General features: G+C 43.3%; 4 protein-coding genes across 4 annotated transcripts; 1 reads left to right on the top strand and 3 right to left on the bottom strand.

Annotated features, from left to right (window-relative positions):
- Positions 1–1692: 1692 nt before the first annotated feature.
- On the bottom strand, positions 1693–3049 carry LOC119308960. Its single transcript, XM_037585098.1, has one exon. The coding sequence runs from the start codon at positions 2638–2640 to the stop codon at positions 2275–2277; it is 366 nt and encodes a 121-aa protein (XP_037440995.1). The 5' UTR covers positions 2641–3049; the 3' UTR covers positions 1693–2274.
- Positions 3050–3178: 129 nt separating this feature from the next.
- On the bottom strand, positions 3179–8320 carry LOC119308959 (histidine protein methyltransferase 1 homolog). The gene is made up of 8 exons (XM_037585097.1): positions 8074–8320; positions 7934–7999; positions 5141–5207; positions 4967–5067; positions 4507–4551; positions 4120–4425; positions 3923–4025; positions 3179–3472 (listed from the first exon to the last, which is right to left on the bottom strand). Exons 1-8 carry the CDS (start codon positions 8221–8223, stop codon positions 3390–3392), a joined length of 921 nt encoding a protein of 306 aa, XP_037440994.1. The 5' UTR covers positions 8224–8320; the 3' UTR covers positions 3179–3389.
- A 33592-nt stretch (positions 8321–41912) lies between these two features.
- Positions 41913–45669, top strand: LOC119308952 (probable protein arginine N-methyltransferase 1). The gene is made up of 9 exons (XM_037585093.1): positions 41913–42219; positions 43151–43161; positions 43300–43455; positions 44019–44082; positions 44177–44319; positions 44490–44577; positions 44698–44813; positions 44919–45069; positions 45164–45669. Exons 1-9 carry the CDS (start codon positions 42012–42014, stop codon positions 45367–45369), a joined length of 1143 nt encoding a protein of 380 aa, XP_037440990.1. The 5' UTR covers positions 41913–42011; the 3' UTR covers positions 45370–45669.
- A 487-nt stretch (positions 45670–46156) lies between these two features.
- LOC119305504 (syntaxin-71-like) lies at positions 46157–48152 on the bottom strand. Its single transcript, XM_037582003.1, has 9 exons — positions 47965–48152; positions 47726–47851; positions 47431–47581; positions 47032–47123; positions 46858–46926; positions 46717–46761; positions 46549–46611; positions 46377–46453; positions 46157–46286 (listed from the first exon to the last, which is right to left on the bottom strand). The coding sequence occupies exons 1-9, from the start codon at positions 48109–48111 to the stop codon at positions 46271–46273; spliced, it is 786 nt and encodes a 261-aa protein (XP_037437900.1). The 5' UTR covers positions 48112–48152; the 3' UTR covers positions 46157–46270.
- Between the last annotated feature and the right edge of the window lie 23592 nt (positions 48153–71744).

The following is a 71744-nucleotide window of genomic DNA, read 5'->3' as shown; positions in this document are numbered from 1 at the left end:
CCTAAGGACCAACACCCTGGAATCGCAGTCGTCACCATCGTCATTGAACCCTTGAATAGATCTGAAGCATTTGACACCAAATCTCGCCATCGAGCACGCACAACGAGAAATCTTAACCTTGTCTCCCCAAAGACTCGGGGAGGATCGGAGCTCGACAGACAATCTAGAAGAAGAAGCACCGCCATCCGTAGAGCCAGAGCTAAAAAAAATCTAACCTAAACTACTACCCGGAGCGGAGGCACGGAGATTCCCCTCCCCGCCACCAGCCAACAGAGCGATATGCAGAGGGAAGGTGAATCCACAAGCTTGTCGGAGAAGCCTGGAGACGAGAGTTCGCCCTAGTTGTTGACGCGGTTGGAAGGGAAACTTTTTCAAATTTGAGTTGTTATTGCCAGAAGAATATGAGGTGCTTGTGTAACTATTAATTTAACCCTTCGTCTGGTGCTCATAAAAATAGAGTGTATGTATGTGTCTTTGTCAGAATGAATGTACATACATTTTTATAAGCAGTTATGTCTGTATTTTATTTCTAAGAAAAGAACAATGCTACTTCCCAGACGCAGGGTAGGGAACGTAAAAACAGTATCGGTGCAGACCACTAACTCCTTCTAATGTGGGCGCTTAATGTGGGCTCAAGACATCGATTCTGGTCTTTTCACCTGGTACCAGGTCAAAACTAGGGAAAATACTAGCGTCGGAGCAAAACGAGTCGTCAGACGCCTCATCCCTTTTTCTCTCACACACCAAAATCGCTGGTGACGAATGCTATCGTAGATGCCAGAGAAAAACCCAGGATTTATACTAATACGAGCACGTGCCTTGGGGAAGCAGATGCTTATGATTTTCTTTCATATTTTTCTAAAAATCGCTAGGAATGTACGGATAGATGTTAGCGTTGGAGGAAGGGACTACTACACAGATGCTACGTAGAAATTCTTTATGGACCCCAATATCCAGGGAATGTCAGATTTTTAGGGCTCCTAGTAAAAGCCCTCAAAGCCATCGGATAACGGTCAAACATATGGCAATTTCTCTGTGCAGCGTACCAATTTTTGTGCCATTTTTTTTCTACATGACAAGTTTCAGCTTCGATCACGGCAATTTACTTAGAATGCTAATGGCAAGTTTGAAGCGTCCGCTGGAAAAAGACGCTCCCAGAGAACGTTCACCCGATAACGCTTCCCTTATTTATTACTAGTAACTTGTAATAATGCCTATATCCCTAGGCAAAAGAGGAAGTAGCTCACTAGGAGTCCCTCACTCCTAAACAAGGGAAAATTCTATTTCCTTTATTGCTCAAGCGCCTAAACAAGCGCTCAGCGTCGAAGATGGCCTTAGTATGTTCCAAGAGCACCCGAAATGCAGCGAGACAAGACATCAGTTGTATTGATGGTACTTTTTTTTTACGTGGTTGTATCCATAGTACTAGCACAGTAGCTTTTTAAGGCATTGTACGATGCAAGGTGCTTAGAGAAATAAACCAGGCTTTCTTGAGCACCGGTGTTTATTTGTACAGGATAAATGCTTAACTAAGCGTCTTTCCTGTAGAAATAGGCATTGGTGCTTCAAAAAAATTCGGTTTATTTTTCTAAGCACCTCCCTTTGTACAATGCCTAAGAGCAGCAGCACCAGTTGTGCGCCTCAAGAGAAAAGAACGGGGAAGGTGTGGTGTCGTGGAGGAAAGGAGACCGCCCACCATCTAGTTGACGGCTGAAGAGGCCGCACAAATCAGGACACTGTTTCTCGCTCCTAGGCCAACAGCAGTAGAGCCGCAGTGTAAGCAAACTGCGAAGCACAACATTCCATTGGTGCCACTCTTTTCACACATTTCGAGCTTCTTTGTTGGAGCCAAGGAATTTCACGAAAATCAGTTCGTTTTCCACGGCGTACAAACTTACAAAGGTTCATGCGTTGCAGACGGTGCCTATCTGTCTAATCCCCGTTGCAGAATGTAAACCGGTTCATGGGACAAGGACAATCTTCACAACACAATTCACACGGACCGCTGTGAGTGAGTCTTGCCTGTAGTTCTTCTGCCTGGCATCAACTTAAATCGACCTACATTTTTTCGCACAGGATCTGCGCACGATCGATCAGCAGGGCACACCCGATCTCAGACTCAGATCCTTCCCGGCAGAGAGCAACAAACACAACTCGATTTACAGGATCAGCTAGATGTATATACCTAGATATATACCACACCATACACACGCATATACTATATCGTTGGGAACAGAGACGACACCTGAAAAATGTGCAGAAGCCTGCTGCCTCTCAGTAGCCCTTCCCACGGGGGTACTTGCCCCTGTTACCGCCCACCGACGGGCCGGAGAGCACCGGCAGCCCCCACTGCGACAAGAAGACGATGCTCGGGCAGGCATCCTCGGCGTGCGCCACGCTTGCATGGCGGATCTTGGAGGAGGGCTCGGAGACCTTCCTTGGCAGGAGGACCGAAGTGATCCTGCTCCACCTGAGCTTCTTGAGATGGAAGAAGCAGGAGCAGGCCGCCTTGCCGTTCAGAGACGGCAGCCACCGCCGCTGCCTGGGCCGCGGGGTGGCCCCGTCGTCCCGGCATTCCAGCCTCTGGTACTGGAAGAAGCTGCTCCTCCGGCTGCTGCCCGTGTCCTGCAGCCCCATCATTGCAGCTCAAGGGGAAAGGCTGCAACCTGCAAGGCCAAGATATAGTAGACTCTACAAGGAAGGAAGATGCAGATCATCTTGAGGACGGACAACACAGCAGTAGCTTGCACATGGAGTGACCCCGACCAAAGTGGTACGGCGCCGATAATTAGAAACATTGACACATGAACAAGAGGACAAAGGTCGCCCTAATGTTTGATTCCTTGTGCCACATGGGCCTAGCCACCCTCTCACATCCACGTCCCTTCCTCACTCACACCTCTCCCAAAATTATCTTGTGGGAGTACGTTGGAGTATTTCCTGGTTGCCAGGAAAGCATGGTGTGTATCATGGCATCCGGACAAAGGAGGTAAAGTGTGGGAGCACAGATTTTGTTTCTTGTTACTCTTTTTGATGACTTGTCAGTTGCTATCGCTACTCAATCAGTTCTGTCTGCCACTGGAATTCCCAAGAATCTTTGCTACCATGGGCCATAAAAAGTGCTACTTTTGTCAAAGTTGTGAGATGGTACAAGCGGGCATCATGGAGAATTCACATCTCAGAGGAAAGGGTACACCAGTTTTAAGAATCGTAATTCAGAGATAGGACTCAAGTACTTGTATGACTTCTCAAGAGCTCATGAACAATCAACCTGAAACTAACAGTGCATTAAAACACCATGAAACGGCTAAACCAAGGCTCGCACTCTACCAATATGGAGCCCGGTACACGTTTGTATCTGATACAACAATCACAGAGGCCATGCTAGTCTACTTGAATGAGAATTTCCAAACCTCCCTAACATTGGATGAACCATCAGTAACTTCAGCAAGCAGGTCCGATTGCATGGTACCTAAAGGACAATAAAAGAACCAGTAAAGCAAATGCATGGACACCACAACACATGCAACTCTTAACACAAAATTCACATCATGAATCCAAAGTCGTGCATCTGAGTGTAAACAGCTGGCCTATGGTTCTGTCATGTGATGCATTTAACGAAGGACAGTTTAATCCTCTCCTCCACATGCAGGATGCAAGTTCCTTTCCTATCTTATAAAACACATGTGCTTGAGACTCGGCTTCAAAGCAATAATGCACAGATCTTGACATGCAAATTCATTATAAACAACATGTAGTTTGGTAGAGGAAAAACACGAAAAAAAATCTGTGACCACTACTGTACAAAAAGTATTGACGTTTTTCTCCAACCTTTCATCATATCAGTGTGCAAAATATGCATGCCACTACAGAGAAAAATATGGGTACATGAATAAATATCAGATGGCTAACAAATTCTTACCATCTTCTCTAACCAAGCGTAGAAATTGCCTTGTGCCGCCACCTACACCAAAGTAATGCTTTTTCCCTGCCATATAAACTACACCACTAGGGTAGTGTAAGCACTGCAAAAGGTTTTAGAGATGTGAGCAACAATTAATATTTAGCAAACTAGAGCAATGGAAGAAAAAATAGTAAAGGAAGATCTTGCATGTTGACCTTCTTGACGAGCCTGTAGAGACTAGGAAGTGAATCCAATGCATAAACAGTCTCAGCCATCAGGATGATATCATAACCTCTACAGCCTTCATTTTCTGTGTGAAGATTGGTTGTTTTATCCTGGACAGCATCTCCGCGAAGAAGTAACTTGTCGATTTCACTCCAATCACCAGCATAAAAACCAACACTCCTAGATGTGAATGTTCCTTGAGATGATTCCTTCAACAGATTAGCTTTTACATTTGGGATGGTAAGGCACCTAAGGACCTCAGCATTGAAATCTTGGAAGTGAACTAGACCAGCACCCTGAAAGTTTGAAGTTTTAATAAATTGATATAGTTGAGGAATAATTTCAAAAATGCCAAAGGGGGAAACAGATTAATATACCTTCAAACCTGCATAGATGCCAGGGAGGCCATGCCCACATCCTAACTGAAGAATCAGAGAGATAGATAATGTAAGCAACTATCTGAATGGACCATTTTCTCAGCTTATAATTATCTATATCAACAACTCGTAGAAGACTTTAAGTAGTACAGTACTTTGTAAGCTAGATATCCTAGTAGAGTACTCCCTCCGTCCAAAAATACTTGTCATCAAAATGGATAAAAAGAGATGTATCTCAAACTAAAATACGTCTAGATACATCCCCTTTTATTCATTTTGATGACAAGTATTTCCGGACGGAGGGAATACATGATTAGCTGGAGAGAGAAGAGAGAAATTGCACCAAGAAAATATAGGCCAAATACATTCGGAAGAAACAAGATCTAATAAATATTTAATGGAACTTCCAAGTGTACACAATATGTTGACAATACATATAATCTTAGAGCAAGTATCCCACCTCTAGTACGTGTTTGCCTTCCATAAGCAATCGATCATCTTTGATGTCTGAATTTAGGGTTTTCACCAAGTCCAATGATCCTTCCCACAGCTTCAACCCACCTAGGACCCATGGAAATTGTTAGGTTCACAAGACAAAACATGCTGCAAATAACAATATGCATTCAGTCTTCACCTTCATATTTTCCTGGAACCAAATCAGAGTTTTTTACCCCGAAAACATCAGAGGTGTTAACTCTCCCCTAATAAATAGGATGAAGGAGGAGAACAGGTTAGTTTACGTCAGCATAAGAATCTAACAACGACGTGTGGAATATGGTGAAAGAACAGGAAAAGCTTTTATATAAAACTATTCCATATAAGTTTGGAATAGCAGTAGTTGACCTCGTGACATATTTGCTCCAAATGTGGATGGGTGCAATGTCATTTTGGCCCGAATTTCACAAGAAAAGAGTCAATGCGTGGCCTAGAAAACTATTCCATGGCTAAAGAAGCAATATGTTTTCCTTTTCTTCATTTGGGGTCGGCGGAGAGAAAAGGTGGGAAGATTAGCGTATTCAAAATTCTGCAATGTTTCATGAAGTCTCCTATGTTTGAGCACCTGTATAGCTGAAACTCAAGTAAAGCCCCCAGGTGGTCAGGAGACCAACCAAAGCAAACTGACAGTTAATTGTGGTGGTACTAGTTTAGCAGCAGATACCGAAGCAGGTTTCCTAGAAGATGGCATTGAACATAGCAACCTGCCAGTTAATATTCCTAGTAAAGGCCTAGCAGGTAGTGAGAAGGCTAAGAGAAGTCTGCGAAAATTGTTTGGATCAAGTTTTCTTGACGACGGTGATGAAGCTAATGAATCTGAAACTCGGGTGGTGTCGGCTGTACAGGGAAATGCAGTGCAGCCTCTGTCAAATTGCAATGCTGCAGGCTTGTCTCACATCGAGCGTATCCATGAAGGTGCAGTCGGATACAGTGAGTTACCGGCAGATCAAGATGCCATCAGTATAGCTGAAACTCGAGAAAATCCCCCAGCAGGTCAGGTGATCGAACACAACAGACTGCCTGTTAACTGTGGTAGTATGAGTTTAGCAGCAGACACCGAAGAAGGTTTCCTAGAAGATGTTCCCTTGGTAAAGCATCAAGTATGTAGTGAGCATTAACAAACAGACTCACAATATTCATAATTTCATCGTTTCTTGATCAATCATAACCCTTATCCTTATAACATAGAAACACCAAATAGTATAAAAGTGTCTTGCTTTTTCTCCATACTTACAGATCCATGCCCAACAAAGATCATGACGAGCGAAGAATAAAATAAGGCTATTCAACGTGAATTCAATCTGTAGCAGCAGTCTAATCATACAAAGAAAACTTCTGTTGGGAAGAGGTACTGCTCAGGTACAGCTCCGAGGAGCGACATAGGGCGCCTGCCCTTGAACTGTCAGCCACACAGCACAGCAAGGTTGTGAGGCCCTATTGAGAACCGAGGTAGAATAAAGAATTTTGCTTATTTCTTGATTAATAATGCTAAACTGTGTCTCCTTTTAGTCCTTAACCTAATTCCATCTATGATCGCTCGGAATCTAATTAAATCATTACTTCCTGTCTTTGAGGTATTGCCATCTTACTCCACTTCTAACATCATGATAAACACTATCCCTACCTCTTTATTCTGTTGGAAGAGATTAGGGCCACCTGGCATGCGTGAACAATGTGCAGTGTACGCCACTGTTATGGGATGAGGTATATATATGCAGTACATGCAGGATAGCTGACCCTAATCTTAACAAAAAAAATCCTGGTAACTCAACTGAGGCTAATCTTAAACAACGGTGACTAACAAACAACACAGCTTACCAAAATAGAATATGTATATATTCCATTTTAAGGTCACAACAAATGTTGTTGCAAACTCCCTCATTTCCTGAACTCCAGGGAGATATTTGCATAACCAATAAAACAGGGGGAAAAGGTAAAATTTACCCATGATGATGTAGTAGAAGAAGTCCAGAACAAAAATACAAATGATTATTCTATACAACTTCGTTCATAGTCACAGAACCAACTAAGTGGAAAAGACTATAACCTGCACGAATTAAACAGGACTAGAGAATACATCCGTAACCACTATACAAATTTATAATCAGATGTTTTCAAGTACGAGTATTTATCAGTGTAATTCACCTACAATTTCAATGGGGATAATCAAGCCATTAGATCAAAAGGCATATATGATAGCCAAGAAAACAAATGTACCTGAGCATTTAAGAACCAACATAGTCTCAAAATACTATGCTGTTTTTTATCAAATGTTGTTGACTGTTGTTTACTTGCAGAATTTCAGTCCTGATTTTAAATACAATCGAACATCGCATACAGCAGGCTGTTTTTATTAGCAGTAGCACAAGTGGTAACTACTGCAAGCTCCCTTGACAGTTCTGCAACAGCCAAAGAAACTCATTTGGTATGCTCGATCTTGATCCTATCATCCTCACTTCAGTTCGCACTTGTAATAGCTCTACGCTTTCAATGTAGCATAAAGCACGTATGCCACAATGGATGCAGTGGTATTTAAGCATTTCTCAAGTGTTTGCACTTTGCAGTTCAACTGGCATGCAAATGAGAGCTACTCCCCCCGTTCCAAAATAGATGACTCAACTTTGTACTAACTTTAGTATAATGTTGGGTCATCTATTTTGGAACGGAGGGAGTAGTACAGAAGTAAAATAAGCACCGAGGCTGCCAAAACATAAAGCCGCCCTAATGTTTGCATTGCATGCTCAATGATCAACTGATCATCGTGCCATTCGTCATGCGTCATACGCGGTTGCAGAGTGATCAAGTAATTGCATACATTATGGCCCGTCTTTTTCTTGTACACCGGAATCCTAGCATACTCTACAGTTCTTGCTGGACTACAGAGCGACAGAGGCATTTCCGCAAACACAAGGTGGGCATTTCTGAATCGCACCTTGTAAATCGAGAGGGAGTCGTCGACCACCACAGGCTCCAAGTTGCCGGCCGCGACGGGTGATTCCTGCAAGGCAAACAAAGGAGAGATCGAACCTTGCGCCGGGAAGAGCACGGAGAATAGCAAGAAGAGAGAAATACCTCGGAGAGGAGGACCTCAACAGCTGGCGGCGGAGGCGGATGGGGAGGGCCGGGCGCGGCGCCGAACCCGAACCCGAAGGAGGCGCTGGGGTTGGAGAAGGAGAAGAGGGGGGATGCGGGGGTGGGTTTCTTAGCCTCGGTCTCCTCCATGGCGTGTGGCAGCTCTGTGTGTGTTGCCGAAAGACACGGCTCGCGACGGCGGGAAGGGCGCCACGGCGGCGTGGCGGCGGAATACGCGGGGGATTGAATGATTTGCCCCACTTTACAAAGGGTTGGATGATTTGCTTTTTGATTATCTCAATGACAGTGGCCCCGAGCCCCATCTGGTAGCCTCTTAGAGGGGGCAAATTATCCAATGAAGAAGTAAAGTGAGGCAAAAGATCCAATTTCTCGGAATACGCGAGGGGAGGTGGACGGGTGGGGATGCTTTGGATGGATGTTTGGCCAAATTTCTTGCAAAATTTTACCAACCAGCCAAGGATTTTTTTTAATCTTGTATTGCCAACGTGGCAACAAGTCGATCTGAACTTGTTCATCCTTAATTCCGGTAGGTTGAGACTCTAAACAATTTGAGACGGCTACTATTGACGGCCCCTAGCGTAATATCTAGGGTTTGCTTATCCTCCATCAGCACCATGTCGTATGTCTTCGAGAGTTTTTCCGTCCTTCGTTCTCCCTCCCCTGGTGCTTTTCTATTCCTAAGTTCTCTTTGGCACAACTTTGCTCATGACGGCAAGAAACATGGGCGAGAAAATCGATTTTTGGGTAGGTCTGCTAGGCATTTAGTCGAGGCTCTTCGGGAGGGGGTGCATTTGTAAGAAGAAGACTAAGCAGAGTTTGTGTGGGAAGAAGAAATCTCTAATCCACTGAAGAAGGCAAAGTGGCTATCGACCGCCAAGGTCCATGGCTGGGTTTAGCCCTAGCGCCTTCTTTGCGGACTTCATGGAATTCAGTTAGGGAAATCTTATGGAAGAGTGGGTGAAAATCTATTCATAGTCTAATTCGGATGCTTAGGAGATTGTAATGAAGTAATGAATATGGTGTCGTGGTTATTCAGGAATCAAGCACTTCTTATCTCTCGGAACAGACTTTCACCCTGCTTTATATAAAAAGCAACAACCGAATATAGTACACGGCCGAGCGATACAAGATGATGGAGTGGACGTCATACAATGTCGATCCCAGGATAATCGGATCACGCGAGATGCACGCAACTTCGCTGTCGAAATAGAACAATGGAACACCTGAGTACAATGCCACACAACACCCTAGAACACCTAAACTCCACGACAATGCCCTTAGGAGGGAGAGGAGCAAGAATGTGATGATTCTAGACTTCTTATTGAAGAATGTGATGGTTTATTAAACCCTCGCCCGGTGATTCTAGACAAGCTCCCGATATGGGGGCAGGTTCACAATTCACCAGGTGATTTCTTGAAGGATCCGACCATTAGAGGGATGCTTGGACACATGGGCGATACAATGAGGTTCATATCAAGCTCCCAACGAGGTTTATTGTCGAGTTTGTGCGAGTACCTACGAGAATCAAGGTGAAAAAGAACTCGCAAGATTTGTGTCCACAACAAAGAATCAAGGGAAAGAACGATATCAAGTAGAATATGAAAAATTGCCCACTTTCTATGGCAATTGTGGTCTCCTTGGGCATTGGTACCAAGAATGTGGAGATGGTGAACATGACGAATCAAGCTTGGAGTGTCATGACATCATTCTTGCAGATGGCGATCGTGGCAGAGGAAGTGGTTGAGGCAGTGGTCGGGGGTTACGACTATTGGGAAACATAGTAGAAAACAAAAAAAATATGTCCTACAATGAAACCAAGAACACTATGAAGATGCATTGACGGTTTAGATCAAATCATTACCAACTCCGAGTTGTAGCGGAAGAAGAGTCGACGTAGAGCATACTTGAAGTACCTCAAACCGTTTACAAATGATCCCTCGAACGGAAGACCAAAAGCACGGCCTCTCCATGGTTTGCAAGCATATTGTCTTCATGATCTGGCAGCGCTTCGCCGTCCAGAGCTAATCGTCACCGAAGAGTTAGAGGGAGAAGATCATAACCATATGTGATTCTAATTATGAGGACTAGAGAGGATTAGATCTAGCTCTATATGGATCAACTAGAACTAGAGAACTAGAGGAGGCTCAAAACACTTGTCTCTACAAAGGCCAAAATCATCTACTATATATAGGTTGAAGGGAGAGAGAGGGGTGGCTGACTTGGGAAGGGGTTTCCCTCCCCTTGCGCTGGCCTAGGGGCTGGTGGAGTCCAACTCCACCTCCCCAATTCGCCCCCCCTTGGGTGCTTCCACTAATGTGCCCTAGGGCTCACTAACTCTCCCCTAATAGGCCCTTTCTTATTTTCTTTAGCCCATTGACTATCAATAAACTCCAGGGGCCTCCTAATCATATTAAAGCCCTTTATAATTTATATTTAAGTCCTCAGAAACAATTTCCATCTTATATCGATTCCCATTATTACCCTGGTAAACCCCAAAAATCTCCCGGTGACTTAGAAACGCTTACGGTTCCTATCGAAACTATTTCGAATATTAATGAAAAAATATTTTCTCACAACTCCTGCTCCACTAACATTCAGCAGATCGTGATTCCCTTAAGCTTATGGCCCTGTAGGTTCGATAAAACATAAACATGAACAAAATCCTTTCATTCAATGACCGATGTGGAACCGTGGGCATCCATATTGATCCCCATGAATACAGGAATGACATTCGAATGAAGGTTTGGTTATCATGTGTTGTTCCCTTTGCTTCTCGATAGTTTACAAAACCCAAGATGAGATGTATTGGTATCCTCATGAGTCATTATCATGCTCACTATACCGTTCTCCTTGTTGCGAGTTTTGTTCTTCTTTATCGTTGACATGTTCTGGCATCCCCATGATCTAGTCACGTGTGTCTGGCCAGGCAATGAAGGATGCCATCACACGAAAGGGCCCTAAGAACATCTCTCCATCGTTGGAGGAGAAAATTCCACTCTCGAGCTATCGAGCCCCTTGTCAAACTTTTCGATGAACCTGGAAGTTCTCGCTATGGTCACCTGGTTATACATGATGTTTGAGCAACCCCAAAGCTCATTGTACGGTAAGAAGTGACTACGATACGCTCATGGTCTAAGGAACAAAAACACATGTTAACGCGATTGTCACTGCTTATGGACCCAAACCTGGGTGATCTATCCATGACCAGGATGAAGCTTGGATGAAACTAAGCAGAGGTCCAAACCGACTGATGTTGAAGAATCGGCGGATGAGTTGTGGTTACTCCATGTTATAATAATTAACTTGTGACGGTATCATCCCAAAGTATAACAATCAAGTTTGGGCTGATTCAATATGATCATTCTTCTAACATCGTACCCTCAATTTTGTTTTAGGACTATTGTTACACTTAAAGATATCCTAAGATATGGAAAATGTGACCTACATGTGGTAGAGAGCTATGCTAGAGCAGGAGGTCTTAAATTATTTTGCGATCTTATAAATGAAGTAGTTTTGAATTATATTGGCCCAAAATTCATTGATGGGTTCATGAGAAAGGATGGAGTGGACCGACGCCTAACGGGCTTCAATGGATGCCCATCATGGGACCAAAGACACCTATCTTGGGGCTACTTCAATGACCTTAACCACCACGTATCACAACCTTCGATTGTGATTGGTGATTTTAACAAAATCTTGTCAGAAAGTGAGAAAGGAGGAGGCAATGGCCGAACGAACCATATGATGCATAATTTCAGGGATTATCTAGTGGATTGTGGTTTGGAGAATATGGGGTACATAGGTGATATGTGTTGGGGAACGTTGCAGAAAATAAAAGAATTCTACGCTTCACCAAGATCAATCTATGGAGTCATCTAGCAACGAGAGAGAGGAGTGCATCTACATACCCTTGTAGATCGCGAGCGGAAGCGTTCAAGAGAACGGGGTTGAGGGAGTCGTACTCGTCGTGATCCAAATCACCGGAGATCCTAGCGCCAAACGGACGACACCTCCGCGTTCAACACACGTACGGTTGGGAAGACGTCTCCTCCTTCTTGATCCAGCAAGGGGGAGGGAGAGGTTGATGGAGATCCAGCAGCACAACGGCGTGGTGGTGGAAGTAGTGGTGATCTCGGCAGGGCTTCGCCAAGCTCAGCGAGAGGGAGAGGTGGTGCGGAGGAAGAGGGAGGCGCTAGGAGCAGGGGTGCGCAGCCCTCCCTCCCCCCTCTTTATATAGGGGCCCTGGGGGGCGCCGACCCCTAGAGATTGGATCTCAAGGGGGGCGGCGGGCAAGGGGGGGGGGCTTGCCCCCCAAGCCAAGTGGGGCGCCCCCACCCCTAGGGTTTCCAACCCTAGGCGCAGGGGGAGGCCCAAGGGGGGCGCACCAGCCCACCAGGGGCTGGTTCCCTTCCCCACTTCAGCCCATGGGGCCCTCCGGGATAGGTGGACCCCCGGGACCCTTCCGATGGTCCCAATACAATACCGGTGACCCCCAAAACTTTCCCGATGGCCGAAACTGGACTTCCTATATACAATTCTTTACCTCTGGACCATTCCGGAACTCCTCGTGACGTCCGGGATCTCATCCGGGACTCCGAACAACTTTCCGATTACCGCATACTAATATCTCTACAACCCTAGCGTCACCGAACCTTAAGTGTGTAGACCCTACGGGTTCGGGAGACATGTAGACATGACCGAGACGACTCTCCGGTAAATAACCAAAAGCGGGATCTGGATACCCATGTTGGCTCCCACATGCTCCTCGATGATCTCATCGGATGAACCACGATGTCAAGGATTCCAGTAATCCCGTATACAGTTCCCTTTGTCAATTGGTACGTTACTTGCCCGAGATTCGATCGTTGGTATCCCAATACCTCGTTCAATCTCGTTACCGGCAAGTCACTTTACTCGTACTGTAATGCATGATCCCGCGACCAAACACTTGGTCACATTGAGCTCATTATGATGATGCATTACCGAGTGGGCCCAGAGATACCTCCCCGTCATACGGAGTGACAAATCCCATTCTCGATCCGTGTCAACCCAACAAATATTTTCGGGAATACCTGCAGTATACCTTTATGGTCACCCAGTTACGTTGTGACGTTTGGTACACCCAAAGCACTCCTACGGTATCCAGGAGTTACACGATCTCATGGTCTAAGGAAATGATACTTGACACTGGAAAAGCTCTAGCAAACGAACTACACGATCTTTTGCTATGCTTAGATTGGGTCCTGTCCATTACATCATTCTCCTAATGATGTGATCCCGTTATCAACGACATCCAATGTCCATAGTCAGGAAACCATGACTATCTGTGATCAACGAGCTAGTCAACTAGAGGCTTACTAGGGACATGTTGTGGTCTACTTATTCACACATGTATTACGATTTCCGGATAACACAATTATAGCATGAATAATAGACAATTATCATGAACAAGGAAATATAATAATAATCATTTTATTATTGCCTCTAGGGCATATTTCCAACAGTCTCCCACTTGCACTAGAGTCAATAATCTAGTTACATTGTGATGAATCGAACACCCATAGAGTTCTGGTGTTGATCATGTTTTGCTCGCGGAAGAGGTTTAGTCAACGGATCTGCGACATTCAGATCCGTATGCACTTTGCAAATATCTATGTCTCCATCTTGAACATTTTCATGAATGGAGTTGAAGCGACGCTTGATGTGCCTGGTCTTCTTGTGAAACCTGGGCTCCTTGGCAAGGGCAATAGCTCCAGTGTTGTCACAGAAGAGGGTGGTTGGCCCCGACGCATTGGGTATGACTCCTAGGTCGGTGATGAACTCCTTCATCCAGATTGCTTCATGCGATGCCTCCGAGGCTGCCATGTACTCCGCTTCACATGTAGATCCCGCCACAACGCTCTGCTTGCAACTGCACCAGCTTACTGCCCCTCCATTCAAAATATACACGTATCTAGTTTGTGACTTAGAGTCATCCAGATCTGTGTCGAAGCTAGCATCAATGTAACCCTTTACGACGAGCCCTTCGTCACCTCCATAAACAAGAAACATATCCTTAGTCCTTTTCAGGTACTTTAGGATATTTTTGACCGCTGTCCAGTGTTCCATGTCGGGATTACTTTGGTACCTGCCTACCAAACTTACGGTAAGGTTTACATCAGGTCTGGTACACAACGTGGCATACATGATAGACCCTATGGCTGAGGCATAGGGGACGACACTCATCTTTTCTCTATCTTCTGCCGTGGTCGGACATTGAGCCGAGCTCAATTTCACACCTTGCAGCACAGGCAAGAACCCTTCTTGGACTGATCCATATTTAACTTCTTCAATATCTTATCAACGTATGTGCTTTGTGAAAGACCTATGAGGCGTCTCGATCTATCTCTATAGATCTTGATGCCTAATATGTAAGTAGCTTCTCCAAGGTCCTTCATTGAAAAACACTTATTCAAGTAGGCCTTAATGCTGTCCAAAAGTTCTATATCATTTCCCATCAAAAGTATGTCATCCACATATAATATGAGAAATGCTACAGAGCTCCCACTCATTTTCTTGTAAACGTAGGCTTCTCCATAAGTCTGCATAAACCCAAACGCTTTGATCATCTCATCAAAGCGAATGTTCCAACTCCGAGATGCTTGCACCAGCCCATAAATGGATCGTTGGAGCTTGCATACCTTGTTAGCATTCTCAGGATCGACAAAACCTTCTGGCTGCATCATATACAGTTCTTCCTTAAGATAGCCGTTAAGGAATGCCGTTTTGACGTCCATTTGCCATATCTCATAATCATAGTATGCGGCAATTGCTAACATGATTCGGACAGACTTCAGCTTCGCTATGGGAGAGAAAGTCTCATCATAGTCAACCCCTTGAATTTGCCGATAACCCTTAGCAACAAATCGAGCTTTATAGATGGTAACATTACCATCCGCGTCCGTCTTCTTCTTAAAGGTCCATTTATTTTCTATCGCTCGCCGATCATCGGGTAAGTCTGTCAAAGTCCATACTTTGTTTTCATACATGGATCCTATCTCAGATTGCATGGCTTCAAGCCATTTGTTGGAATCTGGGCCCACCATCGCTTCTTCATAGTTCGAAGGTTCACCGTTGTCTAACAACATGATTTCCAGGACAGGGTTGCCATACCACTCTAGTGTGGAACGTGTCCTTGTGGACCTACAAAGTTCAGTAGCAACTTGATCCGAAGTACCTGGATCATCATCATTAATTTCCTCTCCAGTCGGTGTAGGCACCACAGGAACATTTTCCTGAGCTGCACTACTTTCCGGTTCAAGAGGTAGTACTTCATCGAGTTCTACTTTCCTCCCACTTACTTCTTTCGAGAGAAACTCTTTCTCCGGAAAGGACCTGTTCTTGGCAACAAAGATCTTGCCTTCGGATCTAAGGTAGAAGGTATACCCAATGGTTTCCTTAGGGTATCCTATGAAGACGCATTTTTCCGACTTGGGTTCGAGCTTTTCAGGTTGAAGTTTCTTGACATAAGCATCGCATCCCCAAACTTTTAGAAACGGCAGCTTAGGTTTCTTCCCAAACCATAATTCATACGATGCCATCTCAACGGATTTAGACGGTGCCCTATTTAAAGTGAATGTAGCTGTCTCTAGAGCGTATCCCCAAAATGATAGCGGTAAATCGGTGAGTGACATCATATATCGCACCATATCCAATAGAGTGCGATTACGACGTTCGGACACACCGTTACGCTGAGGTGTTCCATGCGGCGTGAGTTGTGAAACAATTCCACATTTCCTTAAGTGCGTACCAAATTCGTGACTTAAATATTCTTCTCCAGGATCTGATCGTAAGAACTTTATTTTTCGGTCACGTTGATTCTCTACCTCATTCTGAAATTCCTTGAACTTTTCAAAGGTCTCAGACTTGTGTTTCATCTAGTAGACATACCCATATCTACTTAAGTCATCAGTGAGAGTGAGAACATAACGATAGCCACCGCGAGCCTCAACGCTCATTGGACCGCACACATCAGTATGTATAATTTCCAATAAGTTGGTTGCTCGCTCCATTGTTCCGGAGAACGGAGTCTTGGTCATTTTACCCATGAGGCATGGTTCGCATGTTCAAATGATTCATAATCGAGAGACTCTAAAAGTCCATCAGCATGGAGCTTGTTCATGTGCTTGACACCAATGTGACCAAGGCGGCAGTGCCACAAGTATGTGGGACTATCGTTATCAACCTTACATCTTTTGGTATTCACACTATGAATATGTGTAACATCACGTTCGAGATTCATCAAGAAACCATTGACCAGCGGGGCATGACCATACAACATATCTCTCATATAAATAGAACAACCATTATTCTTGGATTTAAATGAGTAGCCATCTCGTATTAAACGAGATCCAGATACAATGTTCATGCTCAAAGCTAGCACTAAATAACAATTATTGAGGTTTAAAACTAATCCCGTAGGTAAATGTAGAGGCAGCGTGCCGACAGCGATCACATTGACCTTGGAACCATTCCCAACGCGCATCGTCACCTTGTCCTTCGCCAGTCTCCGCTTATTCCGCAGCTCCTTCTTTGAGTTACAAATATGAGCAACGGCACCAGTATCAAATATCCAGGAGCTACTACGAGTACTAGTAAGGTACACATCAATTACATGTATATCACATATACCTTTAGTGTTGCCGGCCTTATTGTCCGCTAAGTATTTGGGGCAGTTCCGCTTCTAGTGTCCCTTTCCCTTGCAATAAAAGCACTCAGTCTCAGGTTTGGGTCCATTCTTTGGCTTCTTCCCGGCAACTGGTTTACCGGGCGCGACAACTCCCTTGCCGTCCTTCTTGAAGTTCTTCTTACCCTTGCCTTTCTTGAAACTAGTGGTTTTATTGACCATCAACACTTGATGCTGCTTTTTGATTTCTACCTCCGCTGATTTCAGCATTGAAAATACTTCAGGAATAGTTTTCACCATCCCTTGCATATTGTAGTTCATCACAAAGCTCTTGTAGCTAGGTGGGAGCGACTAAAGGATTTTGTTAATGACCGCCTCATCCTGGAGGTTAATGTCCAGCTGGGACAAGCGGTTGTGCAACCCAGACATTTTGAGTATGTGCTCACTGACAGAACTATTTTCCTCCATCTTACAACTGTAGAACTTGTCGGAGACTTCATATCTCTCGACCCAGGCATGAGCTTGGAAAACCATTTTCAGCTCCTCGAACATCTCATATGCTCCGTGTTGCTCAAAGCGCTTTTGGAGCCCCGGTTCTAAGCTGTAAAGCATGCCGCACTAAACGAGGGAGTAATCATCAACACGTGACCGCCAAGCGTTCATAACGTCTTGGTTCTCTGGGATGGGTGCTTCACCTAGCGTTCCTTCTAGGACATATGCTTTCTTGGCAGCTATGAGGATGATCCTCAGGTTCCGGACCCAGTCCGAATAGTTGCTGCCATCATCTTTTAGCTTGGTTTTCTCTAGGAGCGCGTTGAAGTTGAGGTTGACATGAGCGTTGGCCATTTGATCTACAAGACATTTTTGCAAAGGTTTTTAGACTAAGTTCATGGTAATTAAGTTGATCTAATCAAATTATTTAATGAAATCCCACTCAGATTATACATCCCTCTAGTCATCTAAGTGATACATGAGTCAACTAGGCCGTGTCCGATCATCACGTGAGACGGACTAGTCATCATCGGTGAACATCTCCATGTTGATCGTATCTTCCATACGACTCATGTTCGACCTTTCGGTCTCTTGTGTTCTGACGCCATGTCTGTACATGCTAGACTCGTCAAGTTAACCTAAGTGTTTTGCATGTGTAAATCTGTCTTACACCCGTTGTATGTGGACGTTGGAATCTATCACACCCGATCATCACGTGGTGCTTCGAAACAACGAACTTTCGCAACGGCGCACAGTTAGGGGGAACACTTTCTTGAAATTATTATGAGGGGTCATCTTATTTACTACCGTCGTTCTAAGCAAATAAGATGCAAAAACATGATAAACATCACATGCAATCAAATATTGACATGATATGGCCAATATCATATAGCTCCTTTGATCTCCATCTTCGGGGCGCCATGATCATCTTCGTCACCGGCATGACACCATGATCTCCATCATCATGATCTCCATCATCGTGTCTCCATGAAGTTGCTCGCCAACTATTACTTCTACTACTATGGCTAACGGTTTAGCAATAAAGTAAAGTAATTACATGGCGTTTAATCATTGACACGCATGTCATACAATAATTAAGACAACTCTTATGGCTCCTGCCGGTTGTCATACTCATCGACATGCAAGTCGTGATTCCTATTACAAGAACATGATCTCATACATCACATATATATCATTCATCACAACTTTTGGCCATATCACATCACAAGGCATATGCTGCAAAAACAAGTTAGACGTTCTCTAATTGTTGTTGCATGTTTTTACGTGGCTGCAATAGGGTTCTAACAAGAATGTTTCTTACCTACGTGAAAGCCACAACCTGATGTGCCAATTTCTATTTACCATTCATAAGGACCCTTTTCATCGAATCCGATCTGACTAAAGTGGGAGAGACAGACACCCGCTAGCCACCTTATGCAACTAGTGCATGTCAGTCGGTGGAACCTGTCTCACGTAAGCGTACGTGTAAGGTCGGTCCGGGCTGCTTCATCCCACGATGCCGCCAAAACAAGATAAGACTAGTAGTGGCAAGAAAATTGACAACATCTACGCCCACAACAAATTTGTGTTCTACTCGTGCAAAGAAACTACGCATAGACCTAGCTCATGATGCCACTGTTGGGGAACATTGCAGAAAATAAAAAATTTCTACGCTTCACCAAGATCAATCTATGGAGTCATCTAGCAACGAGAGAGAGGAGTGCATCTACATACCCTTGTAGATCGCGAGCGGAAGCGTTCAAGAGAACGGGGTTGAGGGAGTCGTACTCGTCGTGATCCAAATCACCGGAGATCCTAGCGCCGAACGGACGGCACCTCCGCATTCAACACACGTATGGTTGGGAAGACGTCTCCTCCTTCTTGATCTAGCAAGGGGGAGGGAGAGGTTGATGGAGATCCAGCAGCACAACGGCGTGGTGGTGGAAGTAGCGGTGATCTCGGCAGGGCTTCACCAAGCTCAGCGAGAGGGAGAGGTGGTGCGGAGGGAGAGGGAGGCGCCAGGAGCAGGGGTGCGCAGCCCTCCCTCCCCCCTCTTTATATAGGGGCCCTGGGGGGGCGCCGGCCCCTAGAGATTGGATCTCAAGGGGGGAGGGCGGCCAAGGGGGGGGCTTGCCCCCCAAGCCAAGTGGGGCGCCCCCCACCCCTAGGGTTTCCAACCCTAGGCGCAGGAGGAGGCCCAAGGGGGGCGCACCAGCCCACCAGGGGCTGGTTCCCTTCCCCACTTCAGCCCATGGGGCCCTCCGGGATAGGTGGCCCCATCCGGTGGACCCCCGGGACCCTTCGGGTGGTCCCGGTACAATACCGGTGATCCCGAAACTTTCCCGATGGCCGAAACTGGACTTCCTATATACAATTCTTTACCTCCGGACCATTCCGGAACTCCTCGTGACGTCCGGGATCTCATCCAGGACTCTGAACAACTTTCGGGTTACCGCATACTAATATCTCTACAACCCTAGCGTCACTGAACCTTAAGTGTGTAGACCCTACGGGTTCGGGAGACATGCAGACATGACCGAGACGACTCTCCGGTCAATAACCAACAGCGAGATCTGGATACCCATGTTGGCTCCCACATGCTCCTCGATGATCTCATCGGATGAACCATGATGTCGAGGATTCAAGTAATCCCGTATACAATTCCCTTTGTCAATCGGTACGTTACTTGCCCGAGATTCGATCGTTGGTATCCCAATACCTCGTTCAATCTTGTTACCGGCAAGTCACTTTACTCATACCGTAATGCATGATCCCGCGACCAATCACTTGGTCACATTGAGCTCATTATTATGATGCATTACCGAGTGGGCCCAGAGATACCTCTCCATCATACGAAGTGACAAATCCCAGTCTCGATCCGTGTCAACCCAACAAATACTTTTGGGGATACATGTAGTATACCTTTATAGTCACCCAGTTACGTTGTGACGTTTGGTACACCCAAAGCACTCCTACGGTATCCGGGAGTTACACGATCTCATGGTCTAAGGAAATGATACTTGACATTGGAAAAGCTCTAGCAAACGAACTACACAATCTGGTGCTATGCTTAGGATTGGGTCTTGTCCATTACATCATTCTCCTAATGATGTGATCCCGTTATCAACGACATCCAATGTCAATAGCCAGGAAACCATGACTATCTGTTGATCAACGAGATAGTCAACTAGAGGCTTACTAGGGACATGTTGTGGTCTATTTATTCACACATGTATTACGATCTCCAGATAACACAATTATAGCATGAATAATAGACAATTATCATGAACAAGGAAATATAATAATAATCATTTTATTATTGCCTCTAGGGCATTTTTCCAACAATATGTTCACCTGGAGAAGAGGGGATGTCAGAGAGAGATTTGATCAGGTTGTGTGTGAAGTCGGTCGGGCTCTTAAATTCCCACTAGTGTCTGTTGTCAACGGGGAACACTTACATTCAAATCACCGTCTAATCTTGCTTGATACAAAATACTATGATTATATGCAATCTTGGCAATCATCAGTGAGAAGGAAGTTCAAGGCTAGATGTATGCCGGAAAATGGTCACAAAAATAACTACCTCTCTGCATGTAATAAAGCAAAGTTAGTTGCCACCGGAGCCTCTCTAGCTGATCGCATAAGAGCGATGCATGTTGATCTTCATCAATGGGCCACAGAGGTCTCAAAAGGGACCAAAGAAGCAAATCAACATATTTTTTTTAAAGAACCTAATAAGTTGCATTGTGCCTCGATGAATGCAAATACTGGATATCGGCAAAGGAGGTTCACGTTTTGTTAGAGAATTTGCTAGACCAGTAGGAAATTCATTAGTTGCAATGGAGATGAGCAAATTGGCATTTTCAAGGAGACCATGATACCTCTTTCTTTCATGATGCAACTACTGCATGTAAGAAGAGAAATCAGATAAAAACTCATGGGCGACACAAAGTGTGGCAGCAAGGTATTGCTCAAGGTGGACTCTCAATACCTTATATTTTTTAAGTAGACACTCTTGTATCTCTTTACATAGGGAGTAGTATATAGAGAAGATACATGCATATGAGTAACTTATTGGGTTTGTCTAGGGCATATATAGATGTGCCCTAGTCATTGCACATCTAAGTGACTTAGCGGTTCCGGTTTTTGTTCCTCTTCAAGGCGAAGCGGAGGCGACCAAGTCCCGTCGACTTCAGCCGTCCGGTCCCGTGAATTCCTCCGCCATTTGCCTGCTGCTTTGATAGCAATGGGTGTGGTGAGGGATCCCAGTGCTCCGTGTCCGGCTAGTTAGCAGTATAGGGCTAGTTTTTCTGGACGGTGGCGTCTTGATGGCGATGATGCGGCCATGGAGAATAATGTGTTCCTCACTCCGGTCCCGTCGTAGGGCTTCTTCTTTGGAAGGCTATGAGGAGTGTGTGGGAAACGTCTTGTGCAGGAGTTTGCCATCAGACATTGCTTCATATGGCGATGATAGTTTCTTGAGTGTGGTTGTTGTTTTGGCATTGGGTTGCGGATTGCAGGCATGCAAATCCGGTGTTCTTCGTGGACTACGTCAACCGGAGATGGCGGATCTGAGGCCCAAGTCGCACAGGGTTGAGCCCTGGTCGATGCGCCACAACGATATGTGCTCTGTCATCTACGACAATGCTTTCTTCGGCTCACAAAGCATTGATGTGATGGTGCTCCGACGGTTTTCAGTTTGCGGTGCCTGTCTCCTCCTCCGACGGTGATGTCAATGGTGTTTCTAGTGGTTGGTGGACGGCGACCATTTGGTTCAACAATTGACTCCCTCAAAATCCTATTTATAATTTCCTTTTATGTGGGGCATTTTTTTGCTTATGTGCCAAGATGGTTGTCCTCACTACTATTGTTCAGTGTGGTCCACATATGTTGTATTTTTCAAATTTATGTAATGATGAATATGTGGTTTCAAAAAAAAGGTGACTCGATCAAGCATAAAAAAGAAAAAGATACACAGAAAATTTCCGCACTAATCTTGGGATAAAATCAATGACAAATGACTTAAATATGCAATACTTAGAGCATCTCCAACAGTCGTGCTATATAAGCGCCGCGCTGGAAAATTTGGATTTTTTGTGCGCGTGCAACCGCTCTGGGAGCTCCAGCGGAGGCACAAAAACCACGCGTGCGGCATAAGTAGTTCAGTGCGCGGTCTGAAATGACATCGCGCGCCGTTCGTTTGTTGCGCCCGCTCACGCGCGCTGCACACTCAAGCGCCTACTCGCGACTTCCACCTACCTCAATCCAGGTGCTTGCGCCGCTGCCCGCACCACCCCATTTGTTCCGGTGACCATTCTGGCGCTTCCCCATCCTATCCCCGCGCCACCGCTGCTTCCTCCATCTCCCACTAGTCGCCACCACCCCTCGTGCGCGCCATTCCTCCAACGAACAGCGCCCGGTCGCCCACAAGGTGTTCGACAAAACGCTTGCAAGGTATGTATTGCTTCAACCTCACATTTTTACATGAATTTGGTGCATGTTGTTTGTAGTTTTTATAGACTACTTTAAATTCAACATTGCAGATGAGTTCGTCATATGATTCTTCGGAAGAAGAATTTGATATTGAAGAGGAGGAGGATCTTGCAATGATCCTAGCTATGCACATCAATAAAAAATCGAAGCACGGTGGTTCGGTTATGGTTCGGCAGTAAATTTGGAGGTATAAGATCGATGCCGACAACAGATTGATGAGACACTGTTTTGTGGATAATCCCGTATACCCCGAGTCATACTTCCGGCGCCGGTTTGGAATGAGCACCAAGTTGTCCAGGCGCATTGCAGAGAAACTGGTGAGCCATGATCAGTTTTTTTAGCAAAGGAGGGATGCCACCGGAGAGCTCAGGCATAACACCTTTCAGAAGGTGACAGCTGCTTTGCATATGTTGGCATACGGTATTCCCGCTGATCTAGTTGATGACCATTTGGCCATGGGTGAGAGTCAAGCCATCATGTGTGTCAAGCGCTTCACAGTCGAAATAGTGCAAGTGTTTGGCCAGGAGTATTTGAGATCTCCCAATGCTGAAGACACTACAAGGCTTTTGGAGATGAACAAAGCTCACGGATTTCCAGGTATGCTTGGCTCAATAGATTGCATGCATTAGAGTTGGAAGAACTATCCTAAGGCATGGCATGGGCAATTCCACGGCCAAAAAAAGGGTTCCACTATAATCCTTGAAGCAGTGGCCGATCAAGAGACTTGGATTTGGCATGCTTTTTTTGGAATGCCTGGATCTTTGAATGATATCTGATAATCCCCAGGTGCAGGGAATCACCGTAGCAATTTCCAAAGGTGAAATGATAAGTATGGAGTGTCGAACCCACAAGGAGCTAAAGGTAAGATCAATATTCTCTCAAGTCCTATCTGCCACTGATACGACTCTACGTACACCGAACGTTTGCTTCCAACTAGATACGAGAAATAAAACTACATTGTGGGTATAAAGAGGATAACTTTGCATTATATCGGAGAACTAAAATATAAAAGTAGGTGTTGTTATCATAAAGTTAGAATATATTACTAAATATTATAAATAGCGAGTGTGGAATAATGATGGTCGGTGTGCGGAATTATCCTAGGCAATTGTTAACAAGACCGGTAGTCGTCATCGCAATTTCATATGAGGGAGAGGCATAAGCTAACATACTTTCTCTTCTTGGATCATATGCACTTATGATTGGAACTCTAGCAAGCATCCGCAACTACTAAAGATCATTATAAAACCCAACCATAGCATTAAAGTATCAAGTCCTCTTTATTCACATACGCCATGTCCCACTTATCCTTGTTTGTGTCTCAGTCACTCACGCAACGCAGACAATAAGTAAACCATGGACATATTGCAACACCCTATAGCGGGAATCCCTCACGCTTGCGCGACACGGAGGGCACCATAGGACAACACCAAAGTAAAACATACAACTCATACCAATCTAGATCATCAATCAACCCAAAGACAAAGGATATCTACTCAAAACATCATAGGATGGCAATACATCATTGGATCATAATATGTGGCATAAAATGCCATGTTCAAGTAGGGATTACAGCGGGGTGCGGGAGAGTGGACCGCGTAAAAGAGATGATTGATGACCCACGAGTATAGGGGATCTATCGTAGTCCTTTTGATAAGTAAGAGTGTCGAACCCAACGAGGAGCAGAAGGAAATGACAAGCGGTTTTCAGTAAGGTATTCTCTGCAAGCACTGAAATTGTAGGTAATAGATAGTTTTGTGATAAGATAAATTGTAACGGGTAACAAGCAATGAAAGTAAATAAGATGCAGCAAGGTGGCCCAATCCTTTTTGTAGCAAAGGACAAGTCTGGACAATTTCTTATAACGAGAAAAGCGCTCCCGAGGACACATGGGAATTATCATCAAGCTACTTTCATCACGCTCATATGATTCGCGGTTGGTACTTTGATAATTTGATATGTGGGTGGACCGGTGCTTGGGTATTGCCCTTAATTGGACAAGCATCCCACTTATGATTAACCCCTATTGCAAGCATCCGCAACTACAAAATAAGTATTAAGGTAAACCTAACCATAGCATGAAACATGTGGATCCAAATCAGCCCCTTACGAAGCAACGCATAAACTAGGGTTTAAGCTTCTGTCACTCTAGCAACCCATCATCTACTTATTACTTCCCAATGCCTTCCTCTAGGCCCAAATAATGGTGAAGTGTCATGTAGTCGACGTTCACATAACACCACTAGAGGAGAGAAACATACATCTCATCAAAATATCGAACGAATATCAAATTCACATGACTACTAATAGCAAGACTTCATCCATGTCCTCAGGAACAAACGTACTACTCACAAAGCATATTCATGTTCACAATCAGAGGGGTATTAATATGCATTAAGGACCTGAACATATGATCTTCCACCAAGTAAACCAATTAGCATCAACTACAAGGAGTAATCAACACTACTAGCAACCCACAGGTACCAATTTGTGGTTTTGATACAAGATTGGATACGAGAGATGAACTAGGGTTTGGAGAGGAGATGGTGCTGGTAAAGATGTTGATGGAGATTGCCCCCCTCCCTTTGAGAGGATCGTTGGTGATGATGATGGTGATGATTTCCCCCTCCCGGAGGGAAGTGTCCCCGGCAGAACAGCTTTGCCGGAGCCCTAGATTGGTTCCGCCAAGGTTCCGCCTCGTGGCGGCGGAGTTTCGTCCCGTGACCTTCCTTATGATTTTTTCCAGGACAAAACATCATATAGGAGAAGATGGGCACCGGAGGGCCACCAGGGGGCCCAGGAGACAGGGGCGCGCCCTGTAGGGGGGCGCGCCCCCACCCTCCTGGCCAGGGTGTGGGCCCCCTCAGGTACTTTCTTTGCCCAATAATTTTTATTAAATCCAAAAATGACTTTCGTGGAGTTGCGGGACTTTTGGAGCTGTGCAGAATAGGTTTCCAATATTTGCTCCTTTTCCAACCAGAATCCCAGCTACCTGCATTCCCCCTATTCATGGTAAACCTTGCAAAATAAGAGAGAATAGCCATAAGTATTGTGACATAACCTGTAATAACAGCCCATAATGCAATAAATATTGATATAAAAGCATGATGCAAAATGGACGTATCAACTCCCCCAAGCTTAGACCTCGCTTGTCCTCAAGCGGAAGCCGAAATCGAAAAATATGTCCACATGTTTAGAGATAGAGGTGTCGATAAAAATAAAATACGGACATGAGGGCATCATGATCATTCTTATAACAACAACATATATAGATTTTGTCATATGATTTCTTATGCTCAAGTAACAATCTATTCACAATGACAAGTATGGAACATAAACTTCATTGGAAACTAACAAACTATAATCTCAGTCATTGAAGCAATTGCAATTTATCATAACATCAGAAAGAGTCAAGAATAGAGCTTTTCAGCAAGTCCACATACTCAACTATCATATAGTCTTCTACAATTGCTAACACTCACGCAATACTTATGGTTATGGATTTTTAATCGGACACTGAGAAAGATAGGGGCTTATAATGTTGCCTCCCAACATTTTACCTCAAGGGTAATGTCAATAATAATAGTTCATGCTAACGAACATCCAATTGGATATATGCATCAGGATCTTTCCAACATGAGGTTCTTGCCAAAGGATAAAATGAAAAAGGGAAAGGTGGTGATCACCTTGACTCTTGCATAAAGTAATAAGACATAAAGTAAAAGATAGGCCCTTCGCAGAGGGAAGCAGAGATTGTCATGCGCTTTTAGGGTTGGATACACAAAATCTTAATGCGAAAGAACGTCACTTTATATTGCCACTTGTGTATGGACCTTTATTATGTAGTTCTTCACTTTTATTGCTTCTGTACCAAGATCGTATAAAGCTTATTTTCTCCGCACCAATAAGTCATGCATATTTAGAGAGCAATTTTTATTGCTTGCATTGATGACAACTTACTTGAAGGATCTTACTCAATCCATAGGTAGATATGGTGGACTCTCATGGCAAAACTGGGTTTAAGGATATTTGGAAGCACAAGTAGTATCTCTACTTGGTGCTAGGAATTTGGCTAGCATGAGGGGGAAAGGCAAGATCGACATGCTAGGAAGATCCATGACAATATACTTTAACTGGAATGCGAGAAAACATAAACCATTATGTTGTCTTCCTTGTCCAACGTCAACTCTTTAGCATGTCATACTTTAATGAGTGCTCACAATCATAAAAGATGTCCAAGATAGTATATTTATATGTGAAAACCTCTCTCTCCTTATTACTTTCTATTAATTGCAACGATGACCAAAACTATGTTTGTCAACTCTCAACAACTTTTAAGCCTCATACTTTCTATATGTGAAGGCATTACTATCCACAAGGTCAATATGAACTCTTTTGTTCTTTTTATTCTTTCTATTTTTATCAAGATCATAGCAAGATAGCAAAAGCCCTGGACTCAACACTAATCTTTATTATAGATAACTCACGGACTCGATTACATAGAGAGATCACAAAGCAAAACTCAAAACTAATTCATACCAAAGCTTAAATCTACTAGATCAAGATACTACTAAAAGGATCGAACTAAGTAAAACGGTAAAGATAGGAGTGTGATGGTGATACGATACCGGGGCACCTCCCCCAAGCTTGGCAGTTGCCAAGGGGAGTGCCCATACCCATGTGATTATGTCCTCGGAGGTGATGAAGGCGGTGCTGATGACGGTGGATAATCGCACATCAAGCGTAAAAGCTCCTCCAACTTGCAGATAATGCCCTTGATCCCGGCGTTATGATCCTTCAACAAAATATTTTCCTGTGTGAGATACTTATTTTGTATGTGAGCTAACTCAATCATCTTTAAAGCTTCAATCTTGGTCGGGGTAAAGAGGTTAGGAAGAGGTTGAGGGATGTCTTCTTCTTTCGCCACCGGAGCTTGATCCTCCATGACCTTCTTGATCCCTTCATCCCTGTTGATCTCCTCCGGCCCTTCTCTTTTCAGCTCTATCTTCAATAGCCAAGCATCCTTGTCTTCATTATTGGAGGAGGGTGACGTCATGATGCTCTAGATCTGTCAGGAAAATAGCTCGAAACAAAGACAGAAGATTTTTGCGTGATACGGTGGTCAAAACTTTCGAGAGATTATATAATAAATTTTTACCGACCAAAATACGCAATGTGCAAGAAAATGGAGTCTGGGAGGCACATGAGGTGTCCACGAGATAGGGGGGAGCGCCCTATAGGGGGGGGGCTCCACCCTCGTGGATGCCTCGTGTCCTTCTCGGACTACTTCCTCTTCCAAAAATTCTTCAATATTCCAAAACGGAGAAAAATTGCCATCAGAACTGTTTTGGAGTCGGTTTACTTACCGTACCACATACCTATTCCTTTTCGGAGTCTGGAACGTTCTGGAAAGTGTCTCTTATGTATTCCTCCGGGGTTACGGTTTCAACAATATTAGTTTCAACATTAATAGGGTTACCTGAGATATAATGTTTGATTCTTTGACCGTTCACCACCCTCGGACTTGTGCCTTCGAAGTTGTTGATTTTTATGGCACCGAAACGATAGACCTCCTCGATAACGTAAGGACCTTCCCATTTAGAGAGAAGTTTTCCTGCAAAAACCCTTAAACGAGAGTTGAATAGCAACACATAATCGCCTACGTTAAATTCTCGCTTTTGTATTCTTTTGTCATGCCATCTTTTAACTTTTTCTTTAAACAGCTTGGCATTCTCATAAGCCCGGGTTCTCCATTCATCAAGTGAGCTAATGTCAAATAACCTCTTCTCACCAGCAAGTTTGAAATCATAGTTGAGCTCTTTAATGGCCCAATATGCCTTATGTTCAAGTTCAAGAGGTAAGTGACAAGCTTTTCCATAAACCATCTTATACGGAGACATACCCATTGGATTTTTATATGCGGTTCTATAGGCCCATAATGCATCATCAAGTTTTTTTGGACCAATTCTTTCTAGATCTATTGACAGTCTTTTGCAAAATTAATTTAAGCTCTCTATTGCTCAACTCTACTTGACCACTAGACTATGGGTGATAAGGAGATGCAATTCTATGATTAACATCATACTTAGCAAGCATTTTACGGAAAGCACCATGAATAAAATGTGAACCACCATCAGTCATAAGGTATCTAGGGACTCCAAACCTCGGAAAAATAACTTCTTTAAGCATCTTAATAGAGGTGTTATGATCAGCACTACTAGTTGGAATAGCTTCTACCCACTTAGTAACGTAATCAACAACAACTAAAATATGTGTATATCCATTAGAGGCAGAAAAAGGTCCCATATAATTAAAGCCCCATACATCAAATGGTTCAATAACAAGAGAATAATTCATAGGCATTTCTTGACGTCTACTAATATTACCAATTCTTTGACATTCATCACAAGACAAGACAAACTTACGAGCATCTTTGAAGAGAGTAGGCCAATAAAAACCGGATTGCAATACCTTATGTGCAGTTCTGTCTCCAGCGTGGTGTCCTCCATATGATTCGGAGTGACACTTGCGTAGGATATGTTCCTGTTCATGCTCAGGTACACAACGTCTAATAACACCATCTACTCCTTCTTTATAAAGGTGTGGGTCATCCCAAAAGTAATGTCTTAAATCATAAACGAACTTTTTCTTTTGCTGGTATGTGAAACTAGGTGGTATAAATTTAGCAACAATGAAATTAGCATAATCAACATACCATGGAGCAGTACGAAAAGCATTAATGACCGCTAATTGTTCATCAGGGAAACTATCATCAATAGGTAGTGGGTCATCAAGAACATTCTCTAGCCTAAACAGGTTATCTGCAACGGGGTTCTCAGCTCCCTTTCTATCAATAATATGTAAATCAAATTCTTGAAGCAAGAGAACCCATCTAATAAGTCTAGGTTTAGCATATTTCTTTTCCATAAGATATTTAATAGCAGCATGATCAGTGTGAATAGTAACTTTAGAATCAACAATGTAAGGTCTGAACTTATCACAAGCAAATACAATTGCTAAGAATTCTTTTTCGGTAGTAGCATAATTTCTTTGGGCAGCATCAAGAGTATTACTAGCATATTGAATAACATTTAATTTCTTATCAACTCTTTGCCCTAGAACAGCACCTGCAGCATAATCACTAGCATCACACATAATTTCAAAGGGTAAATTCCAATCAGGTGGCTGAACAATAGGTGCAGTGATCAAAGCTTTCTTAAGTACTTCAAATGCTTCTACACAATCATCATCAAAGACAAAAGGAATATCTTTTTGCAATAAATTAGTCAGAGGCCTAGATATTTTAGAAAAATCCTTAATGAACCTCCTGTAAAAACCGACATGACCAAGGAAACTTCTTAGACCTTTAATGTCCTTGGGACATGGCATCTTTTCAATAGCATCAACTTTAGCTTTATCAACTTCAATACCTCTTTCAGAAATTTTATGCCCCAAGACAATGCCTTCATTAACCATAAAGTGACACTTTTCCCAATTCAGGACAAGACTAGTGTCTTCACATCTTTGTAAAACTTGATCAAGGTTGCTTAAGCAATCATCAAAAGAGGATCCATAGATGGAGAAGTCATCCATGAATACCTCACAAATCTTTTCACAGAAGTTAGAGAATATAGCCATCATGCATCTTTGAAAGGTAGCAGGTGCATTACATAAACCAAAAGGCATACATCTATAAGCAAATGTACCGAAAGGGCAAGTAAAAGTAGTTTTTGATTGATCTTCCGCTGACACAGGTATTTGAGAGAAACCAGAATAACCATCTAGAAAGCAGAAATGTGTATGTTTAGATAGTCTTTCTAGCATTTGATCAATAAAAGGTAAAGGGTAATGATCTTTCTTAGTAGCTTTATTTAACTTACAGAAATCAATTACCATCCTATAACCTGTAATAATTCTTTGCGAAATCAATTCATCTTTATCATTAGGAACAACAGTAATACCTCCCTTTTTAGGGACACAATGGACATGACTTACCCATTCACTATCAGCAATGGGATAAATTATACCTGCCTCAAGGAGCTTTAGTATCTCCTTTCTTACCACTTCTTTCATCTTAGGGTTTAATCGTCGTTGAGGATCTCTAACTGGTTTGGCATCTTTCTCCACTTTAATTTTGTGTTGGCATAGAGTGGGACTAATGCCCTTAAGATCATCCAGAGTATATCCAATAGCAGCACGATGCTTCTTCAGAGTTTTCAATAATCTTTCCTCTTCCTACTTTGAAAGGTTAGCACTAATAATAACAGGATATATTTTCTTTTCATCAAGATAAGCATATTTAAGATTATCAGGTAATGGTTTTAGCTCAAACACGGGATCACCCTTGGGTGGAGGAGGATCCCCTAGGATTTCAACAGGTAAGTTGTGTTTCAAAATAGGAACCTGCTGAAGGAATACTTCATCTATTTACCTTCTTTCATTCATAAACATATCATTTTCATGGTCTAGCAAATATTGTTCTAGCGGATCAGTAGGAGGCACGACAATAGAAGCAAGACCAATTATTTCATCTTTACTAGGTAACTCTTTATCACGGGGTTGTCTACGAAATTTAGCAAAATTAAACTCATGAGTCATATCATCCAAGTCAATCGTGACAACATCCTTTTCACAATCAATCCTAGCATTAACAGTATTCAAGAAGGGTCTACCAAATATAATGGGACAAAAGTCATCTTGTGGGGAACCAAGAACAAGGAAATCAGCAGGGTATTTAACTTTCCCACACAAGACTTTAACATCTCTAACAATCCCAACTGGTTTAATAGTATCTCTATTGGCAAGCTTAATTGTAACATCAATATCTTCCAACTCAGCGGGTGTAATATCGTGCATAATTTCTTGGTATAAGCAAAAAGGTATTGCACTAGCACTAGCACCCATATCACATAAGCCATGATATCAATGATCTCCTATTTTAACAGAAATAACAGGCATGCCTACAACAAGTCTATGTATCTTAGCATCGGGTCTAACAATATTAACAGTTTCACCACAGAAGTAAATAACATGCCCATCTATATTATCATCTAGGAGATCTTTAACCATAACAATACTAGGTTCAATTTTAATTTGCTCAGGAGGTGTATAAGTTCTAGTATTACTCTTACGAACAACAGTTGAAGCTTTAGCATGATTCTTTATTCTAACAGGAAAATGTGGTTTCTCAACATAAGTAGTAGGAACAACAGGATCATTATAAGTGATAGTATTCTCTTCAACTGTAATAAGTGCAACTACTTTTACTTCAATGGGAGGATTATATTTAAACCACTTCTCCTTAGGGAGATCAACGTGAGCAGCAAAAGATTCACAGAAAGAAGCTACTATCTCAGAGTCAAGTCCATATTTAGCGCTAAATCCAAGAAAAGCATCGGTATCCATAAAAGATTTAACACAATCAAACTTAGGTATTATACCTGACTCCTTACCATTGCCGGAACCCCAATCTTCAGAGTTGCATTTAATTCTTTCCAATAAGTCCCACTTAAATTCAGTAGTCTTCATCATATAAGAACTAGCACAGGAAGTATCGAGCATGGTGCGATCATTGAGAGAAAGCCGAGCATAAATTTTTTGAATAATCATTTCTCTGAGAGCTCATGATTGGGGCATGAATATAACATTGACTTAAGCCTCCCCCAAGCTTGAGCGATGCTTTCTCCTTACCGAGGCCAGAAATTATATATGTAATTAAGATCACGGTGAACAAGATGCATAGGATAGAACTTCTGGTGAAATTCCAACTTCAATCGTTTATAGTTCCAAGATTCCGTATCATCACATAGCCTATACCATGTCAAAGAATCTCCCTTGAAAGATAAAGGGAAGACCTTCCTCTTAACAACATCATCGGGAATACCTGCAAGCTTAAATAATCCACAAACTTCATCCACAAAGATAAGGTGTAAACTGGGATGCAATGTTCCATCTCCTGCAAAGGGATTAGCTAGCAGTTTCTCTATCATACCCGAAGGAATTTCAAAGTAAACATTTTCAGTAGGTTCAGTAGGTTGAGGAGCAACTCTTTGCTCTACTAGTCGGGGCGAAGATACCCCGAACAAGCCCCTCAAAGGATTAGTTTCCATAGTAACAAGTGACAAAAAATTTCAGCACACTATATAAATGTTTCCATACCAAGTTCCACTCACCAAAGGCGCTTCACTCCCCGGCAACGGCGCCAGAAAAGAGTCTTGATGACCCACAAGTATAGGGGATCTATCATAGTCCTTTCGATAAGTAAGAGTGTCTAACCCAACGAGGAGCAGAAGGAAATGACAAGCGGTTTTCAGTAAGGTATTCTCTGCAAGCACTGAAATTGTAGGTAATAGATAGTTTTGTGATAAGATAAATTATAACGGGTAACAAGCAATGAAAGTAAATAAGGTGCAGCAAGGTGGCCCAATCCTTTTTGTAGCAAAGGACAAGTCTGGACAATTTCTTATAATGAGAAAAGCGCTCCCGAGGACACATGGGAATTATCGTCAAGCTAGTTTCATCACGCTCATATGATTCGCGTTCGGTACTTTGATAATTTGATATGTGGGTGGACCGGTGCTTGGGTATTGCCCTTAATTGGACACGCATCCCACTTATGATTAACCCCTATTGCAAGCATCCGCAACTACAAAATAAGTATTAAGGTAAACCTAACCATAGCATGAAACATGTGGATCCAAATCAGCCCCTTACGAAGCAACGCATAAACTAGGGTTTAAGCTTCTATCACTCTAGCAACCCATCATCTACTTATTACTTCCCAATGCCTTCCTCTAGGCCCAAATAATGGTGAAGTGTCATGTAGTCGACGTTCACATAACACCACTAGAGGAGAGACAACATACATCTCATCAAAATATCGAACGAATACCAAATTCACATGACTACTAATAGCAAGACTTCATCCATGTCCTCAGGAACAAATGTACTACTCACAAAGCATATTCATGTTCATAACCAGAGGGGTATTAATATGCATTAAGGATCTGAACATATGATCTTCCACCGAGTAAACCAATTAGCATCAACTACAAGGAGTAATCAACACTACTAGCAACCCACAGGTACCAATTTGTGGTTTTGATACAAGATTGGGTACAAGAGATGAACTAGGGTTTGGAGAGGAGATGGTGCTGGTGAAGATGCTGATGGAGATTGACCCCATCCAGATGAGAGGATCGTTGGTGATGATATGGTGATGATTTCCTACTCCCGGAGGGAAGTGTCCCCGGCAGAACAGCTCTGCCGGAGCCCTAGATTGGTTCCGCCAAGGTTCCGCCTCGTGGCGGCGGAGTTTCGTCCCGTGAGCTTCCTTATAATTTTTTTCCAGGACAAAAGACCTCATATAGGAGAAGTTGGGCGCCCAGTAGGGGGGGGCACCCTCCTGGCCAGGGTGTGGGCCCCCTCAGGTACTTTCTTTGCTCAATAATTTTTATTAAATCCAAAATGACTTTCATGGAGTTGCGGGACTTTTGGAGCTGTGCAGAATAGGTTCCCAATATTTGCTCCTTTTCCAGCTAGAATCCCAGCTGCCGGCATTCCCCCTCTTCATGGTAAACCTTGCAAAATAAGAGAGAATAGCCATAAGTATTGTGACATAACGTGTAATAACAGCCCATAATGAAATAAATATTGATATAAAAGCATGATGCAAAATGGACGTATCAATGATGGTGGTGATGTTGATGAAGACGATCACCGCGGCGATGATTCCCCTCCCGATGGCACTCCGGCGCCACCGAGAGAGAGGAGGAGAGATTCTCCCCCTTGTGCTTTCTCCTCCATGGCCTCCCCTGGATGGGGAGAGGTTTGCCCTCTGGTCCTTGGCCTTCATGGTGATGATGGCCCCTCCGGGATGCTTCTCTATGGCCTCCGATGATGATGGCCTCTTCCGAAAGGGTGCCAGAGAGGGCCTATATTGATTTCTCGTGGCTATAAAGGCTTGCGGCGGCGGAACTTCCGATCTAGGTTATTTCCCGAAGTTTTCTGTATTAATAGGAGAGGTTGGCGTTGATTTCACGTCAGGGGGGTCTTCGGGCTGTCCACGAGGCAGGTGGGCCCGAGGGGGGTGGGCGCACCCCCCATCCTCGTGGGCAGCCCGGGAATCTTTTGGCCCAACTCTTTGACTCCAGGGGCTTCTTTTGGTCCATAAAAAATCATCAAAAATTGGCACATCAATTGAACTCCGTTTGGTTTTCCTTTTCTGTATAACTCAAAAACAAAGAGAAAATAGAAATTGGCGCTGGGCTCTAGGTTAATAGGTTAGTCCCAAAAATCATATAAAATAGCATATAAATGCACATAAAACATCTATGATGGATAACATAATAGCATGAATGCTTCATAAATTATAGATACGTTGGAGACGTACCAGCATCCCCAAGCTTAATTCCTACTCGTCCTCGAGTAGGTAAATGATAAAATAAATAATTTATGAAGTGTGAATGCTAGCAGGTGCACAAGTGATAAATGATAATTTGAATCACCTTTTCTAGCATCATCATATGTCATAACAGTATCTCATCTCATAAATTTTTTCATGATCAAGTAACAAGCTATTCACATGTTAAAGTATAGATCATAAACCTTCTGGAAACTAACAAACTATATTCTCAGTCATCAAACAATTGCAATTCGTCTTATTTTCAGGAAGGGTCTATGTCAGAGCTTTGATTCAGCAAACTCCACATACTCAACTATCATTTAATCTTTCACAATTGCTAACACTCACGTCATATTTATGGGTTCAAAGTTTTAATCAGACACAGAGAAAGATAGGCGCTTATAGATTCGCCTCCCAACCTTTTACCTCAAGGGTAATGTCAACAATAATAGTTCATGATAACTTTCATCCAATTGGATATATATCAGGATCTTTCCAACACAATGTGCTTGCCAAAAGGATAAAATGTAAAAAGAAAAGTTGAAGATCACCATGACTCTTGTATAAAGTATAAGACAAGAATAAAAGATAGGCCTTTCGCAGAGGGAAGCAAAGGTTGTCATGTGCTTTTAAGGTTGGATGCACAAAATCTTAATGCAAAAGAACGTCACTTTATATTGCCTCTTGTGATAGAGACCTTTATTATGCAGTCCGTCACTTTTATTTCTTCCCTATCACAAGTTCGTATGAAGCTTATTTTCTTTTCACTAATAGATCATACATATTTAGAGAGAAATTTTTATTGCATGCACCAATGACAACTTACTTGAAGGATCTTACTCAATCCTTAGGTAGGTATGATGGACTTTCATGGCAAAACTGGTTTAAGGGATGTTTGGAAGCACAAGTAGTATTTCTACTTGGTGCAAAGAATTTGGCTAGCATGAGAGGGAAAGGCAAGCTCGACATGTTGGATGATCCAAGACAATATAACATTTCGGATATAGGAAAACATAACCCATTAAGTTGTCTTCCTTGTCCAACATCAACTTTTTAGCATGTCATATTTTAATGAGTGCTCACAATTACAAAAAAATGTCCAAGATAATATATTTATACGTGAAATCTCTCTTCCTTCAATATTCTTTTATGAATTGTTCAAGTGACCAATTCTGCGTTTGCTAACTTTCAGTGAGTTTACTACCTATACTTATTATGTGTGAAGTCATTACTCCCCATGTTATAAGCATATGAAACGTATATAAATTCAGATTTATGATATTCAATTCATTCAACCATTTACTCATAGGATATACGTGAAGCACGTGAGCAAATGACAAACTACTCCAAAAGATATAAGTGAAGAACACTGAGTAGTCAAATAATTAGCTAGCCATGGGAGGATTCTTTTTTATTCAAGATTTCAGATCCAATGATTTTATTCAAACAATGAGTAAAATTGAAAATACGCTCCAAGCAAAACACATATCATGTGACGAATAAAAATATAGCTCCAAGTAAGGTATACCGATAGTTTTGAAGACGAAAGAGGGGATGCCTTCCGGGGTATCCCCAAGCTTAGGCGCTTGAGTCTTCCTTGAATATTACCTTGGAGTGCCTTGGGCATCCCCAAGCTTAGGGTATTTCCACTCCTTATTCTCCTCATATAGATATCTCACCCAAAGCTTGAAAACTTCAATCACATAAAACTTTACAGAACTTCGTGAGATAGGTTAGTATGATAAAGAGTAAACCATTTACTTTGGTACTGTCAAAGACAAGTTTCATAATTTTTCTCACACAATGCCTACTATACCATATCATTTCTACAATTTATATTGAGAAATACAAGTCATAGAAACTAGAAAACAAGCAAACTATGCAATGAAAATAGAATGTGTTAGAAACAGAACAGTCTGTAATGATCTGAACAACAACCATACTTCTGCTACTCCAAAAATTATGAAATAAATTTGTGGATGTGGGGAATTTATCTACTAATCATCTGCAAAAAGAATCAACCTGAAATCACTCTCCACTAAGAAATGGCATCTATTCTCGTGAGCGCAAAGTTTCTGTTTTTTATGGCAAGATTGCAAAGACTTCACCCATGTCTTCCCAAAGGTCTTACTTGGCACTTTATTGAAACAAAAAGCTATAAAACATGATTACTACAGTAGATTAATCATATAGACACACAAAAACAGTAAGGATAAATATTGGGTTGTCTCCCAACAAGCGCTTTTCTTTAATGCCTTTTAGCTAGGCATGATGATTTCAATGATGCTCACATAAAAGAAAAGAATTGAAACATAAAAAGAGCATCACGAAGAATATGACTAGCACAATTGAATCTAACCCACTTCCTATGCCTAGGGATTTTGTGAACACATAATTTATAGGAACAAGAATCAACTAGCATAGAAAGGCAAAACAAGTATAACTTCAAAACTTTAAGCACATAGAGAGGAAACTTGATATTATCGCAACTCCTACAAGCATATATTTCTTCCTCATAATAATTTTCAGTAGCATCATGAATGAATTCAACAATCATAAAGCATTCTTTTCATGATCTATAAGCATAGAAATTTTACTACTCTCCACATAAGCAAAACTCTTCTCATTCGGAATAGTGGGATCACTAATTCCTAAAGTTGACACTCTTCCAAACCTGCTTTAGATGATAGTATTATTCATACTCCAAAAGATATAAGTAAAGTTCATGGATAATTCTACAATTAATATAGATTAACCAATATCCAAGCTCAAAATATATAAGTGAAGCACACAAAGCATTCTGTAAAACCATACTCAAATGATTTAAGTGAAGCACAAAGAGCAATTCTATAAGATCATACTTAAAAAATTTAAGTTAAGCACATGAAGTATTATATAAATCAATGAAGGAATATCTCATACTAGCATGGTTCTTAAGGAAAAATAAAAACACAAAGGACACAAATCTTGTAAACAAAACAAAACCGAGGTATACCGATATTTGTTGGAAGAAGAAAGAGGGGATGCCTTCCGGGGCATCCCCAAGCTTAGATGCTTGAGTATCCTTTGAAATATTTACTTGGGGTGCCTTGGGCATCCCCAAGCTTTAACTCTTGCCTCTCTTTATTCTTTTCACATCGGTAACTCCTCGTTCTTCAAACACTTCATCCACAAAAACTTACAAAAAATTTGTGAGATCCGTTAGTGTAATAAAGCAAACTACCACTTTAAGGTACTGTAATGAATTTATTATTTATTTATATTGGTGTTAAACCTACTGTATTACAACTTCTCTAAGGTTCATACCCCCCGATACTAGCCATAGATTCATCAAAATAAGCAAACAACACGCGAAAAACAGAATCTGTCAAAAACAGGACAGTCTGTAGTAATCTGGAAGTTTAGTAACTTCTGTAACTCTAACAATTATGAAATAAATATTACAATCTGAATTTTTTACAGAAGTAATATGCAAAAAAAATTAGACATATTTGACCTTCCAATAAAAAATGTAAAATCACGCGTTACAGCCAAAGTTTCTGTTTTTGTTCTGCACAAAGTAAACAAGCAATCTAATCATCCTAAAACCAAAGCTTGGCACATTATTTTTATAATACAATGGATATACACAAGGGGATAATTATTTACAGAGAAACTTCCATGAAAAGTTCTACATTGTTTCCGTGAGCATGAACACAAGTGCTCAAGGTCGACCCTCACTTCTTCAATGCATAACTTTCCAATCACTTCTCTTATTGAAAAATTGTTTAGGCATGAGAGGCAAGTAATTTTTTTTGGTATTTTCATTCTTTAATTTTTTTGTATGTTTCACCCACAACTAAACAGAAACAAAAAGGAAAAACAAAATCTACTTAGTGAAGAAAGCAAACAAGCACACACGAAAATATCAACCCCATGCTATTGCTCCCCGGCAACGACGCCAAAAAAGAGCTTGATAATCCCCAAGTGCAGGGGATCATCGTAGCAATTTCCAAAGGTGGAAGTGATAAGTATGGAGTGTCGAACCCACAAGGAGCTAAAGGTAAGATCAATATTCTCTCAAGTCCTATCTGCCACTGATACGACTCTACGTACACCAAACGTTTGCTTCCAACTAGATATGAGAAATAAAACTACGTTGTGGGTATGAAGAGCATAACTTTGCATGATATCGGAGAACTAAAATATAAAAGTAGGTGCTGTTATCATAAAGTTAGAATATATTACTAAATATTATAAACATCGAGTGTGGAATAATGATGGGTCGGTGTGCGAAATTATCCTAGACAATTGTTAACAAGACCGGTAGTCGTCATTGCAATTTCATGTGAGCGAGAGGCATAAACTAACATACTTTCTCTTCTTGGATCATATGCACTTATGATTGGAACTCTAGCATGCATCCGCAACTACTAGAGATCATTAAGGTAAAACCCAACCATAGCATTAAAGTATCAAGTTCTCTTTATTCCCATACGCCATGTCCCACTTATCCGTGTTTGTGTTTCAGTCACTCATGCAACGCAGACAATAAGTAAACCATGGACATATTGCAACACCCTACAGCGGGAATCCCTCACGCTTGCGCGACACGGAGGGCACCATAGGACAGCACCAAAGTAAAAAATACGACTCATACCAATCTAGATCATCAATCAACCCAAAGACAAAGGATATCTACTCAAAATATCATAGGATGGCAACACATCATTGGATCATAATATGTGGCATAAAGCACCATGTTCAAGTAGGGATTACAATGGGGTGCGGGAGAGTGGACCGCGTAAAAGAGATGAGGATGGTGATGATGATGGTGATGTTGATGAAGACGATCACCGCGGCGATGATTCCTCTCCCGATGGCACTCTAGCGCCACCGAGAGAGAGGAGGAGAGATTCTCCCCCTTGTGCTTGCTCCTCCATGGCATCCCCCCCTGGATGGGGAGAGGTTCCCCCTCTGGTCCTTGGCCTTCATGGCGATGATGGCCCCTCCGGGATCCTTCTCCATGGCCTCCGGTGATGATGGCGCCCTCCGGCAGGGTGCCAGAGAGGGCCTAGATTGATTTCTCGTGCCTACAGAGGCTTGCGGCGGCGGAACTTTCGATCTAGGTTATTTCCTGAAGGTTTCTGTATTTATAGGAGAGGTTGGCGTTGATTTCACGTCAGGGGGGTCTCCGGACTGTCCACGAGGCAGGGGGCGCGCCCCAGGGGGTGGGCGCACCCCCATCCTCGTGGGCAGCCCGGGACTCTTCTGGCCCAACTCTTTCACTCCAGGGGCTTCTTTTGGTCCACAAAAATCATCAAAAATTGGCACGTCAATTGGACTCCGTTTGGTATTCCTTTTCTGTAAAACTCAAAAACAAAGAGAAAACAGAAACTGGCACTGGGCTCTAGGTTAATAGGTTAGTCCCAAAAATCATATAAAACAGCATATAAATGCATATAAAATATCTACGATGGATAATATAATAGCATGAATGCTTCATAAATTATAGATACGTTGGAGACATATCAATATCAACGTTGTTAATCGGTCACCACTCCTGAATAAGATTGAAAATGCTGAACTACCACCGGTGCAGTTTGTAGCAAATTGCCATACATATAACTATGGCTAATATCTTGCGGATGGCATCTACCCAAAGTGGCAAACATTTGTGAAGCCGTCGAAAAAATCGGAAGGTAAGAAAAATCTTGATTTTCACAATGCTCAGGCGGCGGCTAGGAAAGATATGGAGAGAGCTTTTGGGATTTTGCAAGCCATTTTGCCATCGTGGAGAGGACCGGCTAGATTTTGAAATAAAAAAATGCTTTGGTACATCATGCAAGCTTGTGTGATCATGCACAACATGATCATCGAGAATGAGCGTGACCAAGATTTAGACTACTCTTAGTATGAGCTCCGAGGACATCCTGTGCGAGTGCGGCAGAGGGGTGCAAGGGTGGCCCGATTTGTTGCCTCCTATCATTGCCATTTGACGTGACGAAACGCACGATGATCTTCAGAAGAATCTCATCAAGGAGTGGTGGGCATGGAATGGCCGACATAGAGCATCATTATTTGTTTGTTTGATGTTGTATTGTTGAATTATTTGTTGTATTGCAAGATAAACTATTTGTTTGAGTTGTAATAATAAAATTAAACCATTTATTGTTGATTTATTTTGTTTGTGTTTGATTCTCTTGATTGTGTTTGGAGTGCAATGTTGTTTGCGTTGAGCGCGCACAGTTTTTTTGCAGCGGCTGCTGGAGCGGATCACACGCGCTATACTTTGCAGCAGCCACTGGAGCAAGCGCCCCTCGCCACGCAAAAACTCACGACTCCGGCGCTGTAAACGTTTTTTTAGCGCGCCGAGCGTTGTGTGGCTGTTGGAGATGCTCTTAGAGCATATGTAGATGTGCTTTACCGAACTGTAACCTACTCCCTCCGTTTTTAAATATTTGTCTTTCTAGAAATTTCAACAAGTGATTACATAAGGAGCAAAATAAATGAATCCACACTCTAAAATATATCTATATACATCCGTATATGATAGTCCATTTAAAATCTTTATTAAAAAGACAAATACTTATAAACGGAGTGAGTATTTTCCAAATATGCACCACAAAGTATAGTCGCCGACGGCAACAATTTTGCCGAATTTGTGTGGAGTCCGACTCTGACCCCTTGTGCAGTTGGAGCCACACAAGGCGGAGTCAGCACGCCGTTGCCACGCCGGACTGAGATATTTACGCCGATATAAAACCTCCGCGTTCCCGTCCCTCCCTCCCCTCCCAAAACCCTAGCCTAGCCCAGCCTCCCCTGCTTTGCGGCGCGCCAGAGCGAGCGAGCAAGCCAGCCAAAAACCCACCAGCGCCGGGCGAGATGGATCGGCGCAAGGGCAGCGGCAGCCGCGACGCCAACGGCGGCCTCGCGGAGGCGACGGCGTCCAGGCTCAGGTTCGAGGACGCCGACGAGGTGGCCGAGGAGGTCGGGATGGAGGTGGAGGAGAGCCCCGCCGCGCCCGGGGAGGAGGTCATCGGCAACGACAAGACCAGCGCCGACTACTACTTCGACTCCTACTCCCACTTCGGTACGCGCGCTCGCTCCGAATCGAGAACACACGCCGTTTCCCCGTGGATTTCTGTTATAGCCCGCGGCATTGGGGATTTTTTTTCCCAATCTTTGATTGACTAGTTTATGGGAGAGCATGAGGTGTTGTACCGTCCGGTTGTATTGGCGACAATATTGGTGCCAAAGATTGATCTTTTGCAGGTCTAGTGCAGCATGCGAAATAATTAGTGTACCTGAACTGTAGGAGTTCCCTCAGTTGGATCAAAAATTAATTCTCACCCTATAAACGTGATGATTGGTGAAAATGAGATTGTTTTATTGGCAATAGCTCTGGTGGATTATAGGCTGTTTTGGTTCTTGCTTTTGTTGATCCACCAGATATTTGATGGTGTCATTTTTAATTTGACCATAGGTTGTTGCTCTGCTGAATGAAAATTTGACCTTTAGTTAAGCTGCGTTCACTAGTTGGAATTTTTGAAAACCTGTAGTTGCTTGTTTTCGTCTGGTGGTAAAAGTTGGTGATCCTTACTACTTGTGTTCTTTCATGTGCTTATTATTGTTAGGTGCTGTATTAGTTACCTTTTGTCCCCATGTTCACTGCCTAGTTGTTTGGTGCTAAATTTTTTATGCTGTGTTTTAGTGTGACATTGTATGGAAAAGGGCCATTTTCTTGTTCTGTTTAATAGTCTAGCCATGTTCTAGTGTCAGGATGGTGGTCTTTTGAAGTCTTGCTCTTTTATTGGTGGTTTTATCATGTTTATGCTGTTTCGCACTGGCAAACATCATTAGCATCGAAGTATATAGTTCCTGAGTTCCTTACTGGATTGAGTGTATCACTTATTATTTTATTATGTCATATGTGTTACTTCCATGAACTGTCTAAAATGTAGTGTCTGTTTTGCAATAGTTTATTTTGTACTTATACTTTACCCTTGGTGTTTGTTTTGCAGGGATTCATGAAGTAAGCAGTTCTGAATGAAACACTACCCCCCCTTCTCTCTCGCAATTTTTCATCGTTGTATAATAGTCCTTGTTTTACTCTTTAGATGCGCCGACCAAATATGTGTGGTGCCAATTATTTTCCATGTATTGGTTGCAGGAAATGCTAAAAGATGTTGTTCGGACAAGATCATATCAAAATGTTATCACCCAGAATAACTTTCTTTTCAAGGACAAAATAGTCCTTGATGTTGGTGCTGGGACCGGTATCCTATCACTTTTTTGTGCAAAGGCAGGAGCTAAGCATGTCTATGCGGTCAGTGTACTAAATTCATGTTTTCAATTCAAGTCTACAATGGTGATTTAGTTATCCAAAGCTATTGTAATGAATGCCCTTTATTTGAATAAACTGGTATATTGGCTGAAGCACTTGTCTTCCATACAGTTGTGTGTACCCAACTATCTATGATCTGAATGAAATAGTTAGCTTTGCCTACTCATATATTCTAGTACCATGAAAATAATGTAAAAAACATGTCTCTGGTAATGAAGAGCCAGAAAATATTGACCAACCTATGTTTATCCTACTGTTGCCTTGCATTTCTGTTTCCTTGGGTACGTATTACAATAGATAGCACACCAAGCCCCTGACGCCCCACCCACACATGCGCACAAAAAAAGAAGGACAAAAATGAAGCACACAAAGTGATTGTCTATGTTGTCCTGTGAAGTTTGGGATTTCAGATATTCCTTAGTTTGAGGTGCAGGGGATTATTTTTGTCATTTTACTCTGGCCGAATGAACACTTCCTGTCACTTGTTACTATGCTTCTAATCTTCTTTCATTTTCCTAACATAGAGTTGTTCTTTTCATTTACAGATTGAATGCTCACAGATGGCGGACATGGCAAAGGAAATTGTGAAAACAAATGGATTTTCTGAAGGTGATTTCCTGTCATTTTACTATCTATTCTATGATAGTTCTTATAGCATGTTAATCTCTTGTTGTGATATACTTACATTTTGCTTCCGTTGCAGTCATTACGGTAATAAAAGGGAAAGTTGAAGAAATTGAGCTTCCTGTCCCAAAAGTAGATGTCATAATCTCTGAATGGATGGGTTATTTCCTCCTGTTTGAGAATATGTTGGACACTGTTCTTTTTGCACGTGATAAATGGCTGGTAAGTGACCCTTCAGAGGGTTCAAGTGTTTACATTTCCTTCTTTGTTATTTCTTTTAACTTGGTACTCCAAGAGGGAACGTTGATTGAATATTCGGACCTGCTGTTTTGTACTGGAACTTTGTTGGATTGTAGCTTATATTACTTTTTGTTATTATTGCTTCTATGTAGGCTGATGATGGTGTTGTCCTGCCAGACAAAGCCTCTTTACATCTTACTGCAATTGAAGATGCAGAATACAAGGAGGACAAAATTGAATGTAAGTATGGTGGTGCATGGTGCACTGGAGTATCTGCATATGAGTTTCATGCAGCATGTGTTCAGAAGTTTTCCTGAACTCATATTTATTCTCTAATGGCGTTATTTTTTACCCTTGCAGTTTGGAATAATGTGTATGGCTTTGATATGAGCTGTATTAAGAAACAGGCAATGATGGAGCCACTTGTAGATACTGTGGATCAAAATCAGATCGTCACTAACTGTCAGTTACTGAAGGTAATGGCGTACTTCTCAACCAAGTTATCTTTTGTTTTTGTGTTATATCTGTTCAATTGGCAGATTGGATTAAATCCTTTTGTCTATTTGATATGCGTGTTTCAGACGATGGATATTTCCAAGATGTCATCTGGGGATGCATCATTTACTGTGCCGTTCAAATTGGTAGCAGAGCGTAATGACTTCATCCATGCTCTTGTTGCTTACTTTAACGTGTCATTCACCAAATGCCATAAGCTGATGGGCTTCTCGACAGGTTTGTCTGTCCTCACCTTTTATCATCCAAAGTATAGCTCCTTTCTTCAAGCAATCCGGTAGTGATGAATGTACACACAATTTACTGTTTGCAGGGCCCAGATCAAAGTCCACTCACTGGAAGCAGACTGTTCTGTATCTCGAGGATGTGGTAACTATCTGTGAGGGAGAGACTCTGTCGGGCAGCATGACAGTTGCAAACAACAAAAAGAACCCTCGGGACATCGACATTACGCTGAAATACGCCATAAACGGCAATAGGTGCAAGGTGTCCAGAACACAACACTACAAGATGCGGTGACCAACACGAGGAACTCAGCTGCCGTGCAGTCCACTCAATTTTGGTCGACTGAGTATCTTGTGTTTCGCAAAATTTGATGCTTGTTCCCTGGTCTTGTATTTTAACATGCGCTTGTCAGGCACCTAGGCAACAAAGTAGAAAGTAGAGTTTGACTGGCATGTTAATGTAGTTTGATTCATTGCAAATCTATGTTGTGTCCGTGGCACAGGGATTTTGGGAAGTTGTTGTACACGACTGTGTCAAAAATGAATCCATAATAGATCACAACCCTCGCAATTTATGGGTTGATATCTTCTGCTACTGTGGTCTTCTGTTATGTCTTTTTTGTGTGTATCGCCATTATTTTTACTGCCTGAGCATATATTCCTTTGCTAACTCCATCCGCTCGGAATTACTTGAACTAAAATACATCTACATACATCCATTTCAATGACAAGTATTTTCGGACGGAGGGAGTACAATGCAGATCTTTTGCATACATCCATTTCAATGACAAGTATTTTCGGACGGAGGGAGTACAATGCAGATCTTTTGCGTGCAAAACAGGATAATAAGATATTTTTTTGAGCTACACACAAAAAATGTCATAGTGTCGAAAAAATGTCTTATATTATGGGACGGAGGGAGTACTTAGGCCCTGTTCGGTAGTCGCCCGCTCCTGGAATCTGCAGAGCGGGGGAAGTGCAGCTCCGCCGTTTTAAACTATAGCTCCGCCAACTCCGCTCCCGGAGTTGTGGAGCGGAGTTGTCGTTTGCAAAAGTAATAATGATCTTTTCAGGCATGCCTAGGAACAATGCCGAAAATGCATGGCAACTTTAACAATAAGCAGAGTAGTCTTACAACACATAATTTTACTCTAACAGAGCATGCTAAATTGCTGATGCCACCATGTTACGAAGATTCACTGCGCGAGTACGCTGCATAATAAGAGAGGTTTGAGATTGTGAGATGAAAACTGGCAAGCAGATTGGCTTGGAGCATAATCAGTAGGGTTGGCGAGTGCTTACTTGTAGAGGTAAGCACCAATGCCAAGAATGATGCATATCAGTATGATATCAACTGTGAAGTTCCTTGTCGATCGAATCTGCACAACACCCAGATCCAGATTTTGATTTGTCAGCAGAACAAAAGAATGAAAGTTGTTCTTCATCAGGGATCTAAGGGAGCAACAAAGCCAACCTGGTTGACTATCTCTTTAAGCCTGACGTTGGTCTTTCTTAGTTCTGTGTTAGCCTTGTCGACCTGCAGAAAATACCATGCATATCAGCCAGTTTTCATCTATGGAAAAGACAGAAGGATGGACCAGAAAGCATTTTTTTTGTTACAAGAGCAGAATGGGGTCAAAACCTTTCTGTCAATTTCGTCCATGAGAGGGACCTGCCTGTCCAGTTCCTGCAGAATTACGTCATCAAGAGTCAATTGTAGCTCAAGAGTCAATTCAGCTTGGGTTATTATGCATGCCACTTGATGCATTTGCAGCTGACTGACCTCACCAATGTCCTCTGCCAGGTTTTTCAGCGTGTCCAGGCCTTCAGAAATGAGGTCCAGCCCTTCATCCTGCGCATCACATCACATTTAGAAAGGTAAATTCAGGGTTTTCGAAAGTCGACTGCTAGCAGTTTACAGAAATTGATTTAATGGGCACGAGGCCAAAATTGTTGCCTGTTTGATCCGGAGCATCTCGAACTCCATTCGAAAAGCCTCCGATTCCTCGCTGGTCTGGAAGTAGCCCTCGTCCAAAGTTTCAGCTGCAACTGGTTGAAAGTTGAAACACGAGAAACATGGTTGGTTCCAACTCTGAAAGAGAACCAAATCCTTGTGTTTTTCTTTACATGCGATATGCACCTTTTAATATATCCCCTAAAATCAGAGGGATTCTATCGTCACGCTAGATACTACAGTTTTTTCACGAGGAATGATATGCAATGCAGACTGAAGAATGTGTTGCTGTACACTGGTACTAACTGAAGAATGCACCGGAACATGAGAGGCAAGTCTGAACACAATTTCAGTAGCTGAGATGATAATTGATACTTTGCAGATGAAAGAAAAAAGGGAAACCTGAAGAGTCAAACTTGATCCCCGGCCGAGCGTTCCCGCCGCCGTTCTGATCCGCCGCGCCGCCACCGTCGGGGATCGACTGGATCCTCTGATGCAATGCCGAGACCAGATCAGGCCGCAGCGCCATCTCCTCCCGCGACACCCCTTTCATCTGTGCATGCATGTTCAATCGTTCAGACATTCGTACTTGTATCGGAAACTCATCGGGATGATCTATCAATTTCGAGAAGAAAACTATGGAGACGAGCTCGGATCGAGTTGATGGCGTGTAAATGTGATCGATTGTTTTTGTCACCTTCTTGCCGGCTAGCTTCTGGAGCTTGGCCACTTCCTCCAGGAGCCGCGCCTTGGTGCGCCGCACGCCGGCGTTGAGGGTCACCGCCGCCGCCCGGTTCGTCTCCCTCGCGGCCCGCTCCGACTTCTGAATTCAATCACAGTTTGACATGAACCGTGAGCGCGGCATTTCAGGCAGGATCAAGGATCAAGGAAGGCCGCATGCAGCTAGCAACGCGAGGAGGCGGCGGGGAACGGGACCTCGATGGCTTCGTCGATCACGGCGTCCATGTCGGCGTAGAGCCGCGAGAAGGGGTCGGCGGCGTCATTCCGGTGCTTGTCGGCGTCGTACCTCTCGTACTTCTTGCAGATGGCGTCCACCCGGGTCAGCACGTCGATCATGCTCATCTTGCCGTCCTCCCCGTGATCGCCGGTGCGCAATGCCGCATCCGGAGGGGCGGCCTCTCGTCGACCGGCGCGCCGCCGCTACGGCGGTGGTCAGTTAGTACGGCGAATCAGTGGTAAACCACGCCGGACAGGAGAAAAGGAAGAGAAGGGAATGGACGAGGTCAGGAGGAGCCTCCGTCTTGTTGTGGAATGGTTTGGGGGATATCTCGCTGGTTGTTAGTCTGTTGGTTACCCGCGAAACCCCCGGCCGGCGTTTGGTTATTCATTTTTATTTTTGTAAAATCATTTAGGAAATTGTTATTTGAGCATTTACTGTGAACTCAGTCTATGTTTCTTTCGCTCGCAGTTAGTCTGAAACTGCTTTGCCACATCATTTCTTTGTTGCATCTGAAAGAGAGATGTATCATGAAAGCTGATCTTCTATAGAAATGTCCTTCGACAGACAATTCTGGTTACTACGTTTTTATATAAATGTGTGCATCAAAACATTGATAAATGTCCGCACAGTGCGGTCCAAACACTTTGTGTCATCCAACGCCATGCATTAACGTCCGCGGACCGGTCAATACGTCTAAATTCCTACAAACCGGAAGCAAAACTGGGAGGTTTGCGGACAACCGCCACATAGGAGTCCGACACCCACAAGTACCCACAAAAAAAACCCATCTAGAGCCTTGCTTCGCTCTGCCCCCCCTCCTCTGTATCTGTGTAGTCCAAGAATGTCGTCGCCGCTGTACCACCCACTCTACCACCCAGGCGTTGCTGGACCTTCGCCGCTCCATCCGGCGCCAACCTGGAGTTGCCTACGCCTCCTTTTAGCCCCTGGTCCGACGATGCTTAGGTACCCTCCGCCCCTGCACATTGTCAGCCATGGTGGACACCACACCTGACAAGTGTTCGGCCAAATGCCACATCCAAATTTGTTGACATTTTTTATTCAGTTGCAGAGTACTTCTACGCCGAGTTCATTTATATGTCCTCGTCAAATGAAGAAGAATATGAGGATGAAATGACGATGATGTATCTGGTTATTGAAGATGCCCAACATGCGGAGTAGCATGTTTTCAGTTTCAAGGGGTCAATCACGGGACATCGAGTGCTGAATCGGTATAAGGCACAAGGCATATGATGATGATGGACATCTACTTCGTCCCTGATGCACTATTAGAGTCCTATTTCGGTCGTCAATTTTGGATGAGCCGAATTATATATGTTCAATCGCCTCTACAATGGTTTTCGGGCCTATGATGATTATTTTATCTTGAAGAAGGTGAAGGAAATATGTCCTAGAGGCAATAATAAAATTATTATTTATATTTTCTTATATCATGATAAATATTTATTATTCATGCTACAGTTGTATTACCCGGAAATTTGATACATGTGTGGATACATAGATAAAACACCGTGTCTCTAGTAAGCCTCTACTAGACTAGCTCGTTGATCAAAGATGGTTAAGTTTCCTAACCGTAGACATGTGTTGTCATTTGATTAACGGGATCACATCATTAGGAGAATGATGTGATGGACAAGACCCATCTGTTAGCTTAGCATAATGATCATTAAATTTTATTGCCAATGCTTTCTTCATGACATATACATATTCCTTTGACTATGAGACTATGCAACTTCCGGATACCGGAGTAATACCTTGTGTGCTATCAAACATTACAACGTAACCGGTGAAGGAAATATGCCCTAGAGGCAATAATAAAATTATTATTTATTTCCTTATATCATGATAAATATTTATTATTCATGCTAGAATTGTATTAATTGGAAACTTGGTACATGTGTGAATACATAGACAAAACAGAGTGTCCTTAGTATGCCTCTACTTGACTAGCTCGTTAATCAAAGATGGTTAAGTTTCCTGACCATAGACATGTGTTGTCATTTGATAAACGTGATCACATCATTAGAGAATGATGTGATGGACAAGACCCATCCGTTAGCTTAACATTATGATTGTTTAGTTTTATTGCTATTGCTTTCTTCATGACTTATACATATTCCTCTAACTATGAGATTATGCAACTCCCGAATATCGGAGGAACACTTTGTGTGCTATCAAATATCACAACGTAATTGGGTGATTATAAAGATACTCTACAGGTGTCTCCGAAAGTGTTTGTTGAGTTGGCATAGATCAAGATTAGGATTTGTCACTCTGTGTATCGGAGAGGTATCTTTGGGCCCTCTCGGTAATGCACATCACAATAAGCCTTCCAAGCAATATGACTAATGAGTTAGTTACGGGATGATGCATTACGAAACGAGTAAAAGAGACTTGCCGGTAACGAGATTGAACTAGGTATGATCATACCGATGATCGAATCTCGGGCAAGTAACATACCAATGACAAAGGGAATAACGTATGTTGTTATGCGGTTTGACCGATAAAGATCTTCGTAGAATATGTAGGAGTCAATATGAGCATCCAGGTTCCGCTATTGGTTATTGACCGCAGATGTGTCTCGGTCATGTTTACATAGTTCTCGAACCCGTAGGGTCCGCACGCTTAACGTTCGATGACGATTTGTATTATGAGATATGTGTTTTGGTGACCGAAGTTTGTTCAGAGTCCAGGATGAGATCACAGACACGACGAGGAGTCTCAAAATGGTCGAGAGGTAAAGATTGATATATTCGAAGACTACATTCGGACACCAGAATGGTTTCGGGAAGTATCGGATAAGTTTCGGAGTACCAGGAGGTTACCGGAACCCCCCGGGGGACTATTGGGCCTTCATGGGCCCTAGTGAAGAGAGGAGGCACGCGGCCAGGTGGAGGCGCACACCCTCCAATCCCAAACCGAATTGGACTAGGGGTGGGGGGCGTGGCCCCCCTTTCCTTCTTCTCCTCCACCTCTTTCCCCTTCCCCCTTCTCCGAAAAAGGAAAGGAAGTCCAACTAGGATTGGGAGTCCTAGTTGGACTCCCCCCTTTGGTGGGCCCCCTTAGCCGACTGCCTCCTCCCCTCCTCCTTTACATATGGGGGCGGGTGATACGTCTCCAACGTATCTATAATTTATGAAGCATTCATGCTATTTTATTATCTGTTTTGAATGTTTATGGGCTTTATTATACACTTTTATATTACTTTTGGGACTAACCAATTAACCGGAGGCCCAACCCATATTGCTGTTTTATTGCCTATTTCAGTGTTTCGAAGAAAATGAATATCAAACGGAGTCCAAACGAAATGAAACCTTCGGGAGCGTGATTTTTGGAACGAACGTGATCCGGGAGACTTGGAGTTGAAGTAAAGGAAGCTTCGAGGTGGCCACGAGGGTGGGGGGCGCCCCTCCTACTGGGCGCGCCCCCTGTCTCATGGGCCCCTCGAGGCTCCCCCGTCCGACTTCTTTCGCCTATATATTCCCATATAACCTAAAAACATCGAAGCGAACAATAGGTCGGGAGTTCCGCCGCCGCAAGCCTCTGTAGCCACCAAAAACCTCTCAGGAGCCCGTCCCGGCACCCTGCCGGAGGGGGGACCCCTCACCGGTGGCCATCTTCATCATCCCGGCGCTCTCCATGACGAGGAGTGAGTAGTTCACCCTCGGGGCTTAGGGTTTTGGTTGATTTGTGTCTTAAGGTGTTATTCTAGTACGAACTCTATGATAGATTGAACGGAAAGAATAGCTTCGTGTTATTTTACTACGGACTCTTGAATAGATTGAGAAGAAAGGATAACTTTGAGGTGGTTTCGTACCCTACCATAATATCTTCGTTTGTTCTCCGCTATTAGTGGCTTTGGAGTGACTCTTTGTTGCATGTTGAGGGATAGTTATATGATCCAAGTATGTTATTATTGTTGAGAGAACTTGCACTAGTGAAAGTATGAACCTTAGGCCTTATTTCCTACTATTGCAATACCGTTTACGCTCACTTTTACCACTTGTTACCTTGCTGTTTTTATATTTTCAGATTATAAATACTCATATCTACCATCCATATTGCACTTGTATCACCATCTCTTCGCCGAACTAGTGCACCTATACAATTTACTATTGTATTGAGTGTGTTGGGGACACAAGAGACTCTTTGTTATTTGGTTGCAGGGTTGCTTGAGAGAGAACATCTTCATCCTACGCCTCACACGGATTGATAAACCTTAGGTCATCCACTTGAGAGAAATTTTCTATTGTCCTACAAACCTCTGCACTTGGAGGCCCAACAACGTCTACAAGAAGAAGGTTGTGTCGTAGACACCAGGCTCTTTTCTGGCGCCGTTGCCGGGGAGGTGAGTGCTTGAAGGTATATCTTTAGATCTTGCAATCGAATCTTTTTGTTTCTTGTTTTATAACTAGTTTAGTCTATAAAAGAAAACTAAAAAAAATGGACTTGAGTGTGTCTCATACGCTTCATCTTTTTAATATCTTTCGTGAGTACGATGGAAAGGAAAATTGTGCTCAATTGCTAGAAGAAGAATGCATTAAAATGTTTGATACTAAATCTTTGAATGATGAGCATGATTGCAATGTTGTTATTATGAACTCTTTGAATATCCATAGTACTAATGATGATTGCACTAGTTATGATGAAAATGTCTCTTATAAGCATGTCGATTTTTGTGGAGAGCATTGGATTTGCATAGATACACCAAATAGAGAAGATAGATATTGCAAGAGGCATAAGCATGTAGAAACTAAATTGTTGCAAGAAAGGCTAAGGGTGAGTGACAAAGAATTATATTTCCTTCGCCGTACTTGTGAACTTTGCAATGAAAGTGGTCACTTACATCTCCGATGCAAATTGTTTCATGATCAAATCGTGTCAAAAAATTGTGATGATTTGATCTCCCTTGCACATTGTAATGAACTTAGTTTGCTTATGAGTTACGAAGAAATGAAAAGTTTAACTAAATTTCTTCCAGAATTTGCCCATTATAACCTTCTTGAGTTTGATCTAGAGGAAATTTATATGTATTGTGTGGTGAATTGCATTGAAAATCCTTATATTGCCAATTACATAAAGAAAATAAAGCAAATAGAAGATGATGAGAATACTAATGAAAGGGAAGAGACTTCCCAATATCCTCCTATTATTTCTTATGATGAATCAGGTAACGAGGAGGAGCTTTCTATTTAACCAATCTCATCAATAAGGAGCTCAAAGAAGAAGGTTGAACCCACACATAATGTGAAGAAGAAAAAGAAAAGAAGGAGCAACAAAGGTAAAAAGGTATCCCTCCCAAATGATGTTGCTCCTACTACTCATTGTGATGATGATAATTGATATACTATTGGTGCTATCCATACTATTAAGGATGAGAGTGACTATGCTTATGATATGAAAAGTCCCAAGCTTGGGGATGCTACGTTTAGCCTCCCAAGTTTTGATACACAAAATTGTTATGATGATAGCATGCCTCTTACCTATGATGATTATATTGATGAAAGTGGGTTTGGAAGAGTGTCAACTTTAGGAAGTAGTGATCCCACTATTTTGGAGGATGTTTAATCTTATTGTGATGAATATGAAAGTGGATTTGGAAGAGTGTCAACTTTATTTAGTGATGATTCCACTATCTTGGGAGAGGTTTCAATCGATTATGATGAGAACGAAGTTGCTACTTATGATGATTATTGTGATGAAACTTATGCTATAAAAAGTAGTGATTATTATGTTTATAAAACTTTTCATGATTATGATTACCATTTTTCTGAACACTATCCTTTTAATGTGGAAACAATTTTTAGTGTTCAAGTCTCTTATGATACTCCCACTATCCCGAATGAGAAGAATTTTGCTTATGTGGAGAGTAGTAAATTTTCTATGCTTGTAGATCATGAAAAGAATGATTTAGGTGTTGGTTATATTGTTGAATTCATTCATGATGCTACTAAAAATTATTATGAGGGAGAAATATATGCTTGTAGGAATTGCAATAATATCAAGTTTCCTCTCTATGTGTTGAAAATCTTGAAGCTATGCTTGTTTTACCTTCCTATGCTAGTTGATCATTGTTCCCATAAGTTGTTTACTCACAAAATCTCTATGCATAGGAAGTGGGTTAGACTTAAATGTGCTAGTCATATGCTTCATGATGCTCCCGTTATGTTTCAATTCTTATTTTTTATGTGAGCATCATTGTCATCATCATGCCTAGCTAGAAAGGCATTAAAGAAAATCGCTTGTTGGGAGACAACCCAATATTTATCCTTACTGTGTTTGTGTGTTCACATGATTATGCTACTGTAGTAATCATGTTTTATAGCTTTTGTTTTAATAAAGTGCCAAGTAAGACCTTTAGGATAGCTTACGGTGATAGATGTGTTGATCCTACTGAAAATCAGAAACTTTTGCACCCAGTAAATTAGTTTTGTTAATTCACAGAAATGTGCTTATGATCTGATTCTTTTTTGCTCTGTATTGGTACATAAATTGCTTAGGACCTCCTAATTTTGTAGGATTTTTGGAGCTCCAGAAGTATACGTTTGATACAGATTTCTACAGACTGTTCTGTTTTTGACAGATTCTGTTTTCTATGTGTTGTTTGCTTATTTTGACGAATCTATGAGAAGTATCGGAGTGTATGAACCATAGAGAAGTTGGAATACAGTAGATATTACACCAAAATGAATTTAGAATGAGTTCATTACAGTACCTAAGTGGTAGTTTTATTTTCTTATACTAACGGAGTTTACGAGTTTTCTGTTGAGTTTTGTGGTGTGAAGTTTTCAAGTTTTGGGTAAAGATTCGATGGACCATGGAATAAGGAGTGTCAAGAGCCTAAGATTGGGGATTCCTAAGGCACCCCAAGGTAATATTCAAGGACAACCAAGAGTCTAAGCTTGGGGATGCCCCGGATGGCATCCCCTCTTTCATCTTCGTCTCGGTAACTTTACTTGGAGCTATATTTTTATTCACCAACATGGTATGTGTTTTGCTTGGAGCGTCATTTTATTTTGTTGGTATTTGCTTTCTGTTATTTATAATAATGTTTTGCATCTATATTTTCAATAAAAATGTCAAGGATAGCCTTTACCATGCTTATTTTTCTAGTATACATGTTGCTGTTTGAAAACAGAAAGTTTACCGCTGTTGCAAAAATTCCCTAGAAAAGTCAGAGAATGGTATAATGTTGAAACTTTTTGCATATTGAGATCTGATAAATCTTCTGCAGTTTAGTATTTTTTTCATAATTTTTGGAGTTAGGGAAGTATGATGAATCTTGCATTCTTTACAGACTATACTGTTTTGGCAGATTGCTGTTATGTTTGCATTGTTTGCATATGTTTGCTTGTTTAATGGTTCTATTTGAGGATAGGAGTGTTAAATATGCATAGGCATTTAGTATGCAATATTGAATAATAATTTTAGTGATTTGTTACAGTAGAAAATGATAAGGTTTTGCATTGGTTTATACTAACCTATCTCACGAGTTCTTGTTGAGTTTGGTGTGGATGAAGCTTTTGATAAAAAGAGAAACCATGATATGAGAGGAATGACACAAAAGTTCAAGCTTGGGGACGTCCAAGGCACCCCAAGATAATATTTCAAGAAGTCTCAAGCATCTAAGCTTGGGGATGCCCCGTTAGGCATCCCACCTTTCTTTTTCAACAACTATCGGTTAGTATCGGTTGAACCTAAATTTTTGCTTCTTCACATGAATTGTGCTATCCTTGAAATGTCATTTTATTTTGCTTTGCTTGTTGTTTGAATAAAATACCAAGATCTTAAATTCTTAAATGAGAGAGAGTCTTCACATAGTTACATAATTATTTAGCTACTCATTGATCTTCACTTATATCTTTTTGGAGTAGTTTGTCATTTACTCGTGTGCTTCATTTCTATCCTATGAGTAAATGGTTGAATGAGTTGAATGTCATAAATCTGAAATTATATATGTCTCATTTGCTTATCCCATGGGGAGTAATGACTTCACATCTAAGAAGTAGAGGTTGTAAATTTATTGAAGGTTAGCAAGCATTGTATTGGTCATTTGAACAATTCATGAAAGAATATTGAAGGAAGAGAGATTTCACATATAAATATACTATCCTAGACATCTTTTATAATTGTGAGCACTCATTAAGTATGACATGCTAAAGAGTTGATGTTGGACAAGGAAGACAACGTAATGGGTTATGTTTTCTCACATCTCAGTTAAAGTATATTGTCATGGATCATTCAAACATGTCGAGCTTGCCTTTCCCCCTTCATGCTAGCCAAATTCATTGCACCAAGTAGAGATACTACTTATTCTTCCAAATATCCTTAAACCCAGTTTTGCCATGAGAGTCCACCATACCTATCTATGGATCGAGTAAGATCCTTCAAGTAAGTTGTCATCAGTGCATGCAATAAAAATTGCTCCCTAAATATGTATGACTTATTAGTGTGAAGAAAATAAGCTTAAAACGGTCTTGTTATGGAAGCAATAAAAGCGACGGACTGCATAATAAAGGTCCATATACAAGTGGCAATATAAAGTGACGTTCTTTTGCACTAAGACTTTGTGCATCCAACCATAAAAGCGCATGACAACCTCTGCTTCCCTCTGCGAAGGGTCTATCTTTTACTTCATGTCTTTTACTTTATGCAAGAGTCAAGGTGATTTTCACCTTTCCCTTTTTCATTTAATCCTTTGGCAAGCACCTCGTGTTGGAAAGATCCTGATATATATATATATATATATATATATATATATATATATATATATCCAATTGGATGTAAGTTAGCATGAACTATTATTGTTGACATCACCCAAAGGTGAATACATTGGGAGGCGAAATTATAAGCCCCTATCTTTCTCAGTGTCCGATTAAAACTCCATAACCATAAGTATTGCGTGAGTGTTAGCACTTGTAGAAGACTATATGATAGTTGAGTATGTGGAGTTTGCTAAATCAAAGCTGTGACATGGACCCTTCCTGAAAATAAGATGAATTGTAATTGGTTGATGACTAAGAATGAAGTTTTCTAGTTTTCAAGAAATTTTATGGTCTATGATTTAACATGTGAATAGCTTGTTACTTGATCTTGAGAAGTTTATGAGATGAACTACTATTATGACATATAATCATGCTAGAAAAGGTGATTGAAATTATCATTGATCAAACTTGTGCACCTTCTAGCATTCACACTTCATAAATTCTTTCTTTTATCATTTACCTACTCGAGGACGAGCAGGAATTAAGCTTGGGGATGCTGATAAGTCTCCAACGTATCTATAATTTATGAAGCATTCATGCTATTTTATTACCTGTTTTGAATGTTTATGGGCTTTATTATACACTTTTATATTACTTTTGGGACTAACCTATTAACCGGAGGCCCAACCCATATTGCTGTTTTATTGCCTATTTCAGTGTTTCGAAGAAAAGGAATATCAAACGGAGTCCAAACGGAATGAAACCTTCGGGAGCGTGATTTTTGGAATGAACGTGATCCGGGAGACTTGGAGTTGAAGTAAAGGAAGCTTTGAGGTGGCCACGAGGGTGGGGGAGCGCCCCCCTACTAGGCACGCCCCCTGTCTTGTGGGCCCCTCGAGGCTCCCCCGAACGACTTCTTTCGCATATATATTCCCATATACCCTAAAAACATCGAAGCGAACAATAGATCGGGAGTTCCACCGCCACAAGCCTCTGTAGCCACCAAAAACCTCTCGGGAGCCCGTTCCGGCACCCTGCCGGAGGGGGGATCCCTCACCGGTGGCCATCTTCATCATCCCGACGCTCTCCATGACGAGGAGGGAGTAGTTCACCCTCGGGGCTGAGGGTATGTACCAGTAGCTATGTGTTTGATCTCTCTCTCTTGTGTTCTTGAGGTGACACGATCTTGATGTATCGCGAGCTTTGCTATTATAGTTGGATCTTATGATGTTTCTCCCCCTCTACTCTCTTGTGATGAATTGAGTTTTCCCTTTGAAGTTATCTTGTCGGATTGAGTCTTTAAGGATTTGAGAACACTTGATGTATGTCTTGCCGTGCTTATCTGTGGTGACAATGGGATATTCACGTGATCCACTTGATGTATGTTTTGGTGATTAACTTGCGGGTTCCGCCCATGAACCTATGCATAGGGGTTGTGTCACATCCCTAGCTGCTGGTAGTGCTCTAGGCTAGCTTCATGTGTGCATCATGCCTATATTTTCGAAACTTGAACTGAGGAATTTTGGAAGCCTCAAAACTTAAATAAAAGAGGGGCAAAAACCCTAGAAATCTCATTCATTGTTCCAAAATGTTCTTCTTAGATGTTTAATATTTTGGCAAGGGTTTTGATCCAAACCAAAAATATTGAACCTTTTAAAAGGATTTATTTTGAGACTTTGAATTTAAATCAATACTATTTTGAATTTGAACTTATATCCAAATATTACTAAATATATGTTCAAATAACTGAAACATTTTTATGTGCTTTGGTATAATTCCATTGTGCTAAATAAAATGTTCAGGGGTATTTTGTCACTGTCTTTGAATTTGTTTTATTTCAAAACAGTGGCAAAAGATTAAATAAAAACAAAACAGAAGAAAAAGAAATAAAAAGAGCAAAGCCTACCTGGCCTTACCCGTGCAGCCCACCAGAGCCGGCCCAGCTCCTGTGCTGGTCCAGCACTGTGCGGCCCAGCCCACCTCCTCCTCCCTGTCGCCTTCCTCCTCGCGCCAGTAGGCAGAGGAGAGACTCGGCGCACGCGCCCGAGCTCGCCACGCCACCACCCTGCTCGTCTGCTTCGCTTGAGGCCACCACGACGCCTCGCGCCTTCTCCTCGGCGCCGCCTCGACCCCTGGAACCCTCCCGCTCACTCCCTCGTCCCCATCTCCTCCTCTGTTCTTTCTCTTGCACGCACCCGAGAGCGACCGTCGCCGCCGCTCGCCATAACCACGGCCACCGGGCCTCCCTCGCTCCCCCGACTAGCCCAGAGGCTCCGCCTCGTCCCTCTCTTCCTCCTCACCGAGCCGCCCGACGCCGGAAGCCCTTGGACACCGCAAGCGCTACCGTTCCCCTCGCCAGCCACCGGAGATCGTCGCCGTCGATTCGCTGCACTCCGGCCGCCCCCGAGCCCACTGACCCTCCAAACGGACTCACGGTGAGCCCCCGAGTCGTCTTCCCCTTCTCCCCTGGTCTCTTTCGACCTCTAGGCCATAGCCCCGTCTTGGCCGAGAACTCCACACCGCCGGCGATGTCGCCGCCGTCACTGCAGCCAGTAAGGCTCGAAACCGAGCACGGCACCGTGCTCCTAGCATCCTCAGGAGCTCGGTGAGCCCCTTAGCCTTCCCTCCCGTCCTCTGTGGCCTCGCCCCGCTCGAACCCGTAGCTCCGGCCGCCGCACTTGCCATCGCCGCCGTCGCTGTAGTGCACCTCAGCTGCTGCCTCTGGCCGCAATGGATGCGCGCGAGCCTGGGCATCTCGTAGAGCCTCTCCGCCGTCGTTTTGGTGGCCGAGGAGCTAACCCGAGCCCTCCGCCGCGCCTGCTGTAGCCGGCGACGAGCCGCCGGCGTATTAGCCTCGGCTGACCAGGGGTTGACCTCCCCTGGGTCGCCGACAAGTGGGCCCTGGCCCAGCTAATCCTAGATTAGTCTTTTTAATTAAGTCTAATTAACTCAACTGACATTTTAGTTAGCAGTAATTTAACATTAATTAATTAGGTTAGTTAGTTAGTCACTGACGTGTGGACCCCACACGTCAGGTTTGACCCGAGCCGCCCAGTTGACCCTGCTGACGTCACTGTGACGTGGGGCTGACGCAATAAGTATTTTCTGGATTTAAAAATAATCAGGAAATTCCAGAAAATAGCTAAAACTTCAATAAATCATAGAAATTCAACCGTAACTCCAAATTAAATAATTTATATATGAAAAATTATCAGAAAAATTCAAGGAATCCATCTGTACCATTTTCATGCATGTTAGAACAACTTATCACTACTGTTTAGGACAAATGAATTAAATGGCATTTGAATAATCACATATGGAGTTTGAATTTGAATCTTGTATTCAAACCAACTTCATTTAATCTGTTGCTAGTTGCATTAGCTCAAAACACATTCATATTGCCATGTCATAGCATGCATCGTTTTGTGCATTGCATTGATTGTGTTCTTCTTTGTTGCCGGTATCTGTTCCCTCCCGGTAGACGATGTTCCGACGTTGTGATCGTTGACACTGATGAAGACTCAATGTTATCTTCAGAAGTGCCAGGCAAGCAAAACCCCCTTGTTCATTCCGATAAAATCCCACTCTCTCGCTCCTGCTCTCTTTTACTGCATTAGGACAACAACGACATATTTGATACTTGCTGCGGTAGCTGAACCCCTTTATCCTTTGCATGACCTGTCATTGCCACAGTAAATAGATGAAACCCACTAGCATGAGTAGGAGTTGTTTGAGCCCTGATGTGCCTACTCATTCATGCTTGTTGTCATGCCTGCTACTGCTTAGAGTTGAGTCAGGTCTGATTCATCGAGGATGAATCAGAGGTGTGTGAACATGTCCTACGGTATGTGAGCTAAGCGTGTGAACACGATTTGGTAAAGGTAGCGGTGAGAGGCCATGTAGGAGTACATGGTGGGTTGTCTCATTGCAGCCGTCCTCAGGAACTGAGTTCTGTGTTTGTGATCCATGACCAGTTACTACCACACATTGGGTTCCGGTAACTCGACCCCTCTCGACTTATTAATCAACATGATCTCTGTCCAGGAGTTGCAACTAGTTTCTGGCGTTTGTAGGTAGTGTTAGTAGTCTACCAAGTGGCACCCGGTACAGGTGGGCTTGGGACAGACTAGGCACAGTGGCACGGTGTACCAAGTGGCACCCGGTTGGTGGGCTTGGGAACCCTGCACACATCGTTTGGGGCCGTGAGCGACACCCCGGCCGGATCTCCTTGCGGATGGAACCCGAATAGGCGATAAACCTGGACTAGAGACTTGTTCGGTTAGTCAGGTCGTGGCCGACTCCCTCGCCCGGCTTCCGCTTGAAGGTTGCCGAGGTACATGACGCGTACAGGGCGATAAGTGGCGAAAGCGTGTGTGAAGAAGTACACCCCTGCAGGGTTATCATTATCTATTCGAATAGCCGGATTCCTCGGATATGGAAACGTGGACCCCTTGTACAGTTCTAGACAAGTGAAAGTGGATACTCTAAAATACGCAAGATAAGCGTGAGTGCTATGGATGGCGTTCTCGTAGGGAGACGGGAGCGGATCCATAGTGGTGTATTGATATGGTGAATGTGTGGACTCGTGTGCGCCACCTCAAAAGAGTTACTTGCAGTCGTAGTTCAGGTTAGCCACCGAGTCAAAGCTGGCTTGCTGCAGTTAAACTCCACCACCCCCTTTGTTGATAATGATGCATATGTAGTTAGTTCTGATGTAAGTCTTGCTGGGTACATTTGTACTCACGTTTGCCTATTTTATGTTTTTGCAGAGAGACTTCGGTCTCACTAGTAGTTCCGCGTGGACTTCGACGTTTAGCTTGTTACCTCAGCTACGATCTTGTGCCCTCGGCAGGATCTGATAGATAGTCAGGCTTCTCAGCCTTTTTCATTTATAGATGTCTGTACCCAGACATGATAGCTTCCGCTTGTGCTTTGACTTGTATGCTCTGATTGTTGGGTCATGAGACCCATGTTTGTAATGTCTCGCTCCTCGGAGCCTATTGAATAAATTACTTGAGTCGTAGAGTCATTTTGTGATGCCATGTTGTATTGCACATATCGAGCATATTGTGTGTATGTTATTGAAATGCTTGGTATGTGTGGGATCTGACTATCTAGTTGTTTATCTTTAGTAGCCTCTCTTACCGGGAAATGTCTCCTAGTGTTTCCACCGAGCCATGGTAGCTTGCTACTGCTCCGGAACACTTAGGCTGGCCGGCATGTGTCCTTCTTCGTTCCTGTGTCTGTCCCTTCGGGGAAATGTCACGCTTTGAGTACCGGAGTCCTGTTAGCCCGCTACAGCCCGGTTTACCGGAGTCCTGCTAGCCCAGTGCTACAGCCCGGACCCACTTGCTGATGACCGACACGTTCGAAGCTGGGTCATGAATGCCTGTCCCTGTAAGTCTGTGCCACTTTGGGTTTACGACTAGTCATGTCAGCCCGGGCTCCTTATCATATGGATGCTAGCGACACTATCATATACGTGAGCCAAAAGGCGCAAACGGTCCCGGGCAAAGGTAAGGCGACACCGTGGGGATACCGTGCGTGAGGCCGCAAAGTGATATGAGGTGTTACCGGCTAGATCGATGTGACATCGAGTCGGGGTCCTGACATCGTTGGCCATGTAGGAGTACATGGTGGGTTGTCTCATTGCAGCCGTCCTCAGGAACTGAGTTCTGTGTTTGTGATCCATGATCAGTTACTACCACACATTGGGCTCCGGGCGCTCCAAGCCCTCTCGACTTATTAATCAACTTGATCTCTGTCCAGGAGTTGCAACTAGTTTCTGGTGTTTGTAGGCAGTGTTAGTAGTCTACCAAGTGGCACCCGGTACAGGTGGGCTTGGGACAGACTAGGCACAGTGGCCCGGTGTACCAAGTGGCACCCGGATGGTGGGCTTGGGAACCCTGCACACATCGTTTGGGGCCGTAAGCGACACCCCGGCCGGATCTCCTTGCGGATGGAACCTGAATAGGCGATAAACCTGGACTAGAGACTTGTTCGGTTAGTCAGGTCGTGGCCGACTCCCTCGCCCGGCTTCCGCTTGAAGGTTGCCGAGGTACATGACGTGTACAGGGCGGTAAGTGGCGAGAGCGTGTGTGAAGAAGTACACCCCTGCAGGGTTAACATCATCTATTCGAATAGCCGGATTCCTCGGATATGGAAACGTGGACCCCTTATATCAGTTCATAGACAAGTGAAAGTGGATACTCTAAAATACGCAAGATAAGCGTGAGTGCTATGGATGGCGTTCTCGTAGGGAGACGGGAGCGGATCCATAGTGGTGTATTGATATGGTGAATATGTGGACTCGTGTGCGCCACCTCAAAAGAGTTACTTGCAGTCGTAGTTCAGGATAGCCACCGAGTCAAAGCTGGCTTGCTGCAGTCAAACTCCACCATCCCCTTTGTTGATAATGATGCATGTGTAGATAGATCTGATGTAAGTCTTGCTGGGTACATTAGTACTCACGTTTGCCTATTTTATGTTTTGCAGAGAGACTTCAGTCTCACTAGTAGTTCCGCTTGGACTTCGACGTTTAGCTTGTTACCTCAGCTACGATCTTGTGCCTCGGCAGGATTGGTAGATAGTCAGGCTTCTCAGCCTTTTTCATTTATAGATGTCTGTACTCAGACATGATAGCTTCCGCTTGTGCTTTGTTTTGTATGCTCTGAATGTTGGGTCATGAGACCCATGTTTGTAATATCTCGCTCCTCGGAGCCTATTGAATAAACTACTTGAGTCGTAGAGTCATTTTGTGATGCCATGTTGTATTGCGCATATCGAGCATATTGTGTGTATGTTATTGAAATGCTTGGTATGTGTGGGATCTGACTATCTAGTTGTTTATCTTTAGTAGCCTCTCTTACCGGGAAATGTCTCCTAGTGTTTCCACCGAGCCATGGTAGCTTGCTACTGCTCCGGAACACTTAGGCTGGCCGGCATGTGTCCTTCTTCGTTCCTGTGTCTGTCCCTTCGGGGAAATGTCACACGATGAATACCGGAGTCCTGTTAGCCCGCTACAGCCCGGTTCACCGGAGTCCTGCTAGCCCAGTGCTACAGCCTGGATTCACTCGCTGATGACCGACACGTTCGATGCTGGGTCATGGATGCCTGTCCCTGTAAGTTTGTGCCACTTTGGGTTTACGACTAGCCATGTCAGCCCGGGCTCCTTATCATATGGATGCTAGCGACACTGTCATATACGTGTGCCAAAAGGCGCAAACGGTCCCGGGTAAAGGTAAGGCGACACCCGTGAGAATACCGTGCATGAGGCCGCAAAGTGATATGAAGTGTTACATGCTAGATCTATGTGGCATTGAGTCGGAGTCCTGACAGCGTTGGTATCAGAGCTTGACTGCCTGTAGGATTACCAAGCCAAACTGGTCGAAGTTGAGTCTAGAAATTCTTTAGCTATATAAGGGAATTGATTGTGGGATGGAACGTAAGGCTCTTTTTACTCCTTATACCTCATGGCCTTCTGATCTGAGTCATCATCTTCTCTTCTATGGGGATTAAGAACTAGGCTATCTCTTCTTTCTATCAGGATCACGTGTTATTAATCTGCAGACTTGTAGGATTGATGGTTCTAAGCCTCAGTTCAGTTCCTACTATCTTCCGTATGTTAATTGTTGATCTCGAAACCTTGATATTGTGCTTCTGAGTGGTTATGCCACCATTTTTGTGAATGTCTCAAATCTTTTCTGAGCATTTACAGCCGTTATGCTGTCCGAGTCATCCCAGGTTTCTAGGTAGTCTGATGCATTTGCAAATCCTTTCTTCCCGTTTCAATGTTCCCATGGGCCAGATTAACCACACTAATCAGTGAGTTGAGGTACTCCGTTACCTTGACATATATGTTGGAGATATTATTATGACCCTAGGTGTCTTAGGGGATCACCTAGTAATCTAGTCGTGCCTTGTGTTCCCAGTGTGATGATTCTGGCTATCATTCTCGAAAGCATCCCGTGATGCTACTTAGTAGTAGGTATTCTACTCCTTGGGTTTTGAACCCGAGGTTCACCCTACTTACTTCATGTTGATAGTAATTGCTAGCTCCCTTAGGTTATTAGTAAACTTTGCGATAGTCCTCGAGGTCCGTGGTGTTTCCTTCTTCCAAATACTATGAACCGCTTATGGCAGATGTTTATTGGATCAAAAGATCACAACTAGAGTACTCTTGAGGAGTTCTCCATTCATAAATCATGACTCTGCCAGTTCTACCTTTCTGCATGGGTTATCCGGAAGAAATATGTTGACCTTGGTTCGATATACTAACCTATGCATCCACAACTCAGAAAATTATATGTTCCTTTGAGTTGTTCTCGTTAGTTGTCTTCTGACCCTCGTCTATCAATTGATAGTCAAGAGTATGTGTGCAATCGTTCATCGATGCCTATTATTCTTGTGGTCCGTCAAGCCATTCTATTCAGGATGACCAGGAGAAACAAACTCCAGTACCTCTTCCATATCCAGGATTGGGTCAAAGAAGTTGTGCTCCGCAGATCAAAATGCCAATCCAGCTTTTGCTCTGTTCTACCTTGGAGTATTACCATCTTTATATCGGGATTGTTATAGGAATTGCACACCATCCTATGAACTCTTGGTACAGTGATACTTCTTGCCATCATTGTTCATTCCTCGGTTCCTGTGTTATTGTAACCGGAATGCCAACAAGTGAATCGTGGTGTATGAAATCAATACTGCTAGCAACTCCGTTGCTTGGTAGCTAAAGGATAATAATTTCATTCTTAGCGTGTTGGTTTTTGAATCATCCTTCTAAGACTGATCGTGCTACCTAGTCCTTATTTCCTGGTGCACTCTTTGAATGATGAGTAGGATTTTGTCAAGTCCTCGCTCATTTGATCATATCATCTTGCCCTGAAAAGCAAGATTGTTCTCGAGTTTAGTAACATACCGGTGGTTCGTGATTTTCCGAATATCTTCTCAAAAGTATCACTAGGTTGTCACCTGACCGCTATGTTGAGCTCGTGATCAAGTTGGTTTCCTGTGAACCACCTTCTCTCCAAGAATCGGTGTTAGATATCCCTGAGCTAGTTGGTTAAGCTAAACGACAACTTGGAGGGTTGGAGGATAAAAGCTTGCCTGACTTAGTTTGTTCCAAAGGGATATTCTTGTGTAGTGTGTGTTGAAGAAAGATGATATCTTCATCGATTGGTCCCTGTGATCAGTTGCTGGACCTATTGTCTTATCAATCCTTTGATTTGAGTGTGGGCTATCGTCAAATCAAGTTAGAACCAACGATGTTCGTAATGTTGTCCTACTCGTGGTTGATCCCTCGAGCATACACCGTTATATCTTTTGGGTCTGACCAATGCTATCACCGTGTTCACATGATGGTGGAAGTCCAGTGATATGGAAATTCCGATGAGTTGTTGTTGAGGCCATCAGCAGCATTTTGTCTCCCCCATGATTCATGTTGAACATCAACCTAGTGTTGGAAACTTTTATAGGCAATTTCTTCATGCCCCGTTCATGAAGTATATGCTGGATGAGAGAAGTGACTTTCTTTGATTCACGTGCATTTGATGTAAGTTGCCGCCGTGGGTTCGAGAAAGTTAGTTTTGCTTCCTGTGGAATCATCCCAAGTCAGTCATGCATGTGCAAGGTATACTATGGTTTGGTAGATTAATTACCTCCACTCCATATGTATTCCCTAGCACACCAAGCCACTGATTGATTTGTTCAGGAAAAGGAGTTGATGTGCTAATCCTAGGTCATGCACAGAACTTCGATATCCTCGCTGATGGTTCCCAACCAGAACTCGGTAGTGTTTTATTGTAAGACTACCATGTGGGCATGCTTGTCTGGGACAACGTGTTCACATGTTTATAGCAGAACCAACTCATGTTTTGGAGCTTGCTATCGTAGTTCATTTCCCGAGAATCTCGCAACGTCATCTCGTCGATTTGTGTTGCAAACTTTCATTTTTCTTTCTAGACTTGGTGAGTCTGGAATATCCTGACACCAACCAGATCTGAATCTCAGACAGATATGATGGTTGGAACATTTCCCAAAGAACTATAATATTGGTCCCTCGATAACTGGTAAAGTGGATGTCGTGGCCAGCACCACCAAGCCAAAAGACCTATTATTATAGTATCTTGATCGAAGAAGTTGGCCACCTCCCCATAAGGATTTCGCAGGATTTACCTCCGTAGTTATTCCTTATGGATTCTTGTGCTCCCGAAGTCCGACCTTTTACTTGATGTTCTAGATATCAAATCATAATTATCTATGGATTACGCTAGCACATCAAGGAGAACATTAGAAGCGGAGTGCTAAATGTCTCTCGGTCGATCATCCAGATTTTGTTTCCTTGGCCCCGCCAAGGGTGAAATCTGAGAAAGTGTTATCTTCCTTTGCATCTGCATCGTCCATCGTTGTTCATCATGGTGGTATGTTGTGTTGCCAGGATCCTTGACACGGATATTGGTAAAACCTTGATGATTGTAGAAATGCTCAAGTTCTTGAGAGCACGCTCAAGCGCTAGGTGTTATCATCGACGCTAGCTGGGTTTGCTCTCAGTTCCCTCGGCAATGCTATGATCTATTCAACAGTGAATTCACTCTCTATTGTTGGGTTCTTCCCCAGTTACTAGAATCATTCCCAACATTTGCATTTTGTTCCCAGTTTGCACCGCCAATGTGCCATTCTACCATGGGTCTCTTCCATTTCCGGTGATAAGCAAATTCATCCATTACGTTGTCTTCAACAAGGTAGTCCACATCATCCAAGTCCGAGTATGCCATTCTACCGACCCCCTCCAAATGATCGCTCGAGAATTGTCTTAGGCTGGTTTGAAGAGTTTCAATGATCTCTGAATCAAAAGTAATTCTTTTTGCCACTTAAGGTAATAATCTACGAATCACCCTCCTCCAGCGATGTTTCGTCGTGGTATCATGGCCACTCAATTCCTCGCTACGTTGACAATCGTTTACCACCTTCTTAGGTGTGGAATTGTTGTCTACCTAGCGAACCTTCGTCATCCGTTTCTTTCCACCCCTCTTGATGTGTATCTCGTGTCTCAACCCGAGAGTTGGTCCTATGTCTCATTCTGTGAGTTGTTCGATCTTCGAGAAGATCGACCCTTCTAGAGTCTCCTTCTTCCCTCCATGTCATGTTGACAGGATTTCTCAGAGCAAGACATCAAGACAATGATGGTGAATGAATCAACGTTCAACTGAAGTGCACCCTGGATCGTGAAGATTATACTAGTTGCGTTTACCCTTCACCTTACCCTACGCTTGAATCTCGAGACGAGATTCTTGTTTAGTGGGGGTGAGTTGTCACATCCCTAGCTGCTGGTAGTGCTCTAGGCTAGCTTCATGTGTGCATCATGCCTATATTTTCGAAACTTGAACTGAGGAATTTTGGAAGCCTCAAAACTTAAATAAAAGAGGGGCAAAAACCCTAGAAATCTCATTCATTGTTCCAAAATGTTCTTCTTAGATGTTTAATATTTTTGGCAAGGGTTTTGATCCAAACCAAAAATATTGAACCTTTTAAAAGGATTTATTTTGAGACTTTGAATTTAAATCAATACTATTTTGAATTTGAACTTATATCCAAATATTACTGAATATATGTTCAAATAACTGAAACATTTTTATGTGCTTTGGTATAATTCCATTGTGCTAAATAAAATGTTCAGGGGTATTTTGTCACTGTCTTTGAATTTGTTTTATTTCAAAACAGTGGCAAAAGATTAAATAAAAACAAAACAGAAGAAAAAGAAATAAAAAGAGCAAAGCCTACCTGGCCTTACCCGTGCAGCCCACCAAAGCCGGCCCAGCTCCTGTGCTGGTCCAGCACTGTGCGGCCCAGCCCACCTCCTCCTCCCTGTCGCCTTCCTCCTCGCGCCAGTAGGCAGAGGAGAGACTCGGCGCACGCGCCCGAGCTCGCCACGCCACCACCTTGCTCGTCTGCTTCGCCTGAGGCCACCACGACGCCTCGCGCCTTCTCCTCGGCGCCGCCTCGACCCCTGGAACCCTCCCGCTCACTCCCTCGTCCCCATCTCCTCCTCTGTTCTTTCTCTTGCACGCACCCGAGAGCGACCGTCGCCGCCGCTCGCCATAACCACGGCCACCGGGCCTCCCTCGCTCCCCCGACTAGCCCAGAGGCTCCGCCTCGTCCCTCTCTTCCTCCTCACCGAGCCGTCCGACGCCGGAAGCCCCTGGACACCGCAAGCGCTACCGTTCCCCTCGCCAGCCACCGGAGATCGTCGCCGTCGATTCGCTGCACTCCGACCGCCCCCGAGCCCACTGACCCTCCAAACGGACTCACGGTGAGCCCCCGAGTCGTCTTCCCCTTCTCCCCTGGTCTCTTTCGACCTCTAGGCCATAGCCCCGTCTTGGCCGAGAACTCCACGCCGCCGGCGATGTCGCCGCCGTCACTGCAGCCAGTAAGGCTCGAAACCGAGCACGGCACCATGCTCCTAGCATCCTCAGGAGCTCGGTGAGCCCCTTAGCCTTCCCTCCCGTCCTCTGTGGCCTCGCCCCGCTCGAACCCGTAGCTCCGGCCGCCACACTTGCCATCGCCGCCGTCGCTGTAGTGCACCTCAGCTGCTGCCTCTGGCCGCAATGGATGCGCGCGAGCCTGGGCATCTCGTAGAGCCTCTCCGCCGTCGTTTTGGTGGCCGGAGGAGCTAACCCGAGCCCTCCGCCGCGCCTGCTGTAGCCGGCGACGAGCCGCCGGCGTATTAGCCTCGGCTGACCAGGGGTTGACCTCCCCTGGGTCGCCGACAAGTGGGCCCTGGCCCAGCTAATCCTAGATTAGTCTTTTTAATTAAGTCTAATTAACTCAACTGACATTTTAGTTAGCAGTAATTTAACATTAATTAATTAGGTTAGTTAGTTAGTCACTGACGTGTGGACCCCACACGTCAGGTTTGACCCGAGCCGCCCAGTTGACCCTGCTGACGTCACTGTGACGTGGGGCTGACGCAATAAGTATTTTCTGGATTTAAAAATAATCAGGAAATTCCAGAAAATAGCTAAAACTTCAATAAATCATAGAAATTCAACCGTAACTCCAAATTAAATAATTTATATATGAAAAATTATCAGAAAAATTCAAGGAATCCATCTGTACCATTTTCATGCATGTTAGAACAACTTATCACTACTGTTTAGGACAAATGAATTAAATGGCATTTGAATAATCACATATGGAGTTTGAATTTGAATCTTGTATTCAAACCAACTTCATTTAATCTGTTGCTAGTTGCATTAGCTCAAAACACATTCATATTGCCATGTCATAGCATGCATCATTTTGTGCAATTGCATTGATTGTGTTCTTCTTTGTTGCCGGTATCTGTTCCCTCCCGGTAGACGATGTTCCGACGATGTGATCGATGACACTGATGAAGACTCAATGTTATCTTCAGAAGTGCCAGGCAAGCAAAACCCCCTTGTTCATTCCGATAAAATCCCACTCTCTCGCTCCTGCTCTCTTTTACTGCATTAGGACAACAACGACATATTTGGTACTTGCTGCGGTAGCTGAACCCCTTTATCCTTTGCATGACCTGTCATTGCCACAGTAAATAGATGAAACCCACTAGCATGAGTAGGAGTTGTTTGAGCCCTGATGTGCCTACTCATTCATGCTTGTTTGTCATGCCTGCTACTGCTTAGAGTTGAGTCAGGTCTGATTCATCGGGGATGAATCAGAGGCGTGTGAGCATGTCCTACTATGGGTGAACTAAGTGTGTGAACACGATTTGGTAAAGGTAGCGGTGAGAGGCCATGTAGGAGTACATGGTGGGTTGTCTCATTGCAGCCGTCCTCAGGAACTGAGTTCTGTGTTTGTGATCCATGACCAGTTACTACCACACATTGGGCTCCGGGCGCTCCAAGCCCTCTCGACTTATTAATCAACATGATCTCTGTCCAGGAGTTGCAACTAGTTTCTGGTGTTTGTAGGTAGTGTTAGTAGTCTACCAAGTGGCACCCGGTACAGGTGGGCTTGGGACAGACTAGGCACAGTGGCCCGGTGTACCAAGTGGCACCCGGTTGGTGGGCTTGGGAACCCTGCACACATCGTTTGGGGCCGTAAGCGACACCCCGGCCGGATCTCCTTGCGGATGGAACCCGAATAGGTGATAAACCTGGACTAGAGACTTGTACTCACGTGCTTTGACTTGAGTAAGTCTTGCTGGGTACATTTGTACTCACGTTTGCCTATTTTATGTTTTTGCAGAGAGACTTCAGTCTCACTACTAGTTCCACGTGGACTTCGACGTTTAGCTTGTTACCTCAGCTACGATCTTGAGCCCTCGGCGGGATCTGGTAGATAGTCAGGCTTCTGAGCCTTTTTATTTTATAGTTGTCTGTACTCAGACATGTTAAGCTTCCGCACGTGCTTTGACTTGTATGCTCTGATTGTTGGGTCATGAGACCCATGTTTGTAATATCTCGCTCCTCGGAGCCTAATCAACTACTGAGTCGTAGAGTCATTTTGTGATGCCATGTTGTATTGCACATATCGAGCATATTGTGTGTATGTTATTGAAATGCTTGGTATGTGTGGGATCTGACTATCTAGTTGTTTATCTTTAGTAGCCTCTCTTACCGGGAAATGTCTCCTAGTGTTTCCACCGAGCCATGGTAGCTTGCTACTGCTCCGGAACACTTAGGCTGGCCGGCATGTGTCCTTCTTCGTTCCTGTGTCTGTCCCTTCGGGGAAATGTCACGCGATGAATACCGGAGTCCTGTTAGCCCGCTACAGCCCGGTTCACCGGAGTCCTGCTAGCCCAGTGCTACAGCCTGGATTCACTCGCTGATGACCGACACGTTCGATGCTGGGTCATGGATGCCTGTCCCTGTAAGTTTGTGCCACTTTGGGTTTACGACTAGCCATGTCAGCCCGGGCTCCTTATCATATGGATGCTAGCGACATTGTCATATACGTGTGCCAAAAGGCGCAAACGGTCCCGGGTAAAGGTAAGGCGACACCGGTGGGAATACCGTGCGTGAGGCCGCAAAGTGATATGAAGTGTTACATGC

The sequence above is a fragment of the Triticum dicoccoides genome, chromosome 5B (assembly GCF_002162155.2).
Source record: "Triticum dicoccoides isolate Atlit2015 ecotype Zavitan chromosome 5B, WEW_v2.0, whole genome shotgun sequence".
In the NCBI taxonomy this organism is placed as follows: domain Eukaryota; kingdom Viridiplantae; phylum Streptophyta; class Magnoliopsida; order Poales; family Poaceae; genus Triticum; species Triticum dicoccoides.
The sequence above is the reverse complement of the archived record's forward strand: the minus strand, read 5'-3'. Positions and strand labels throughout refer to the sequence as shown.

What these genes read in the sequence shown, in the direction of transcription:
- LOC119308952 (XM_037585093.1), top strand. Translation starts at nt 42,012, where the DNA reads ATGGATCGGCGCAAGGGCAGCGGCAGCCGCGACGCCAACGGCGGCCTC. An exon ending in TTGCACGTGATAAATGGCTG is followed by an intron (nt 44,320 to 44,489) that starts GTAAGTGACCCT and finishes GCTTCTATGTAG; the next exon opens with GCTGATGATGGTGTTGTCCT. An exon ending in GCTGATGGGCTTCTCGACAG is followed by an intron (nt 45,070 to 45,163) that starts GTTTGTCTGTCC and finishes TACTGTTTGCAG; the next exon opens with GGCCCAGATCAAAGTCCACT.
- LOC119308959 (XM_037585097.1), bottom strand. Translation starts at nt 8,223, where the DNA reads ATGGAGGAGACCGAGGCTAAGAAACCCACCCCCGCATCCCCCCTCTTC. An exon ending in GGTTCCAGGAAAATATGAAG is followed by an intron (nt 5,068 to 5,140) that starts GTGAAGACTGAA and finishes CATGGGTCCTAG; the next exon opens with GTGGGTTGAAGCTGTGGGAA. An exon ending in TCTACAGGCTCGTCAAGAAG is followed by an intron (nt 4,026 to 4,119) that starts GTCAACATGCAA and finishes AACCTTTTGCAG; the next exon opens with TGCTTACACTACCCTAGTGG.
- LOC119308960 (XM_037585098.1), bottom strand. Translation starts at nt 2,640, where the DNA reads ATGATGGGGCTGCAGGACACGGGCAGCAGCCGGAGGAGCAGCTTCTTC.
- LOC119305504 (XM_037582003.1), bottom strand. Translation starts at nt 48,111, where the DNA reads ATGAGCATGATCGACGTGCTGACCCGGGTGGACGCCATCTGCAAGAAG. An exon ending in AGAAGCTAGCCGGCAAGAAG is followed by an intron (nt 47,582 to 47,725) that starts GTGACAAAAACA and finishes ATGCATGCACAG; the next exon opens with ATGAAAGGGGTGTCGCGGGA. An exon ending in TGGCAGAGGACATTGGTGAG is followed by an intron (nt 46,762 to 46,857) that starts GTCAGTCAGCTG and finishes GTAATTCTGCAG; the next exon opens with GAACTGGACAGGCAGGTCCC.